Source organism: Macaca nemestrina, chromosome 18 (assembly GCF_043159975.1).
Source record: "Macaca nemestrina isolate mMacNem1 chromosome 18, mMacNem.hap1, whole genome shotgun sequence".
Taxonomy (NCBI): Eukaryota; Metazoa; Chordata; class Mammalia; order Primates; family Cercopithecidae; genus Macaca; species Macaca nemestrina.
In genome coordinates this window covers 45,229,394-45,301,482 of record NC_092142.1, presented here as the reverse complement: position 1 = coordinate 45,301,482, position 72,089 = coordinate 45,229,394, and the positions used below count along the sequence as shown (strand labels likewise).

General features: G+C 43.4%; 1 protein-coding gene and 1 pseudogene across 4 annotated transcripts; both read left to right on the top strand.

Annotated features, from left to right (window-relative positions):
- The first annotated feature begins 28,185 nt into the window (after positions 1-28,185).
- On the top strand, positions 28,186-32,285 carry LOC105466815 (putative uncharacterized protein MGC34800; annotated as a pseudogene).
- A 182-nt stretch (positions 32,286-32,467) lies between these two features.
- On the top strand, positions 32,468-59,690 carry LOC105466807 (cyclin Y like 1B). Of its 4 annotated transcripts, XM_071084487.1 has the most exons (10): positions 32,495-33,319; positions 34,462-34,521; positions 36,875-36,906; positions 42,500-42,600; positions 45,671-45,706; positions 47,785-47,836; positions 48,430-48,549; positions 51,435-51,601; positions 55,959-56,121; positions 57,669-59,690. In XM_071084487.1, exons 1-10 carry the CDS (start codon positions 32,821-32,823, stop codon positions 57,780-57,782), a joined length of 1,344 nt encoding a protein of 447 aa, XP_070940588.1. In that variant the 5' UTR covers positions 32,495-32,820; the 3' UTR covers positions 57,783-59,690. The 4 variants fall into 4 exon arrangements, with proteins under 4 accessions (XP_070940589.1, XP_070940590.1, XP_070940591.1 ...); XM_071084488.1 differs by lacking the exon at positions 45,671-45,706 and having other exon boundaries at positions 32,468-33,319; XM_071084489.1 differs by lacking the exon at positions 48,430-48,549 and having other exon boundaries at positions 32,468-33,319.
- Positions 59,691-72,089: the final 12,399 nt, after the last annotated feature.

The window sequence follows — 72,089 nt, the reverse complement described above, 5'->3', positions numbered from 1 at the left end:
GTTCTGGAATTAGATGGTGATGACGGTTGTGCAACTTTGGGAATAAACTAAAAACCAGTGAATTGCACGCTTTAAAATAAAGTGGTGAATTTTATGGTATGTGAATTATACTGAAAAAAAGTCAGTGAATGCTTAATGCAGAAGATAAGAAAAGAAAGAAACAGAATTGCAATTGCAGCATCCGGAGATAATCACTGCAAGTGTTTTGATGCAGATTTCCAGACTCTTATGTAAATCTATATATCTTTGGAAAATAAAGTGGGATCATATAGCCCATATGCTTTAGTGAAAGTTTTGCTTTTATATTGCTAGTACTTTTCCTCTGCATTAATAGTTTCTCTAAGTATCAGTGGGTTTCACCTCTATGTCTTCTCAAATGTCTTGCCTTCCCTCATTTCTCTGCCAAGCCATGCTCCTCTTCCCTACTTTCTTCTTCAGGAGAACTTTCCAAGTTCATCTGCTCCACCTCTCTTTGGCACCTCCACCTCCCCTCAGTGCCTCTGTCTCCCCGAGCCCCTGCCAGAGCTGCTAGAGGAACCGAGGGGAACTGAAGCCTTCTGGAACATGAGGTTTGTGGGACTCAGGGTGCTTCTGGAGGGCAGAGTGAAGGTCAAGACCAGCAGAGTTAGGTGGGCACGTACACTCCAGAGCATGCATGCCAGGGGAAGGGAGAGAGCGAGGTCCAAGGAACACACAACTGAGCCCAAGAAGGAGTTGGGGAAGGGCGCTGACAGGCAAATTATGTGGCCAGAGGTTCCAGTGTCAGATCCCAGCTCTTTCTCTTCCTTGCCCTTGGTGGGCCTCAATTCCAACAGCTCTAAAAGAGGGGACCGAGTGTTAAACTTTTCCCAACAGCGACACCAACTGTCCATTCTCCCAGGCTTGACCCACCTCCAGAGGTTCACCCTGGGGAACTGGCCCTTCCAGATGCTTCTGTCATGCCACCTAGATGCCTCCATCAGAAGGAAAGGGACAGTGATGCTATCACAGGGAAAACTGAATTTGCTCCAATTCACTAAGGCAGAGAGTTCCCACCTAATTATTACTACTTTCAAGTCACTTGTATCCCACTCAGGGCTCTGAGGTTGGGGCCTTACCCTATCTTCCACATCTCCTCAGGCTGTGGCTCCCAAACTTGAATGTGCACCAGGATCACCTGGAGGGTGTCATGAAACACACCAGCACCACTCCCAGAGCCTGTGAGCTCATGGTCTGGGCTGGGGCTGGAGACGCTGCATTCCTAGTACATTTCCAGGTGACGCCGATGTTGCTGGTCTAGGGAATCCCATTTCAAGGAGCACCATTCAACAGCCTCACCTCTTTCCTGCTCCCCCAGCCACCTGCAGCAAATGTCTCCCCACTAAAGTGGGGGCTCCCAGTGATTTTGGTGGCTTTCATCATTCTGGGAATAGTTTGCCATTTCAATCTCCTCTAATTCTTTTGGTGGATGGATGGATGATGGAGAGGGTAGGAGGAGAGGGGTGGGGATGAAGGAAAAAAAGGCACCAGAGGTTTATTAAAAATGGTAGATTGAGAGGCTGAGGCGGGTGGATCACTTGAGGTCAGGAGTTTGAGAACAGCCTGGCCAACATGGTGAAACCCTGTCTCTACTAAAAATACAAAAATTAGCCAGATGTGGTGGCGTGTGCCTGTAATTCCAGCTACTGGGGAGGCTGAGCCAGCAGAATCTCTTGAACGGGGAGACGGAGGTTGCAGTGAGCCAAAATTGCACCACTGCACTCCAGCCTGGGTCACAGAGCAATACACTGTCAAAAAAAAAAAAAAAAAAAAAAAAAAAAAAAAAAAAGGGTATTGCCGGTATTTGTTTGCATGCTAGTCATTCTGACCACAAGGCTCCCTCTTGGAATCATTCTACTAGGTTTCCTTGGAAATATATATATATATTTTTTTCTTTTTGAGACAGAGCTCTGTTGCCAGGCTGGAGTGCAGTGGCTCAGTCTCGGCTCACTGCAACCTCTGCCTCCTGGGGTCACTTGATTCTCCTGCCTCAGCCTCCTGAGTAGCTGGGACTACAGGTGTGTGCCACCACACCCAACTAATTTTTTGTATTTTTAGTAGAGACGAGGCTTTACCAGGTTGGCCAGAATGGTCTCGATCTCTTGAACTCATGATCTACCCTCCTTGGCCTCCCAAAGTGCTGGGATTACAGGCGTGAGCCACTACACTCAGCCTGGTAACAATTTAATAGAGAAACAGCTGTTAAGTTGAAGAAATTACTTCCCCTTTGCTTTCTGCCAGTGTGTTAGGGACATTTCCAATAAGATGATTCAAATAACACACTTTAAACAAGTCCTGACATAGAACCAGTTTACAACACATTTCCCTAGAAGTACCTCCCACAGCATAGAGATCAGCAGTACAGGCTCCAGATCAGAAGGCCTGGGGTTGGATCCCGGCTCTGCTACTTGTTAACTATGTGACTTTGGGAAAGTTACTTAAGCTGTCTGTAACTCAGTCTTCTCACCTGTGAAGTGGGGATAGAGATAATAGTACTCTCAGGCTTATAATGGATAATGGAATTGTTATCTGTAAAATACTTATGACAATGCCTGGCTCATAAGAAGCGTTTAATCAACATGGGCTATCATTCCTGGTTCAATGCTTTTGTGCAAACTGAAGTATAAAGATCACTGCAAAGGCGACACGGGCTGGGCCCCCACTGGGGTTATTCTGGATGCTTCTCTCCACTAATAAGGCTACTTGACAGGCAAAACAGATGCTAAGAATGTGAGTTGGAGTCATACTCCCTGGGTTCAATCCTGGCGAAAAAACTCCTTCTTAGTTATGTGAGCTAGAACAAGGTGCCTCACTTCTTTCATCTGTTAAGTGGGGACAGCAGTGGTATCTGCATCATAGGATGGTGTGATGGTTAACACTGAGTGCCAACTTGATTGGACTGAAGGATGCAAAGTATTGATCCTGGGTGTGTCTGTGAGGGTGTTGCCAAAGGAGATGAACATTTGAGTCTGTGGGCTGGGAAAGGCAGACCCGCCCTTAATCTGGGTGGGCACCACCTAATCATCTGCCAGCATGGCCAGGATGTAAAGCAGGCAGAAAAGTGTGAAAAGGCCACACTGGCCTGGCCTCCCAGCCTCTTTCTTCCATGCTGGATGCAGCTTGCCCTTGAACATCAGACTCCAGGTTCTTCAGTTTTGGAACTGGAACTGGCTTTCCTTGCTCCTCAGCTTGTATATGGCCTATTGTGGGACCTTGTGATCATGTGAGTTTATACTTAATAAATAAATAGGCCAGGCGCGGTGGCTCAAGCCTGTAATCCTAGCACTTTGGGAGGCCGAGACGGGCGGATCACGAGGTCAGGAGATTGAGACCATCCTGGCTCACACTGTGAAACCCTGTCTCTACTAAAAATACAAAAAATTAGCCGGGGGCGGTGGCGGGCGCCTGTAGTCCCAGCTACTCAGGAGGCTGAGGCAGGAGAATGGCGTGAACCTGGGGGGCGGAGCTTGCAGTGAGTGGAGATCGCGCCACCGCACTCCAGCCTGGGCTACAGAGCGAGACTCCCTCTCAAAAAAAAAAAAAAAAAGGTACAAAAAAACTAGCCGGGCGAAGTGGCGGGCGCCTGTAGTGCTGAGGCAGGAGAATGGCGTGAACCCGGGAGGCGGAGCTTGCAGTGAGCCGAGATCGCGCCACTGCACTCCAGCCTGGGAGACAGAGCCAGACTCCATCTAAAATAAATAAATAAATAAATAAATAAATAAATAAATAAACAAACAAACATATGTGTGTGTGTGTGTGTGTGTGGAGGGTACTTAATTTAATAATACACAGAGTAAGTATCCTCTATTTTAATTTATTCTCTTTCTCCCTCCATTGCTAGAGTATAGCAGAAAGTAGTTTTTCTACCTGAATATGCAACTGGGCCACCACTTCATTGAAACAACTCAGGATGCTTAATTTCCCTTGTAAAATTGATTTTCACTCCATGTTCGCAGGGAGGGCTCTCCATGTTTTGAATGTTTCCGCACCGTGTTAGAGGATAGGCTCAAATGGAAGTCTAGACAGCTGGTTCCTGACCACTCCTCCCTTGATTGTGCTTACATCAGCTTCACTTTTGGAAAGCATTTTAAAGGAATGATAAAGTAGCTTAGTTTCAGAGTTTAGGTTTAAAATGTCTTTCCATTTTTTCATCAAAAGTCCAAAATGGCCAAAAATAAAACAATTAAAAAGGCCTTTAATTATCAGGTCTACTTGGAATATCGATGTGTGTAAAGCATGTGGGGCATTACCCACTCCAAGCTCCGTTTCTAGAACGTATTTTTTAAACTGTGATTCATTTAAACTTGTTTTTTAATTTCAGCAATAACAAAATAGAAATAAGCAAATATGCATATACACACATATCTGTATATATAATTTTAGGGGGGATAATCAGTTTCACACGTTTGAGGTTATGAAACACAATAGGAGTTGATCCGTGTAAATTCAAGTTGGTCTGAATCACTAGCATTTATTAAATTATCATGGAGCACAACCTGCATCTCTTTGGTCGATTTATTGACACAATTTCTTCAATTATGAAGAGCGGTGAGGGGGCGGCATTAGGGGAAAAGGCAAGTCCAGGTGATCTAAGACAATGGGATACAGCGGAAAGGAGAGTGTAGTAAAAGGCTCTGTAAAAGTGTAGTGATACGGCCACTGTCCAACCGGCCTGACCCTCCCCTCACTCTTGGGTTCTGTGATGAAGGCTCCTGGTTTGGGCTGATGGGAGAAGGGAAGTCACTTCCTGTAACTGGCAGCACTGGGAGGCCACGGCTCACTCTATTCAGAACAACTCAGTTTCATATTCCTAGAAACCTCAGGTCCAACTTTAATCAGTCCACTCTTGCTGGGCAAAGGGGAGAAAGGGCATCCTGAACATGTTTTCACCAGGGCCTGAAATCTTAACACCTGACATCACAAGGCTTAGATTCCAGTGGAAAGATGGGTGAGAAACACACACATAAATAAGCAAGATAATTTCAGAGAGAGCCAAGCGACTGAAGAGTCAGAGGCTGTGACTTAATTGAGCTTGGCATGGGACAGTTGTGAATCCCTCTCTGATGATGAAGTGTAGCTGAGACTTGAGTTATGAGGAATGATGGTGCTTGAAGTCTCCGCTGGTTTGGGACAAAGTTCCCATTTCAGCTCTCTCCCTGGTAAGGTTGTTCAGGAACACGAGCTGCTGCTCTTCCCAGGGTTCCGCCATCTGTCCCTTTTCTTGTGACATTGTCTGAGGTCAACTCTGCAAGAGTAGGGACTTTTGTTCACCGCGGCACTCCCACCCAGGAGAACATTGTTGGGCCCACCATAAGCACCTGTGGAATGAATGAATGAATGAATGAATGAATGAACGAACGAACGAATGGAGTAGTTCCCCTGTCTCCTCCAAATCGCCACACCCCTGTGTTCCTTATCTTAGTGACTGCAAGTCACATCCCCTTGTTCCCAAGCCAGAAACCTGGTGTCAGCTCTGACACGTTCTCCCTCCTCAAGCCTGCGCTGATTCTTTCTCAGGCCTGCCTTTGTGGGTTTTGGGCATCTTCCAACAGCCTCTTCATGGGATCACGTCTTCAGCTCGCCCTCCCCTGCCAATGCTTCCGGCTTCAGCCAGGCGGATGAACATAAGATAGGACTCCGATCAAGACCTTTCTCTTCAGGTGCTCCGCGGCTGCCCATGCTGTCCCAGCCTCTCGGGATGGTGCAAGCCTGGAACAGTTTAGTGCCAGGATGTGCCCCCTCCTCCCCTCTCGCCCCCTTTTCTCTTTTATCCTGAAACCAGTCGCCCTAAACACCCACAGTGTCTGCGCAGTTGGTGTTCAGTAAATGGTGCCGCGGGACTTGGGTGCTGCTGGGAAATGAGCCAACTGTGTTCCCAGATCTCTGGAGGTTGTAGGGGGGAGTTGTGGGGAGAGAGGATAGGAGAGGTGACAGCTGAGACAGGTGTGCAAGCGTCTTCCAGGGGAGTCTACTGTGGTGAAATGGGGTCCCCTGGCCATTGGGTTAGAGAGGTCTTTGGGCTGTTCTTCCAGGATACCTACCAAGCACCCATCCCTGCCAGCCCTGTGGGATCAGGGGCATCCCAGAGGCCTTGGGCCAAAAGATATGACGTGGGCCCCTGACACAAGGGATCCCAGGAAGTTGGGGGCATCAGGGCAGAGGCGAGGACAGGAGCCAGGCTCCAGCTTCAGAGCAGCGCGGACATCTGCAAGACTCGCGAGCTGGAGCCCACGTCTGTTTTTGCAACAGCTCGCCCTGGGGCTCCCAGCCCAGGTGTGGGTGCCTTCTTAGGCAGCAGCTCCGCCCCCATCCACCCGCCTCTCCTCACAGCTGTCCCAGGCCCCTCTAAAACCAGGGGCCCAGAGTCAAACCCTAAATTGAACCTCCCATGGAGCCGGATTGTAGCCCACGGATGCAGCCAGCTCAGAGCAGGGGGCCTAGCACGCCGGCGGGAGGCGGCGGGAGCAGGTGCCCAGAGAGGAGTGGCGCCCTCGCGTGTTCAAAGACCGGAAGCGAGCGATTCTGTGGCAGGAGCCGCTCTGTATCTGCATTGGAGAAGATTGATTTGTCCATCTGATGTGTTGTTTCCATAGAAGCAGGTCTTAACCTTTTAAGTGAAGATTAAAAAGCTATCTAATTCATTTCAGATTAGGCTTCAAGCATCTCAGTACTTAACGCTCAACTGTTTCTGTGGGACTTGCTGTAGTCATTCATCTAACCGCCAGACACAGCATTTCCAGGGTCTGAAGGCTCTCACTCCAGCAGCAATCTAGGTTGTTTATTTATTTTTTAAAATTAACTTCATCAGGAGATATAACTTCTGTGGGAGATCATCAGAGTATTAATAATACCTTTTAATTAACGAACAGCACTGACTTCTCTTCATAAACACAGGAAGACGGGAACACAGGCAAGATCTGCACACACATTCAATTAATTTATTGTATTCTTCCAGATCGGACATAAAAAGCATCTTGGGAATTGAGATCACAACACACTGTTTACACCATTTTCAAAATCAGACTTGCATTGAATTCTTTTTAAAAGAACATAGTAATTTTTAAAAATCTAAATATTTACATATTAATAGCACATATATACAGAAGATTGAGACATTATCCATAGATACGGGTTTTTTTTTTCCCCGAGGAAGTGTGTGAAAAGGATTTCTGAATAAAGTCTGTACAGTAGTCATAGTAAGTAAACACAATTTTAATTTATAAAATAAGTTTTTTTTTTTAAGATGGGGTCTCACTCTGTTGCCCAGGCTGGAGTGCAGTGGCCCAGTCTCAGCTCACTGCAACCTCTGCCTCCCAGGTTCAAGCAATTCTTCTGCCTCAGCCTCCCGAGTAGCTGGGACCACAGACACTCACCACCATGCCTGGCTAATTTTTGTATTTTTAGTAGAGATGGGGTTTCACCATCTTGGCCAGGCTGGTCTCCAACTCCTGACCTCGTGATCCACCCGCCTCGGCCTCGCAAAGTGCTGGGATTATAGACGTGAGTCATCGCGCTCTGCAATATGATTTTACTGTTGCAGTTTTGACATGTATTTCCAGTGTGTGGATCCATTCATTGCACATATCTTTGGGTTGAACAAGCCCCACCCGTCCTCAAGTGCTGAACACTCCAAGCCGTGGCCCCACCTTGGAAGGCAGTGCTTCTGAAGGCTCCCCGCGAATCTCTAACAGACCAAAGTTGGAAGTTAGTGTTTCTGCCTTTACCAGCAGCATACTCATCCTATTTTAACAGATGGAAAGGTCACTAATTAATCTTTTCCCTTCTCTTGGGTAATATTTCCTTCTGGGAGGCAGAGGAGAGATTCTAAAACCCATGGTGCAAAAAAAAAAAAACACAAGAGCCGCCGGGCGCGGTGGCTCACGCCTGTAATCCCAGCACTTTGGGAGGCCGAGGCGGGCGGATCACAAGGTCAGGAGATCGAGACCACGGTGAAACCCCGTCTCTACTAAAAATACAAAAAATTAGCCGGGCACGGTTGTGGGCGCCTGTAGTCCCAGCTACTCGGGAGGCTGAGGCAGGAGAATGGCGTGAACCCGGGAGGCGGAGCTTGCAGTGAGCCGAGATCGCGCCACTGCACTCCAGCCTGGGCGACAGAGCGAGACTCCGTCTCAAAAAAAAAAAAACAAAACAAAACAAAAAAAAACACAAGAGCCACGGTTCGCAGTACTTCACGAGACCACTTGATAAAACAAAGGGACCGTTTTCAGGAAAGGGGTTACTTACTGGGCAGAAATGGAAAAAGGCTAACAGGAAGGTATGATGGAAATAATTTCTCCAAATCTTCCTCATAGCCTCAAAAAGAAGAAAAATAAGCCAGACATATATGGGATGTAACTTGTCTAGTAGTTAGGTTAATTCCACAAGCCACCCCTAAAGCCAGCTTTTTGTCACAGTACAGGGATGCCTTCTCTTATCTTTGATGACTGGCCGGTCTTTGGTGGAATAGGGATTTATCCCAGAGCGCCCCTCCTATCTCTAGGTTTAGCATTTCAGTGTGATGTGACATGAGTACTGTGGACAGGGCAGTCAGGAAATCTGGGTTCTAGGCTAACGGGCTCTGGGCAACCACTTACCCTCATTCATGCTCAGTTGCCCCACCTGCAGAATGAGGGGTGAGACTTAGTAGCCTCTACAATAACTGTTAGCTCTTAACCTTCTGTACTTTCCTAAATCCAGGGCTAGGGGAAGGCATTGGAATTGTCAGTAGGCAGGTGTGAACCCCGGGTTTGGTGATCTGCAGTCCAAATTGTTTTCCTGCCAATTTTTGTCCTTTGGGTCAAGTGGCAAAGATTCAATGCAATTTGCTTTATACAATAAATGAAGTGTAAATGCAATGTTTCTAAATGACACAGTATTTTAAATTCACCTTTATTAGAGAAAGAAATCTGCAGGTAAATATATCTATAAAACAAATACCTTCGTGGCAAGATATCTTTTAAAAATAAATTCAGATTTTCATATATTAGTTTTATATAAAGTGAAGGGCAAGTATACTAGGAACCAAATAAATGATATAATATTCAATACATTTTTAGCTAGTTGGCACATGGTGCAAAAATCCTGTACCACTCAGTTAAAACCATCTGTTAAAATGGCTGTGAGGTATCATGTAGATAACTGATTGATTTTCTCACCTTTTAATTAGTTATTTTGTTGTTGTATTGATGTAACTTAGGTGATAGGTTTTTCTTTCCTAAGAGCTCATAGGTCATTTACACTTAGTTACAAATGGCTATCTGGGGGACACTGATGTCATGAATGATTTCATCTGATGGGTCAGAGCTATCCTTCTCCCAGAACAACTTTTTCATCTTCTTCATCTTCTAAAATGATGAAGTTCTAATTAATCTTGGCCTTCACAACTGCTCTCTCAGCACTGGAAACAGTCATGTTCCTTTATACTGCATCTAAGCAATTTACATTAAAATAAATATGTATCAAAGCTCTATATATTCACACTAGGTGCTGAATGAAAACAGGGAAGAGAAAACTACTTCTTTTTAATGGACAATGAACTAACTGAATCATACGCTGGACTTTTAAAGGGTAATGAGTCAATCCTAAAAATGATTTTAAAAATCTTATCTCAAATTGGAGGCTTGATTATCACACATTACAAAGAAAGTATGTGAAATGATTCAAACATGACAGGTAAGCTTGACAGAACACCCACAGTTTGTGGGAGCCTGAAATGCTACGTGGATCTTTGTGGAATTTCAAACGGAAGTTACATATGCCACTGAACAATGTCACTAAAATCAAAGTCTACGCAATGAAACCTGGTTCTGTGTCTTCTGTGTTTTCTCTCCTGGTATCAAATATATTACTTACAAAAGAGACAAGAAAATGAAGGGGAAGAGCCGCTTCTCTAAGGAAGAGTTGTCCATGTGTCTGTGACATGGCTGGAGGTGGGTGTTCTGGACAAGTGAAGAACTTACTGGGGAGGTGTCTGTGTTTCCCAGTTAAGTCACTAAGTTTTTAGCCAAGGCTTTAGTTGTCCTCCCATGAAAAATTGTAGAAATTTGAAATTTGTAATGATGATGTTTTATGAGAAACCTCATGAATGTGTGTTGCTATTAGAGTATATCCACATATTATCCAGTAATAGAAAATGGCCTAATAAAATATAATTTACCCACAAAACAGAGTATCATTCAGGTATTAAAATAATGCACTTGGCACCACTGCACTACAGCCTGGGCGAGAGCAAGACTCCATCTCACAATAGTAATAATAATCATCATAATAATAATGCATATGAAGATTTGCCATAAAGTGGAAAAATGCTTGTTAGGTAAAAACAAAGAAAAACTTAGGAAACAAAATTTTACATGTTTGCTCTCCACTATATAAATAAATAAAATGGAGAAATGTTTGCAAAAAATCATCCAATAATGGTTGTCTGTGGGTGGTAACAGCAATTGAAATGTCCTTTCTTACACTTTTATTAATTTTTTAAAAGAAAAGTATGTAAAATGCCAATTTATGACAATTGCTAAGTCCAGATGAACATCCCTTATTTCAAATTTGGAAGCCCCATTTTAAATTTTAGAAAGCATTGTTTTGATTTCACTTTCTCTATAGTTTTTTTATATGAATTGTCCCTAGCTCCTGGGTGGCTTTTCTTGAGCCCCAGGTCCTTTCCACACGTCTGTGCTATAGCATTTATGTAATTCCTTCTGCCTCTCACACTAGTCTGAGGGCATTTGTACACCAGCACCCAACACAGGGCTGATTCCTGGTAGTTGCTCCAAAAGGTTTAGTGAAGAGGGCTAAGGGAAAATAAAATGGTTGAACTACAGAAGTGGATCCATTTTTGTTAAAACATGATGAATAGAAGGTTGCTTACATATAATGCATCCAAACAAATGTCATCTCACCTTCTGCCTGTAACCCTGCTCTAGTCACTTCTGGTTCTTAGAAACACTTAAGGACTTAAACCCCTTTCCCTGACCTTCCCCCAAACACACAAATTTGGAAGGAGGAAAAAAAACTTTAAAAAGCAATAAAAGCATTGTTGAATCTTTAGAAAGAACTAACTGTTGCTAGCTCAGATAAATTGGGTAATGAGAGTCTGTATCAGAGCCCTTGGTCACTCCTGTGGTTCTGACCAATGAGGCTCAAGTTCAAGGATGAAACCACATGTGCAAGAAAGGTGGAATTCTTAAAGGGATAAATGTTTTTATTTATCATGTTCCTCAGCGATTTTTATCAAATATCTATCAATAGTTTAGTAAAAAGTCCTGCGTGTGTGTTATACTACTGTCTTCATTATGACCTCACAGCCTTGGCTAAAGTTTGAGAAAAGACTGGAAGAACTGAGTTTGAGTTGCAGTGAACCAGGCCAACTGACGACGAACATTTTAACTGTGAAGACTGAGACAGTGAAGTGGACTCCTAAAGGCATTAGCACATCCATTGTCTCTTGGGATCCTTAAGAAATATGCTGAGAAAAGCTGGCTTTGGCTTAGGTGTGAGAAAGCTATACGGTATCATGGCCGGGAGTCGAGGGACCTGGGTTCCGGCCAGGCCATCAACCAGCTGTGAGACCTTGGGAAAGTCACTTAATGTTTCTGGGCCTCAGGGTTTTTTTCCCTGTAAAATAAAAGGACTGGATAAAAAGAAGGGATTGGACTAGGTGATCTCTCAAGTTCCTTCTCATTCTCAGATTCTTTGACTTTTTTTTTTCAGTTCCATGAGGCTCTTCTAGCACCCTCTGTGCTCAGTTTTCTCATTGGAAACATATCTCCATCTTCAGATAGGAAAATACAAAGGCATTCTGTACTCACCACTTGAGGTGAATATAAACTTCAAAGGGAGTGGCTTTCAAATAAGAAAAGCTCACTGTGTCACTTGACACGGGGAGGACAGGCAGTGCAGATGCCCGGGGCGGTGGGGCACTTGGGAGAAGGATACCACTTGGGAAGCACAGTTAGAAAGGCATGGTGCTCCCTTGAAGGGCCTTTTGAAGGGCAGGTCTGTTATGACTAGGATTTCATAGATCTGCTGGGATTGGACCTGGGTGATAAGAATGAGGCTGATATGAGTGCCCTGGTATTCAGAAAATGACAAATTGGGGAGGAACAACAGACATCACGTATTTCAATTCTCTTAATTCACAAATGTAAAAACAAAGCCACATAAGAAGAGAAATCCCTTTTATACAATGAGTGTATACAGGAAGAACTTGATGTAAGCAGGTCATTTTGCACTATGTAGCTCATTTCATTTATCTGACCATCGATCTGTTGTTTAGCTACTCAGTGGCAGAGAAAGCAATGTGTCACTTACATGGCTGAATTTTTCTGTTCCTCTGAAGCTCACTCTGAAGTTCACTAACACATGCCTATCCTACACCTGTGAACATGGCTTTCCTTGCCATTTTGGGATATGTGCTGTCCATGAACATATGGCCTGGTGAAGTTCCTACACAGCCTAGATACTCCAGTAATATTTGCTGAATTTAACTCAAACAGACCACCCCAAATCTAGAGGAAAAAACATTCGGTTGAGCTTTTTCAGTAAAAGGGTTTTTGAGGGTACCTGGATTTTGTGGGCAGAGAATCTTCAGATATCCTTTTTAGGGGAGTCAGTAGAGTCCTGTGACCAATGGAGGGAATACATTGTTTTCCACAAGGCTCATTGATCAGTCACCTGCCCCTCTGGCTCTCAGATATGAACCCATACACAGGTAGGAAGCCAGGGTCAGAAGCATTACCAGAGAGTCAAATAATATGAAGTTGAATTGTGTCTATGGCTTAATACAACAGTGTGCAGCTTTTGCTTCCATGGAAGGGGCTCTTCAGCTGATCTGGTCCTGGAATTAGGAATGTGCCACTCACACCAGATGGCTGGACTTGTTCAAATCACTCAATTAAAACACAGTGTTCATTGAGTGTCCACTGATTGACTGCTCAAGGCTCCAAGGATGTTTGGAGGAGGTGGGAGAGGACAGCCTAGCCATGAATTTGATCACACAAAATTACTGGTCCCTGTTTTAAACTGAAATCTCATTTCATGTTAAAAAATATTGTGTAATGTCCAAAGGTTTGGGGAAGCAAAATGTTGTGATACTTAGTTCTCAGGATTTGCTCTTCTGAGATTTTTCTGAAAATAAGAGTATGACCAAAATGCTTTTCTATTCAATATGAAATCATCTCTGCATATGGGGCCTTGAGAAGCTCCAATGTCCAGGGCCTGGGTCCCCTGCAGAAGCAGTTTGCTCAAGCGTCTACGTGTCTAACGTTAAAATCATTTCCAATGCCAATATTTTTGTGGGTTGTATTTTCTATGGGGTGATGAAAATTTAAATACATTTTATTTACCTGTTGGTGGTAGAGAAATGCCATCCAGTCTTTCATCACCATCAGCGATCTCTGCTGGTTACAAACATAAAACACAAATCTCCGTAGTTTCAGGGAGCACACTCATTTGACTGAAAACAGTGACACAATTTTCCAAACTCCAGTGTGCATAACAGTTTTCACCATCCTTTCCCTTTTCAGCTATCATTGGTTCATGTTATAGATGTTAATATCATTATTTGAGTACAATATTTTTTGATAATAGTGATATAAAATAAACTTTCCTGTATTACAATTTTTTGAATCTTATGAACCTCATTCCAGTAATCACTGATGATTTCTGTTTATTTTTACTTATTTACATAGGCTTAAATATCGAACCAGCATGTAGGGTGAATTGTCTAAATAGGGTCATCAAGGGGATGTGTCAGTGAATTCCTGCTGTAGACTTGCACTTGGCATCGCCGGAACCACTCCTGGGGGGCAGCTTAGGAAATGTTGAGAATTAACCTTTCTTTGGAGATGACTGATTCAGATCCTAGAGCTGCCAATCTAACTCTGGCATCAATGTGGTCACAAAGAAGGAACAGGTGTTGCTTCAAAACATTCTCCATTTCCACATTTTAAAATGCAAACCTTCCCTCATCTCTGATAAATGTATCCATCTCCTTGGGAGTTTTCCAAAGGTAGATCCTTCAGTCACAAAAAACCTTCCGTTAAAAGAAAAAAATAAAAATAAAAAAAAGGTGTTCATGTGTCTCCTGATAATGGATGGTCTTGTTAGTTTCCCCTAACACGTGGGGACAGGGGGAAATCACATTATGGCCCCTGGGATAGTTTTGGTGGTGCCCTCCAAGGCCCAGGGTCTGTGGTCCCCACAGGAAGGCCCATGCTGACTGCATAATGTGTGTGGGCAGCCCTTGTGAGGTTGTTGAATGACGTCAGTCTTGGCACCATGTTGTAACACTGAGTCGGTAGAAGTCTAAACCAGTATTACATACTTGTTTTGATAGTTGTTGCTTTAAACACAATCAGGGCTTAGCTATAGCTAGAAACATTGTAAAGCTCCCCTGTCTCATTCATCCTCCGACATCTTGTCCTCAGATGAACACTCACGGGCATTAGTGAAAGACGCCTTGTCTGCTGACCTGCTAGATCCACCACAAAAAGAAATCACTGAGAAGGGACAAAATACGCAAGACCAATCTAGGTTGGAGAAGATTAGCAACCACCAAAAATGATGTTGTAGATGAATATTTAATAACATAAAAATATTCAGTCAAACCATGGGATAAATGGTGTGATTAAAATTCTGGAACAGGTTTACAGAAAAAAAATACAGGACATACTAAAATGTGAACTGTGTTTCCCTCTGGATGAAAGGCTTTAGGTGTTTTAAATTTTGTTGTATGGCTTTTAGATATTATTTTATATATGAAAAATAATGAACATATGTTTATATTTAGAAGACTTTTTTTTTCTAATTGGTTTGAGTGAGTTGGAATAGACAGATGGTCTGCATGGTAGTTCTCTCATTGCCTAGGATTTTAAAAATCCTTCAATAATCATCATCATGATGAAAATATCCACCATTTATTAAATGCTTGCTGAGCACTTGACATGCAATGTGTCATTGAATCCTTAGGAAACTCTACAAGGTGGGTCTGTTGTTCTGCCCATCTTAACAAATGAGGAAAGTGAGACAGAGGTGAGGAAGCTCACTCCAGGTAACAGAGCTAGTAAATAACAATGCCAAGGACATGAATCGGGTTAATATCTGGGCAATTCATCTCTTTGTTATTAATAGTCCAAATATACCACATGCATGAATATGAGCTAATTTCTCAAATTTTCACCTTCTAGCTCATTTTATATTTTAGCCACTTTCTTACATGTATAATTGCTTTCCATTTAGTTATAACAAGATCAGTTTGGGGTATAAACTGATCTTCCATTTGTAATTCAGCTACCTTCCCTTTGAAAAAACAGGCCTATGCTATTATGTGCTTTAGTAAGAACAGAACACATATAACCAAAAAAATAGATGATTATATGTAAATTAGAACACGCTAGCTGCATGAATAGGGGATGAGAATCAAGGAGGAACAGCATTGTTGTATTATTCAAATTTAATTATAACATTTATCTGCAACAATGAGCTCACAATCTTTCTTCCCTGGTGACAATCAGGTTGCTAAGTTTGGAAAAGATTGAGCAAGTCCAATAAACATTTAACAGTAGTGACATCTTTACTCTGAGATCTAACAAAATTAAAATATTATGATTTCAGCTGTGAGAAAAATCATCTAATGAAAATGATAAAAATGTATACCAGGGCCGGGCGCGGTGGCTCACGCCTGTGCTCCCAGCACTTTGGGAGGCCGAAATGGGTGGATCACGAGGTCAGGAGATCCAGACCATCCTGGCTAACACGGTGAAACCCCATCTCTACTAAAAATACACACACACACACAAAATTAGCCGGGTGTGGTGTTGGGCGCCTGTGGTCCCAGCTACTCGGGAGGCTGAGGCAGGAGAATGGCGTGAACCCGGGAGGCGGAGCTTGCAGTGGGCCGAGATCGCGCCACTGCACTCCAGCCTGGGAGACAGACAGAGACCCTGTCTCAAAAAAAAAAAAAAAAAAAAAAAAAAAAATTTATACCAGGAAAAAGGAATCATTGGAGTTACAGAATAAAGATTATTCCATGTGATGAGAGATGAGAGCCCCAAATGAATTTCTATTTGGATTTGCATAATGGCCTTTCACATCTGTGGGGCACTTCTTTTTTTTTTTTTTTTTTGGCAGTGCGGGCTTCTTTAAGTGGTAGCCAATTAGCTTGTGGAGTCAGAGTCTCTACCTCATTCCAGGAGTGGAGCTAGATATGATAAATAAGGTTGAAGTTGTGCAATATCTATGTGACACTTCTGCTAGGAACACAGAAGCCAAGGTGCCAATCACAAGTATCTGGGCAGATCATCTAAACCAGCGGTCAACAGTTACAATGCTCGACGTCAGATATTGTGATGTCTAAAGGGCAGGAGTGGGCAGTCTTCCAAGTGAGTGGAGGCTCCTGGAGGAGGGGAGGGGTGGGGAGCAGGCTATGGCTTGGATCTCATCCTGTAGAAATGGACAAACCTTGGGGGGGGGGCGGGGAAATGGGCATTTGTGATATGAATTATTAATAGAAATGTGACGTGGTTACGGGATGTGCTCCCTGGCCAGTCTGCTTGTGGCAAAGAGAAGAGGGATGTGGCGGCATATCCCTACTGGGTGCCTGCCTCTTTGCTGGTGGGACAGGGGAAGGGAATAGAGACCAGAATTCACAATAATCGCTCTCCGTATCTGATGACAGAAGGAAAATAAGGTGTGTTTATGTGTAAAATATGCAGCATAAGGAAGGCACCAGAACAACATTTAAACTGTGTTTCTTACTCAGTCATGTGATCCACTGCCAGCAAGGTCTTTCTGGGTCCCTGAGAACAGCCTTCTACAGAATTTCCTCATTTTTTTTTTTTAAAGAAACAGTGTCTCACTCTGTCACCAGACTCACTCTGTCACAGCTCACTGCAGCCTCAAACTCCTGGGCTCAAGAGATCCTCCCACCTTACCCTCCCAAGTAGGTTGGAAAACAGGTTCGTGCCATCTTGCTTGGCTAATTTTTAAGGGGTGTGTGTGTGTGTGTGTGTGTGTGTGTGTGTGTAGATAGGGTCTCCATCTTCACAAAACATCTGGAGATGTTGCCCAGGCTGGTCTTGAACTGCTGGACTCAAGCAATCCTCCTGCCTCAACCTCCCAACTATTTTTAATTTTTGAGGAAACTCCATGCTGCTTTTCATAATGGCTACACTAATTTAGATGAAATTAGAGATTTGTGGCCTCCTAGATAAAGTCATTCTTATTTGATGGGAGAAAGCTGACTACACAGGGATTCTTCACCAGTAAATTGGCCCCCGCTGTCACTTTGAGGAAGCTGAGACTTCAGTGACCAAATCTGAACAGTCACAATTCAACTGGTGCTGACTTTTCCTGGAAGAATAATCCCAGAATTCCAAGCCCAGAATTTTAAACCCACACACAATATCGGTGCAAGCATGCGTGCACACACTCCCCCTCCTTAAAATCTCTTTTACTCTATGTGATATTGCTGGTAGAAGAGATTCTTTCTTCTTCTTCTTCTTCTTCTTCTTCTTCTTCTTCTTCTTCTTCTTCTTCTTCTTCTTCTTCTTCTTCTTCTTCTTCTTCTTCCTTCTCCTTCTTTCTTCTTTCTTCTTTCTTCTTCTTCTTCTTTCTTCTTTCTTCCTTCTTCCTTCCTTCTTCCTTCTTTCTTCCTTTCTCCTTCTCCTTCTCCCTTCTCCTTCTCCTTCTCCTTCTCCTTCTCCTTCTCCTTCTCCTTCTCCTTCTCCTTCTCCTTCTCCTTCTCCTTCTCCTTCTCCTTCTCCTTCTTCTTCTTCTTCTTCTTCTTCTTCTTCTTCTTCTTCTTCTTCTTCTTCTTCTTCTTCTCCTTCTTCTTCTTCTCCTTCTTCTTCTTCCTCTTCTTCTTCTTCTTCTTCTTCTTCCACCTTAAGCAACTTGTACCTTTACAAAGTCATGCAGATCCAAAAAATAAAAATCAATAGGCAAACAGAAGCAAACCATAAAAGAGAGATCCAGTTTTCATATACAAGAGCATCAGGCCACAAACGAGATTAGCAATCTTTTTCACTTGTACTATTCAAAGCAAATGGCCTGACATAATTTTTCCTATTTAGTCCGAAGGTGTTTCAAAATTTATTTGAGTAAGACGTTAAGAGATCAAATCACAGCATATTATACACAGTATTTCCTTCAAAAGACAAGACACTGAAATAACCTAGAGCCAAGTATTATACTTTATAAAGTCGAAGAATTCATAAGTGCTTCTCCAATTATTTTTGTGCACCTTAGTCATATCTGAGCCTCTTTTAAACCTCCTTCTGGCCAGTTCAATTTGATCCTGTAGAATCTGTACCCAATCTCTTGGGCCAGGAAGCTTATCCACATGGTTAGCTCTACAGTACTTTCTGTGAAGACTGAAAAAAATGTAAAATATTGTTAAATACCTTAACAAGTAAAATATGCAGATATGAACCAGAAATACATTCTAAAAAGAAAAAAGTATATTTCTAAATGATGTCAGTTCTGCACGATATATGTTCATTATCTCTATTATATTTCTTTGGTAAAGATGGAGATTGGCAGGTCTGGCTAGGTCCAATGCGTTGTGCTTCAAAATGAAACTGGCGATAATCACTAAGTAGTTTGTATGGAAGCTGCTCTTTCTACTGGCTCCATATCCATGTGTATGTGTCCTATAAGCAGAGAAGAAAATGTTTCCTAAGGGTCTACTGACCTTATGACAAGGTTTAGCAAATGTATTAAGAAAGTTCACTTTTTTTGTTGTCAATTCAAAATTGAATGCAAAATTACTTGAAAAGATGGTATTTCTCATGGTGATTTCTACTAACTCAATCAGTACTCAAATAATAATGCAGTTGGTGTCATGATGAAAGTTCCAATTCTACTTCAAGTCAACCCCATATACATAGCGTGAGCTCCCTGATCAAGCACAAAGGGAACTAAGGAGAACCCCATGGCAGGACACAGGGATGCAGGATGATGATTGTGGGAAGGCTGTGCACAGTCTGTGGCTGCACACGCGGCGCTGGGGTTGACATTTCTGCCTCACACTCACTCCTGAGCACTTTTAAAGTCATCTTTTCAACTTGTGTTTTGTAAGGTCAAGATCTGATAAGCCATCACGTCACGTTGCCTCCTTGGTACTTAAAATACTGGTAATTTCAATGTTTTAAAAGGTTTTTCTCAAAAAACAAAAAGGCAAGAGAAAATATTGACAGTTTCAACTACAGAAAAAGGTAAAATTTCTATTGAATGAGAAATAAGACATTTTGTCAGAATGAGTAAAGCTAGTTGTACTAAATGTGACCAGAAAGGTTCACTATCTACCGTCAGATAAAGAGCTCATTCAAATAAAAGAGTAACTTCAAAAGTCCCTATAGATAAATGGGCAAAAAATACTTAATAAAACATGTTAGGAAAAATGTCCAATTAATATGTAAACCAAAAAACTGCAAAACACATTTTATACCTACTAAAATTAGAAAAACAATTAGAAAGCTAATACTCGATACTGATAAAATTGGTACATTTAAACATTACTGTTGGTGCAAACAGGCAAAACTCTTTTGAGAAATAAGAGTAATATTTAATGGGAGACATAGAACTGTTATACCTTTGGACTGGTAATCTTACTCTTAGAAATTTATCTTAAGGAAATAACTTGAGAAAGAAAAGCAGCTATATGTGATCTCTACTGTCAAACACATGGAAACAATCCAATTGTGCAGTAAGATCAATGTCAGTAGTGTGGTGGATACATTTCAGGGAGCCCAGCCCAGTAGCCCTTCAGGAAGCTACTGTGAAAGTCTGAGTAGTGAAGCATCTAGGGCCTCTCAGAGAACTGGCATTGTTTGGTTCATCACATGATATGATAAAAAGAGAAGAAAGGGAAGGTGTGTGAGCTGAAAGAACATCGCAGGCTTGGTTTGGAGCATGCTGAGTTTGGGGTGTCTGTGGAGCACCCATATGGAAATGGCAGATATAGTCCTGGTTACAGGACCCCCAGCGGATACCAAAATCTGCAGATCTTCAAGTCCCTGATATAGGCCAGGCATGGTGGGTCATACCTGTAATTTCAATACTTTAGGAGGTTAAGGTGTGAGGGTTGCTTGAGGCCAGGAGTTTGAGACCAACCTGGCCAACACAGTGAGACCCTGTCTCAATTAGTCAATCAATCAACCTGTCAGTCAATCAATCAATAAATAGATAAATCCGGGAGTGGTGGTACAAGCCTGTGGTTCCAGCTACTCAGGAGGCTGAGGCAGGAGGATCACTTGAGCCTAGGAGTTCGAGGCTGCAGTGAGCTATGATCACATCATTACACTCCAGCCTGGGCAATCAAGCGAGACCTTAAGCAACTTGTAAAATTGTGCCCTGAGACTCTGGAGCATACAACAGCAGTGGAGGGGTGCCCAGCCTATTTGCATTATTTTTTATTGTTGCATTGAATTTTTTTTTTCCTGAACATTTTCAATCTGCAGCTGGTTGAATCTGCGGATGCGGAACCTGCAGACAAGGATGACAAGTGTATTTAGACAGAGAAATCTACAGTTCAGAGAAGGGGCCAAGCTGAACACACTGCTTTAAGAGGCACAGACATACATGTGGTGGTTAAAACTGAGAGAGGTTGGGCATGGTGGCTCACACCTGCAATCCCACTACTTTGGGAGGCTGAGGCGGGTGGATCACTTGAGGTCAGGAGTTTGATACCAGCCAGGCCAACATGATAAAACCCCATCTCAGCCAAAAATACAAAACATTACCCAGGCATTCTGGCGTGAGTCTGCAGTCCCAGCTACTCAGGAGGTTGAGGTAGAAGAATCATTTGAACCTGAGAGAAGGAGGTTGCAGTGAGCCAAGATCACACCACTGAACTCCAGCCTGGGCAACAGAGCAAGGCTCTGATTCAAAAAACAACAGCAGCAACAACAAAACAAAACAGTGAGAGATAGAATGCTCACCAGTGAGAACACAGAAAGTGGAAAGGGCGTAGGCTGGGTTGGGAACCCTGGGACATGCTACGCTGCCAAGGAGAAGGTGGAGGCAGAAGAATGCATGAAAGGGCTCAAGCGTGGCTGGCCAGGCAGGAGGGGCAGGGAGAGTGGTGGGAAGGCCAGTGAGTGGTTCTAATAAAAAGGAGGGACCAGCAGGCTGCAGGGCAGAAGAGGGGTAGGAGGGTTGGAGAGACGGCTTGGTGCCCTCTGAAGGTCAGTAAGGGCCAGGAAGGGTGGCCACTCTCAGGACACCTGGCCCAGAGGGGAGGGCAGAAGAAGAGGGGAGACAGGAGTGCTGAGGGATGGGGACTTGGGCATGGGGTGCAGGCTGAGGGAGCAGCGGTGTGGCAGAAGAGAACAGGGTAAAGGGAAAAAGAGGAGATGGTCAAAGGCACCACCCTGGGGGGCTGGGGCTGATGGATCTGGAATCGATATGAAGGGGCATCCTCTAACAGAAGGAGGGAAATGTCCTTTTCTGAACCCATGGGAAGGGAAGATGGTCGATTCAGAAGTGGTTCTAGGCTGGAGCAAACACTCCTGAGGCCTCAGTGGGTTCAGGGGTGAGGAGCTCTGGAGGATGGAGAGTGTGGGGGAGGTGAGGGATCTTCTCAGAAGAATCGGAGAGAAAGCAGATCACAGACAACTAATACGGCTGCCAAGCTGCAGACGAGTTATGGGGTAGGGCTATGCAGTGTGGCGACAGGCTACAGGCTTTCCACCTCGGTCGCCTGCAGCTCCTTTAGGACAATGGATGACAGGGCTGGTCTAAGCTCAGGATGTTGCTGGGCAGTTTTGGCAGAAGAACAAAGATATAATCCCTTGAAGATGCTGAAGGTGTGACCTAGCATGAATGAACTCACCTCTCCACTCCCTCCCATCTCCTTCACCCCCCAAATCTAGGAAGGACGGAAGGATGTGAAGACAGAAAAAGGCTTGTGGACTTGGAGATATCTATAGAGATCAGGGAATGCAGATGTCAATGGATTGGCAAGCAGGGGTCATGGAGCTGGACGAACTGTCCCCTGAGATACCGGAGCATACAGCAGCAGCTGAGGAGCAGCCACGTGTGAGGATGCTAAGGTGTGGCCAACAGTGCAGGGCTGAAATGCAGCAGAGGTGAATGTCACTGTGGATGAGGTCCAGCGACTACATAGGCTAGGCCATCTGTCATGTGGACAGAGAAGTGATCAGGATGACAGTGGGACTGGGGAGAGAGAGGAAGATGTAGGGCTATGATAAGAGTCTTAGTGGAAAGGTTCTATTGAAACCCCACCTGCAGAGAGGGGCAGTGATGCTTACAAAGCAGAATTAATGACTGGGGAGAAAATCAATGAGGCTGCCCAATGTATGATATGGGGGGACCAGGAGAGCAAGGTGAGGAGGTGCTGAAGAAAGGCTATCCCTGGGGGTGCGCATGCTTTCAAATCTCTGCCACTAGATTCTAAGTAACTTCAGGGTCTTCATGTCTTTTGTCTCCCTCAAACACCTACTATAGTGCCTTTTTCTAAAGAAGAAGTCAAGCATTTGATAAATAAGCAAACATATTTTCCAGTTTTGTTTCTAATGGAAGCAAATACATTAGCTTACAAATTTTGACTAATTGGGGGAAAATAGTCTAACTGAATTAGAAGGAAGTCTTTAATTAATAGGATCTATTTAAAGAAGCAAGGTCTTATTGTCCTCAAATGTCCACAAGAACATTTACTAATCAGATAATTTACAAAACGTTCTTGAAGTACTGTTTTAATAAACAGAACAAAATATTTCCATTTAGCACCCTATTTATGTATATAAAACTGTGTACTTCAAAATAGCTGAATCCACTGTCTTAGCAGGTAAACATCTTGAGATCCCCCCTTGTAATATTATTTATACAGTTAATTTCCATGGAAATCCCGCTTTTCTTGGGTTGTGAAATGCATGTGTCCAAATTAGCACACATTAGAAAGTCATGGCTCCAAATTAACGAAGTGGATTTGGACTACACCACACTGAATAATTCCCATGTGTGCGAGCAAGCAAGTTCAAGGTAAGCCAAAGGAGATTGTGGACTCTCTGCTCCTACATCGTGAGGAGGTTCAGATCAGACCTTTCTAGTCCAACCTTGAGCTCAAATATTCTCTCAGTCACTAAAAGGGCAGCCGTGTCTGCTTATCTTTTTCTAGTTTCAATAAAAACTTACTTGGTTTCATTAGAAAGAAGCCAAGAAAATCACTGTCTCCTGAGTCTGTGTTTAAGATCTTTGAAGGTGCAGCAATAGGCTTTTCAAAACATACCTATACAAATAAATATTTCCACCGGACACATAATTGACATTCTAGTTCATGAATTACATCTAAACTTAAAAGAGACTTTTAACTGGAATTTACCTACTGAAGACGAAATCCTATTCTCTCCATTATGATAGCAGATGAGGCCTCAAGAACAAGGCCAAAACATTGTCATTGCATTGATCTGCAAACGGTCAATATGCTATGTGAATAGAGCTATCAGGGAGACAGAATGCATTTTTGCTACCTAAATCTATAGCTACAGGTCAAGCTCTTATTCTGGTAACAGTTCCATTAGGAGTAATGATGTGAAAAGAGGTATTGCATTAATGTACTGAGTTTTCTACTATGGTAATAGTGGGTCATTAAGAATCATAGTCGAACCATTTGCATTCATCTTTAGTATGCAATACGCTCTAAAAGGAAATTTCTCTCCTTTCCTATTTTAATACATGAAGAAGAAGCAAGGGCTAATTTTAAAAGAGTTCAGATAATCTGAAAAAGTGGAATAAGATCAACAATTAAACTAAATAAAAGAGTTAAAGCATCTCTTCTGCTTAATATAATTTGAGTCTCAAGGCACAGGTAGTATGTGAAGTCACCAGAGAAATGACAAATATTCAGTCTGATCTGTACATGAATAATGACTTTTCCAATATGCTGGCATCCATTTGAACACTGACCTTTAATTGAATATAAATAATGAATCAGCTGCTGGTGGCTGGGCAGACCCTTCCTTCAGAATGCTGCTCCTCATGTAATCATCATCAAGTGAACGCAGCAGCACGTGGCGTGTCTGACATGCTGAATGCGCCACTCTATGAATAGGGCAGACTGACCATGTTCCCCAAACAGCGATCTATCCACACTGTCGTTTTCCTGAGGGACTTTTAATTTGGGTTTTTCTGACTGGCTGTGCAGGGAAAAGCAGAATGTGGCATGGACTTTGAAAGGAAGTCGCTGTGTCTAGCAGACACTTTAAGAAGCGGGGGTAGGTTGGAATAGCTTTCACATTGCTGTGAAATCTTTTAAGAACTCTGACTGGCAGTCACAGCACAGCTTCAGATTTGATGACTCAGTTTTAACTTGTCAAATCAAGGTTTACATCATGGAAGGAAATCAAGGTTTAGAGCTGGCAGAACTGAAAACCAGGTCTTCATTAGATCTGCCAAACTCCTAGAGTTCACAAGGGGCAAGGGACAATAGTCTCTGCAGTCAGGTCCCAGGGGACAAGCAGAGGGACCCAACTGGGGACCAATTGCAGCCAGAGATGTACAGAGGGAGAGGGAGTCGTGGAGGCAGCCCGCCCACACGTCTGAGTGAGGGGACCACAACCGGGGTCCCTCCCACTCTCTTTCCTCTTACGGTCTTAGAGCTATCATTTGAGACTCCCCATCTGCTGGGCAGTTTAGACACATCTCATTTAATCTCTCAACAGCCAGTGGGGGTAGGTACTGTGCTCCTAAATTACCAATGACAAAATTCAAGTATGGCAGCTTAAATAACTGGCTTCAGACTGCACAGCTAACAGGAGTTATTTTCCACATAAATAACTTAGGTTTACAGTTGTATTTGTGCACACAGTGATTGTCAATGAAAAATGGTTGAATTGTAAACATAAGCAAACTCATGGCTAAGTGAATTCTCCCATGTTAAACTTGAGAATGCTGGGTATTACTTTCAACCTCACAAAACAGACTTGAATATAAACAGACTAAATGTCCTCCGATTAAAAGGCAGAGTAGCAAGTTGGGGAAAGAAGCAAGATCCAACTATATCTTCAAGAGACCCATCTCAGATACAATAACACTCATAGGCTTGAAATAAAGGGATGGAGAAAAAATCTACCTAGCAAACAGAAAGCTAATAAAGTGGGTTGCTAATCAAATGTCAGTCAAAACAGACTTCAAACCAACAAAGAACAAAAAAGACAAAGAAGGACATTACATAATGAAAAAAACCTATCCTTAATATATATGAACCCAACACAGGAGCACCCACATTCATAAACCAAGATCTTACAGCCTTACAAAGAGACTTAGATAATCACACAAAAATAGTGGGAAACTTCAATACCCCATTGACAATATTAGATCATCAAGGCAGAAAGCTAACAAAGATATTTGGCACCTTAACACTTACCTAATGGTCCTAATAGACTCCTGGAGAACTATCCACCCCAAAACAACAGAATATACCTTCTTCTCATCTGCACATGGCACATAATCAAAAATTAAACAGACATCCAGCCATAAAACAATCCTTAGCAAATTTTTAAAAACCAAAAGCTTACCACACACACTCTGAAAACATAGTGCAATAAAAACAGAAATGAGTACTAAGAAAATCTCTAACAACCATACCATTACATGGAAATGAACCTGTTCCTGATTGACTTTAGGGTAAAGAATAAAATTAAGGAATAAATCTAGAAAATCTTTGAAAATAATGGGAAATAATTTGAAAGAATAAATAAGATTAATAGACTGCCAGCTGGACCAATGAAAAAATCCAAGATTCAAAAGAGAAGATCTAAATAAACATGATAAGAAATGACAAAGGTGACATTACCACCTACCCCACAGAAATACAAAAATCCTGAGATTTAAAACACACACACACACACACACACACACACACACACAACCTTTATGCAAACACAAACTAGAAAACATAGAAGAATTTGATAAGTTTCCTGGAAACCTACAACCTCCCAAGATTTAACTAGGAAAAAATTGAATTCCTTCACAGACTTATAATGAGTTCTCATATTGATCAGTAATAAAAAGCTTACCAACTAGAAAAAGCCCAGAACCACATGAATTGACAACCAAATTTTACCAGGTGTATAAAGAAGATCTAGTAAGATTCCTACTAAAACTATTTCAAAAAATTGAGTAGGAGTGTTGGATCCCTAGCTCTGGGGGAAATTCAAGCAGGACACTCAAGCAGACCTGTGAAGAGGTCCAGGTGGGAAGGAACACAGACCTCCTGCCAATAGCCATGTAACTGAGTCATCTTACAAGGGGATCCTCCAACCCCAGTCAAGCCTTTCAATGACATCACCCTTGAGTAATACCTGATTTAAAACTCATGAGAGATCTCAAGCCATAATTCTACAGCCAAGTTGATCTCAAATTTCTGACCCATGGCAATCATGATAGATAATAAAATTATTCAAGTGAGTTATTGAAGTTTAGGGAAATTTGTTATATAACATTAGATAACTGTTATAACTCCACCTTCATTACTTAATCACCCACCAAATACCCACCTCCAAATGCCATCACACTGGGCGTTAGGTTTCAACCTTTTGGGGGAAAGGCATAAACATTCATCCTATAGTATAATAAAATCATGTCAATGTAAAATCATTAAGAGAAAGGAGATTTTATGTTTTTTGTGATTCACATGTTGACTTAACAAAGTATGTCAAGTAAAAGTGTATAGAAACACTACAAGTTAAGAGGAATATAACACTTTATAAAATAAGTATGCCATTTAATAAGACTGTCATATTTCTCTTTAAATTGCCTTCACATATTTTCACTTATCCCATTTTTCTTAAAAATTATGTTAATTATTTAGTGTGATTGTTTTAATGGGTGTTCAGAACCAATATATTATATTATATTTTGATTTATAGAAACAAAAGTCTCAGGATGATGAGTTTAGGATAAATGCTCAGCTAATAAGCTTCTATTGCCAAGTGTAAACTAAGGAATGGTGTCCCCTCACCCTTTTTTCAGTCTTCTTCTGGTTTCAGTTGCTTCTCACCATCACTGTGTGTCATCATGAGTACTGGCATTATCATCGTCTTCCCTAACAAATATTGTTCTGATTTTTCTGTATGAACAAACTTGCATAAAGCACAAATGACTCTTTAAACGTACAAGTAACCTCTTTAACCTTTGGTTGACTCCTTTTCTTATTAATATTATTGACAGTACGCTTCTTAAAATGAAATAATTTTCCTCATTTATCTTTCACTTTTTGATGAGGTGGAGCAATTCAACTAACAATTGAAACTATTTATCCATAATGATAATGAGATGCCCAGAAATGTATCTTTAAGGTATTTATCATAGAACAACAGGAATGTCAAAATACCATCTGTTAGTGAATCATTGTTCTTTAAAAGATGAGTGATGGCTGTGTAGCCTTTTGGGGAATACTCTTTAATACTGGTTACAGATAGCTCTTTGTAATTTGAAAAACATAAAATGATAATAAATTAACAGGTAGAATTCTAAAATATATTACATAGAGAAAGAAAGAGAATTAAATGAAGCAATGTCTCACATATTCAGTATTTTGAGGAAACTCATACAAGGGAATTTTCTAGGATAAATATATTTTTTGAAGTAATCAAATTTAAAGAATTGTAACTGTTGGCTTTTCTTTGCTTCTTAAACATTATAAATTAAATCATGTCAGAAGTATACCATATTCTGACATAAAATAGTTCCGTCTCTACTGAAGGTCAGTCTCCTGACAGTGTGACTATTTAATATAGATAGAGATTTGTGATCGCTGCTTCCAATTTGCCGTGAATGAGAAATTTCCAGTACTATTGGAATTCAGCGTAGAGAGTCACCATGCTCTGAATGATGGTCTGAAGGCAGGGATGCTGGAGCATAAGGTAGAATTTTGCTATAACATTGGATGTATTAAAATATGTATCTTTTGGTTTATATTTATTACATAAGCAATTCTAGCAACCAGATTTCTTATCTTCCCTTCTGTTAACTCAGAGACGTCCCCTGACTACTCTTTTGTTCTTGGTAGTTTTCTGAGCTGTTTAATCTTTCAGACATCCAGCTTGTGTCTGAATATATGTGTGTGTGTGTGACGCATGCACATGTCACAGGGTGAGTTGTTGTGTGTGCATATGTGTGTATGTAGATGGTTGAAAGGCACCAATGACAGCCTGTCTGGGTGCAAGCAGGCCAAGCCCCATTCCTCAAGATGGAGGAGGAGCTGTTGCCCCCTGCAGGGACTCCCCAGCAGGCCACGGGGGGGAAGCCCCACGACCCAGACAGCAGGTGGAGAGCAGCAGCCGGCCAGAGACGAACTACAGCGAGAAACTGTGCGGAGCTCCAGCCGCTGAACTTCCTGCAGCAGGAGAGCCTGGGCACCCCGCCCCTGATGATCTCACTGCACACAGCCTAGGGCCCCACCCGCTGAGGAATCCGGAACCTTATCCTACCAGCTCGCCTAGCGACCAGGCCAAGAGCATGGTCTCTGAGGAGCCCGCGCAGGAAGGCAAGGTGACGCCCACAGAGAAGGATGCCGAGCCTGTAGAAGCAGAGACTTCAGGGGGACCTGCGCTGGGCCCCGCCGGCGGTCCCAGTGCCCAGCACCGCAGGAGCTGGAGACGGCGCTGAGCACCACCAGGTGACGCCCCGTGGGCTCCTGCAGGCAGGTGGCAGGGTGGCTGTGCCGGGATCCTGGAGCGGCTCCTGGCCACACGCAGGCAGCCCCGGGGCCATCAGGCACCGCGGTGCCTGCCGCCCTCGCTCAGCCCTGAGCACATCTGACCTGGCCGAGCCAGCTGCCCCCATTGAACCCGCGCCCGGCGCTGCGGCTCTCCGCAGGGGCCCCTGCTGACCCCGCGGGCCTCTGGCTCCGGGTTCCTGTCCCAGCCTGCGCCACCTCCAGCGCCCCTGACTCCCCAGCGGCTCCTCCCCACTCCTAGCCTTGGCTGCCCCCAGCGCGGAACCGACCCCTTCCCCTGCCTCCAGCGTCGCGGGTCGCGCCTCTTTGCAGCCTCTTTGGCGTCTGCGCCTCAGCGCTGGGGCCAGGGCCCCTCTTGAGCTCGCCGCCAAGCTTGCCAAGCCCGCCAAGCCCTCTTCTGCCTCAGCCCTCCTGGCAGCGTCTTCCTCGCCTGCTGGTCGGCATCGCGCCACAGCCAATGTCTCCTGTAGCTGTCTCCTTGGCGAAGCGCTGCAAGGGCCAGCGCCGAACCTATCTTTGCGGAAGACCCGGGCACAGAAACTGCCCTGGTGCTGGGCAAGCGCTTCCTCCCCAAGTCCCCGGCCTGGGCAACCTGGAGGAGCCCAGGGAATAGCGCTCAGGACCCGGAAGCTGGACAGCCCGCCAGCCCGCCCCTGGCCACTAGGCGCCCTGGGCCTGACCACAGCCCCCACCACCTCCGCCGGTTGGCAAGGAAGGTCCCCTTTCAGCTCGCAGTTCCTCAGCGGAGAGGAGGACCCTCCACAGACCCGCACCCTGTCTCCAGTGCGGCGCCCACCACTATCACAGATGGAGCTCAAGGTTACTGCCAGGCCATCAGGCCGGGCAGGGCCCGCTGCTGTGGGGGGAGTCCAGGACACGGCTGGACTTAAGAGAGGAGTGGGACCGGGCTTCGTGCCGGTGCTGTCCCCTGCCCCGTCGCGCCGCCGGTGCTCTGCAGATCCAGAGGGCACCCACACTGGGGAGAAGCCATTCAGTGGGCCATCTGTGTCAGGCCTGCATCACTAAGGGCAACCTCCAGGTACACTTGGTACATGTGGAATAACGACTCCCACATCCTCCCCCAAGGCGAGCTGCCTCGGTGGAACAATCCAAGGCTCTGCTAGGGGGTGATGGCCTGAAGTTCTCTGAAACATTCCCGAAGGATCTGGCAGCCCAAAGAATGAATGGCGACCCCAATATTTGGAACCAGGATGCTGCTGGCTCCGAGGAGCTTGCAGTAAAGAAGAATGAGATTTTCATCATTCAGGACACAGGCTTTTCCCACATCCCAGGAAGTTTTGGCTGCTGCACCGCCCCTCTGGGTACCCTGGGACGCAAAAAAGCTCAAAATTGTCCTCCCATTGTCAGCCTGGACAAATCACCTGAGCAGCCTGCACAGCAGGCAACCTCCATTTGCCAGGTCACCCAGGAGAACAAGGAGATGGTCTAAACTAGCTGAACACATGGGACTCAGGTCCTTCCACAGTGAATCTGACTGTTCCTGAGAACTCTGCAACCTTTTAAGTTAAAAAAAAAAAAAAAGTGATTGGAAAATGGCCTCAGGAACACAAAGAGTCCAGGCAATCCTCACTCTTCCCTAGAGGGTCTCACTGTGTTGGCCAGCCTGGACTCGAACTCCTGGACTTAAGTGATCCACCACTTTGGCCTTTCAATTGCTGGGATTACAGGCAAGAACCACCCACACCTGGCCTTTGGAGGGACTCTTGCTTTGTGTGTTCGGGCTGGTCTTCCTATGTAATCAGTAAGATGTTCCTGCAGTTTAGTTTGGGATCTTTCTGCACAAATTCAGTGGATCCTGTGATTTTTTTCATGTAATAAATTGTATTACAAACAAATTTGCAATGAATAAGCTAGACAATTAATTCAGTTAGTAACCTAAGGCCTGGAAAATTTCATTACTTCATCCACACATGTTTATAAGGAGATGATTGAAGAAGTAGTCAAAATATGCAGATTCCTAATCATCCCCAAGAAGAAGGGAACCACTGAAAGGCAACGTGGGAGGGTGTGTGGGGTTGTTCTGAGGTTGTGAAAGCCACTGAAATTCACACACGAGGGGATAGAAAAAGGCAATCCACATATTTTGAGTACCTACATGTGGCGGGTATAACTTGGTCTTTGTTAAGATGATCCACCACCTTTGGAGTCGCACAGAACTGGGTTGAATGCCGGTTCCATCGCTCATTACTATACGATAGTGAATGTGTTTTTAACTTCTCTGAGCCTCAGTTTTCTCATCTACAAAAGATGGGATTGTTATGAGGCTTACATATGTTACATGTGTATAAATTTAGACACAATGCCTGTAATTTTGTAAGTGTCCAATATATGGAGGGAGGAGTATTCTATTTCCCTCATTTAATTTTTTGAGCAAGTTTATAAAATTTGTGTTATTCATATTTTTTAGATTAACCAAGGATGAGAAAGATTACATAAATTGCCATAGTCACAAAGCAGTCGCTAGTACATTTACTTAGTAATTGCTAATTAAAAGGAGCAATGACCAGGCGCGGTGGCTCACGCCTTTAATCCCAGCACTTTGAGAGGCCAAAGCGGGTGGATCACCTGACGTCAGGAGTTCGAGAGCAGCCTGACAAACATGGAGAAATCCTGTCTGTACTAAAAATACAAAATTAGTCGGGCATGGTGGCGCATGCCTGTAACCCCAGCTACTCAGGAGGCTGAGACAGGGGAATCATTTGAACCCAGGAGGTGGAGGTTGTGGTGAGCCGAGATGGTGCCACTGCACTCCAACTTGGGCAACAAGAGTGAGACTCTGTCAAAAAAACAAACAAACAAACAAACAAAAAAACACAGTAGCAATGATAATGAATTTTAAAATATTGTATTACGTGGTGGTTTTCTTTTCTTTTCTTTTTTTGTTTGAGATGGTATCTCACTGTTGCCCAGGCTGGAGTGCAGTGGTGCAATCTGGGCTCACTGCAACCTCCGCCTCCTGGGTTCAAGAGATTCTCCTGCCTCAGCTCCCGAGTAGCTGGAACTACAGGCATGTGCCACCACATCCAGCTAATTTTTTGTATTTTTAGTAGGGACAGAGTTCACCGTGTTAGTCAGGATGGTCTCGATATCCTGACCTCATGATCTGGCCTCCTTGGCTTCCCAAAGTGCTGGGATTACAGGCATGAGCCACCGCATCTGGCCTGGTTTTCTTTTATATAAGCGTCTTCATTTGCTGAAACCATAGATTCTAAGTTGCTCTATCAAAGTGATAATTAGAAAAATGTGATGTACTTAGTGCATAAATTTTAGGAAATTTCCCCTATTACTCTTGTTTGATTGAATATGTGTGTTATTTTCCAAAAGTGTAAATTGAATATATATGTGTTGAATCTATAGATATATTGAAAATATAAGTGGACATCACAGAGTAGACTAAGTTCATGGCAATGCTTTTTCTGAAAGCACCTGGGTCTCTCTAGTTTCTAAAAACCTCACAGGCCACAGGGGAAAGGGCGTTCTTTGGATGCCAGATAATGCATGAAGCAGATTTGGTTACAGTAATTTTAGCGTAATTCATTGTAAAGTGATGATCTCTAGGAACTCCCTCACAGTGGAGCAACCTGAAAGCTCCCAGCAGCCAGCAATGAATGAAAGGTGGGGGCGGGGCTGCCAGCAGGGCGGGGCCTGGTGAGCCAGGGACCTAGGCTCCCACATCACAATGGGGGCGCGGGCGCGTGGAGGGGACTCTGGGTCTGATTGGTTCCTGGGAACCAGGAGGGAGCTCTGGCGGTTGGCAGGGCAACCTTGTTCAGTTGGTGGGAAGCAGTGGAAGTAGAGGGAGCTCCCTGTGTGCTCTCTTCTCCGCAATCACAGCTATCAGGCTTCTTGCATCTAGACCCATTCTAAATAAACCAAGCAGGTTCCCAAGGGACCCTTGCAGGCAAGTCGGCTCAGGGGAGGCGGCAGAGGCGGGGTGCGGGCTGCTAGTGGGGTGCAGCCCCATAGCCAGGGGCTGGCCCTGCCAGCGTGCCGTTGTTGAGAAGCGGTGGAAGTGCTGAGCTCTGCAGACTTGGAAGCAAGGGAAGGCCCAAGCTGCTGGAGAGGAGCGGGGCTACCCCATGGGGAACACGCTGAGCTGTTGCTTGGGCACCAACCCCAGCCCCAGGCAGGGTCTATCGAGGGGGTCTGCGGAGCTGTACTGTGGCTCTGACATCTATGAGGCGGTGGCAAGCAGAGGTGCAGGCCAGGGCAGAGAGGAGCGGAGGCACAGCAGATGGAACATGCTGTTCCCCAATGCCAGCCCCAAGCGGGGCCAGCACAGGGGGTCTGGGGAGTTGTCCTGCAGCGCTGAAATCTATGAGGCATCGTCAAGCAGAGGTGCAGGCCAAGGCAGAGAGGAGCGGAGGCGCCACAGATGGAACATGCTGCTCCCCAATGCCAGTCCCAAGCAAAGCCAGCCAGGGGTGCAGTGGACGGAACCGCCCTGCAGCTGTAACATCACGGAGGCGGAGGTGGCAGTGGCACCACACCCCCCTGCTGTGGAGCCTGCCCAGTCTGATTTCGGAGCCCAAGAGGGCCATGACCTGCAGCACGTCGGCGACCAGGAGATGCCCAAAGGTAAGGAGGCGACTGATACTGTTTGCCCTCAGGCGCGCCTCTGGCTGCCGCTGACCCAGGGTCCCCACTAGAGGCATCCACAGCCTTGGGCTCCTGCCTTCTGCCTCTAGCCAGCTTTCCTAGGCCCAGAGACCAGGCTGGCCTTGCTTCTTGCCTGCCCACCCTCTCCCTCATTCTTTTTCCCTGCAGCATCTAGCGGTTTCTCTCCTCCTCCCTGCCCCAGTGCCCATTTCTGGCCCCTTTCTCATCCCCCCAGGCTGGCGGAAAACTAAGTTTTCAAAATAGAAAATGTATGCTACAGATTTCATTTCTGTAGAGGAAGTGTCTCACAGCTCTTCTCTTTAAACTTTGGTACTTGTGAATGTTGTTCCTTGTTTGGTGGTGTAAGGTAAGCCACTCAGTGGTTTTATACACTAGGTGATAGATGGGTAGTGTTGGATGAGAGTCCAAAACAGACTATATCATTCCTTAGGATTTACAGCACATTTCCATGTATGTCTCATTTCACCCTGTCTCTACGAAAAAAAACATGGTCAAAAATTAGCCAGATGTGGTAACTTGCACCAATAGTCTCAGCTGCAAGAGGATCTCTTGAGCCCAGGAGTGTGAGGCTTCAGTGAGCTATGCTGGCTCCATCGCACCATTGCACCACGCCAGCCCGGGCAACAGAGTGAGACCCTGTCTCTTTAAAAAAGTATTTTTTGCCCAAAATAGCTCTTTGTTTTAACATATTTGACATATCAAGCCGGTGTCTGACAGTAATTGACCACAGCATCACTTGCTGCTTGAGACTTTCCCTGAAATGTGCTGGTAATAGCAGCATAGAGGAGGGTGGGTATATTTGATAAGAAGAAGGAGGAGGACATGTGTATAATTCATCTACAAGTTGCATCAGTTTATTTAGGTGCAAATTTTAAAAAAGAAGCCCCAGACACAGCCCGGTTTTATTCCACATATGTGGAGAACTTCTGTGATTTTTTGCATTCTCCAGTAGAACTGTGACATTGTGGCATTTATTTTCTTCACATTTATTACTAAAACTTTTCTCAAGATTGTTAAAAGTGATTAAAATGGATGTGTAGCTTTAAAAATTATCTTTTCTACTCACTTAAATTATTACATTTTTCCTTCTTCCTCTACAGATTTTGCTTCTGACCATCCAAGGGAAAGCACACTCTTCCTGAGAAAATATCAAATGAGTGGTAAGACAATATTGCTTCTTCCTCCAAGCAAAAAACTACAAACTTCCTGTTTTGTGTATTACAGAAAGTATTTAGAGGAACTCAGATAGTAGTAAAAATGTTTTAATATTTAATATATTTACTCATCTTATTTTAATAGGTGACATAATTTCCTTTACTTGTCACTGTTCATGGAAACTTGCAGACTTTGTGTTTATACCTTTGGCAACATTTTTATCAATGCAATTAATGGGCCACATGATTTAGTGTAGTAGTTATGGATATATGCCTTTTTCTTCATAGGTCTTTGCCCTTTTTCCCTTGTTCCAAAGAGTACATTTTGATGATGAGTGATAGGATTTAGGGCACAGCTTGGATTTCACTTGAACAAATCAAAAGAATTTGTTGTTCTAGATTGAATCTGCGCTGTTGGCCTCCTTTTTGCACAATGCTCTAAGCACATGAGCCTATCACATCCATGTTCATGCTACTCAGAACTTTTTCACTTGAATGTAATGGAAATGTAAACATGGCCTGTACTGTTTTCCAGGTTAGCCTTAGTGTGTGAAAGTAGTGTAAAGTTTCCACATCCTGCTTGTTTTAGGAAGAGAATTAGAACTGTAGGATTTTTCTGTACTCCTCCTTATATTTGTAACATTCTGCTAAATCTTACTTTATTTTCAAAAATGCCATACACCATGTTTTTCAGTTAATTTCAACAGTAGGAATAGAAGAAGTGGGGGTTCTATAATAACATCTGAAGGAATGCCGCACAATACAAAATGGGTTTCTCCCCTGCATTTTTATAGTTTGTGTGGACTTTGCCTGTCTTGAGCTGGTAACTTCCGGTTAGGATTGTTGTATTTCTCAGTTTCTTCCAGAGCCATGGGCTTCTCACACATGGAGTATATGGAAGTGGAAGAAAACCTACCCCATGTCCCCGTCTCTTCAGCAGTGAGAAATGTGTGTCCGTGAGACCAGTTTAACTTCAAAGGAGGAGGCGTTGTAGGGAACAAAGCGTGGCCCAATTCCCCCTTGTAGCTTTTATTCTTCTGACCTGTGTTAGAACAAAATGGTTTTTGCGCTGAGGATGCCATGTTCAATTAGGTTGGCACACTCATTTTAACATTTGAGTTTAAGATAGGCTACTTTTCAGTTGTGTAAAGACCCATTTATTTTTTCAGTAACATATTAATAGATGAGCGATAAGTCATTTGGGATGCTTGCAGGGATTCTAGTGCATCTGGAGATTGGCTCCTGGCCAGAAACTGGTTCTTAGAGCTGTCAGCTATTAGATCCTGGTAAGGAAAGTAAACTATGTGTAAATGTAGAATCAGAAAACACTACTACTTAGGGGTTCAGATGTACAATAGGTACATTTTTTATTAGCTGAATTTCTCATCTGTCCTGTATTTTGGCATTTCTATGAAGGAATACTTGAGACTGGATAATTTATAAAGAAAAGAGGCTTTATTGGCTCACAGTCCTACAGGCTGTACAGAAAGTGTGGTGCTAGCATCTGCTTCTGGCAAGGGCCTCAAGAAGCTAATAATCACTTTGGAAGGTGAAGAAGTCATTTTTCACACAGTGAAAGAAGAAGCAAGAGAGAGTGAGAGGTGCTGCATGCTTTTAAATAAGCAGATCAGGCCTGGTGCAGTGGCTCACGCCTGTAACCCCAGTATTTGGGAGGCTGAGGCAGGCAGATCAATTGAGGCTGGAGTCTGAGACCAGCCTGGGCCAACGTAGTGAGACCCTGTCTCTACAAAAAATTTTAAAATTAGCCAGGTGTGGTGGTGCATGCCTGCAGCCCCTCCTATTCTTGAGGCTAAGGTGAGAAGATTACTTGAGCCCAGGAAGTCAAGGTAGCAGTGAACCATAATCATGCCACTGTACCCCAGCCTGGGCATCAGAGTGAGACGCTGTCTCAGAACAACAACAACAACAACAAAAACCCAAGAAGATTATGCATGAACTCAGAGCAGGAACTCACTCATCACCAAGGGGATGGCGCTAAGCCATTCATGAAGGATCTGCCCCCATGATCCAAACACTTCCCCACCTCCAACACTGGAGACTACATTTCAACATGAGATTTGCAGGGCACATATGTTCCCTAATTGGTTTTGCCTTTCCTTGTGTACATGGGGATTCTTTCAGTTTTATGTAATAGAATATCTGTTAGGTCAAAAATAAAACTATGTTTTTAGATTTTACTTTATGAGATTAATCATGCCAGATTATTTATACATTTTGTTGGTAAGAATTTTTTAAAGTGGAATTTTGTCGCATTTTTCTATAGTGATAATCAGATGATTAGCAACTATGTTTATTCTATAGTATTTACACCAGAATTGATTTATTTTTTCATTCTTAGTGCAAGAAAAGAGGACCTCTCGCCTATATCATGTAAGTAAGCTTTTGAAAAGTTAAGAAATCAATTGTTTGAATTAAAAGTCTGTCAAGATTCCTTAAAAATTTAACAGGGAGCCAGTGCTGTTAGCATGATCCCTTTTTGGTGGATTTTCTAAATCTCTTCTATTTTCCTATGCATCAGATTTATACAGGAAAGTCTTTGGTTTATTGTGCCCATTTTTAAGGGTGTCTGACATTTAAGTTACATAATTTGGTTGTGATATAAAGATCTGCCTTAAATATTTAATCTTTTGGCTGGATGCGGTGGCTCACGCCTATAATCCCAGCACTTTGTCAGGCCAAGGCTGGTGGATCACGAGGTCAGGAGTTCAAGACCAGTCTGGCCAAGATGGTGAAACCCTGCCTCTACTAAAAATATAAAAATTAGCCAGGTGTGGTGGTGCTCGCCTGTAATCCCAGCTACTTAGGAGGCTGAGGCAAAAGGATTGCTTGAACCCAGGATATGGAGGTTTCAGTGAGCTGAGATCATGCCACTGCACTCCAGCCTGGGTGACAGAGTGAAACTCCGTCTCAAAAAAAAAAAAAAAGAAAATTAATCTTTTTAAATCAAATCAAATAAAAAATAACTAAGTCCATTTTCTTTTCTTCAACACTTTCTGCTGACTTCTTGTCATAGCAGGTGAAAGCGTAACTTCCTCACTCCACTGTAACCTTATTTACCTCCCTGTTTCTTTCTTCCACCTCTAACACATTTTTTTATTAAATAATTAATTGGTATTTACATGATTATGACTAAGCACATATTATTCACTGCTGAGTCATACAGTATTCTGACTGTGCCTCATCTTTGTACATGCTTCATTCTTTCTCTTAAATTCAAGCACTTCTGCACTTCCCCCAGATAACCCCCTTTTTCCTAGCCCGTGATAGCTCATAAAGCCAAATGCGACCATTAGACCCCAACTGGCCTCCTTGTTTTCACATCCTTCATTATTTTGTGTGTGGAATTAATTTTCCGACTATGTTCCTTTGCCTTTTTTTTTTTTTAACAGTTCTTCTTTCCCCAAGTGTTGTGACATTTGTTACATGCCTATCAAAAAATAATATTTTACCTACTAAAGCATATGTTCCATGTTTTTTCTTGAAGTGACTTTCCTTGGCCTCTGGTTATCCTCCTCCAGGATAGTCTATGTTTCCCTAGGCTGTCCTGGGCCTGCTTGCCCAGGAGCCCTCTTCAAACTCTTCTGCCACTCATGTTGGATCCCTGAGTCCTAGACTGTGCCTTGCCCTCTGTCTTGTGTTACTTCCCAGTGATGCTGGAGCACAGTTTCCGAGGAAAGGCTCATGGACACACATATATAGAATTCTAGCCTCTCTCAAAACCCCTCCTTTGTTATAGAGTATAAAATTCTAGAGTGAAAACTAAATTTCATGGCTCAGAAGACAATTTTCTATTGTGTTTTCATTATACTGTTCTTGAAACTGTTACCATTGTGTGGTACATCATACGTAACCAAGTTTTACATTTCTCAAGCTTTTTTGGACCTTCTCTATCCCTGGGATTCTGAAATTGTATAATAAAGCCTGGAGGGGACATTTTATTGTGGCCACTAAGTGTGCAGACTATCTCTTTTAGATAATTTTCCTACTTTCTCTGTTTTATTATTATTATTATTTTAGCATTCTTATGATTCAGATGTTGGGCCTCCTAGACCAGTATTTCTGTATTGATCTTTAATTTCTTCCCCTCCTATTTTCCAATTTGTCTTTTGTTCTGCTTCTTAGAGATTCTTTGACTTTCTTCACTAACTGTTCTATTGATTTTTTTTAACTCCTTAAGGACATTTTAAGATTTTTAAAAATAATTTTGCTCCTGAATTTTTACTGGTCCCAGGAATTCATTTCTCCTATTGTTTTGATCTGTCATTGGGGGTTTCCCTCAAATGCGTGGTGGTCTTTGGCTTTCTCTAATTGGAAGCAGGACCTTTGTTCCCCGAGGGGTCTCACTGTGGGGATTTGGAAGTCGAGCCAGCTTTTCATTTGGGGGACATCAGTGTATTATGTGAGGGTATGATGTTTCAGTTTTCTTCCAAAAACGGTCTCCCAATTTTCTGCCTTGGCAGTGCAAGCCTGGCTGCTGGCTTTCCAGAATCAGGTTTGGGAAGGAAGGTGCAGTTTAACTTTGTGTGCAATTTGTTCCTATTTCCCAGGTTTTAGTCCTGGGAATAAAAGCTCTGAGCTCAGATACCCTCAGGTATAATATATCCAGATAATACACATCCAAATTCCTTTTGAGAGGAGAGGTGGACTTGGGTCTCTAGGCACAGATTTACAGTTGACCTTGCTGGTTTCTGTTGTATGTTTCACCCTACCTTCCCAGGTACCATGTGCCTCTAAGTTTGGAGCCTGGGTTGTGTTCTTTAAAACAAACAATATTGCTTGTTTCTGTTCAAGTCACTCCCTGTCAGCTCCAAAGTTGTGCTTCCATGTCAGTTGCCACTCCTCTGTCTGCTTTTCACCTTGCAGCATTGACTCAGAATCATCTGCCGTCAATCCTGTCTCCTGTTCCTGTGTATAATGTTTATTTTATGACTAATGCTAATGAGATTTCAGAAAGAAGCGAAAATAAATTTCTGGTCAATACATCATATTTAATCCAAATTTAGAACCTATATGTAAGTGTAAATCTAAGTTTAAATTTGACACAATTATGACATTAATTCAGACAATTTCTATTTTTACCTACAATAAGCATATTACACTTTTCCACTCAGGCCTTATGTAAGAATTCTATCCAAACTCCATACATGCCATGTGGTCCCATTGCTGTGCAACATAAATGGAGCTGTTCTGTTAGTGCACAAAGTGTTAGAAATTTTTAAGTTAGTTAAAAGTCATTAATTATTTAAAAACTATCTGAAATATGTCTTGTAAAAAAGTGGGGAGAAAAAAGTGATCCTGAGAGTCACCATGTCGGTGGCTCATACCTGTAATCCCAGCACTTTGGGGGATCACTTGAGGCCAGGAGTTTGAGAGCAGCCTGGCCAATATGGTGAAACCCCATCTGCACTAAAAATACAAAAATTAGCCTGGCATGGTGGCACATGCCTATAATCCCAGCTACATGGGAGGCCGAGGGAGGAGAATTGCTTGAACATGTGAGGCAGAGGTTGCAGTGAGCTGAGATCAGGCCACTGCACTCCAGCCTGGGAAACAGAGCAAGACTTCCTCTCCAAAAAATCCACAATCCAATATGCATTCATTATAAGAAATGTTAAATAGAAGAAAATGAGGACAGATATCACCTAAAGCTATACCAATTAGTCTGTGTTTTGATGTATTATTTTCCTGTTCTTTTTATTCTCATAAATGGATTTTTTCTCAGAATCGAGTTTTGTTATCATGTAATATTATGGGATACCTTCTTTCACTTTGAATAGAAGTATCTGAATGAGTCAATTTTCATTTTTCATGCTATATTTGTTTTTTGAGACAGTCGAAGTATATTCATTGACACAAATACACTGTTAATATAAAGTATATACATTAATAGAGTAGCTTAAGAGACATAAGAGTTTAGCTAGAGTTAAAACATTTCTACCTTGAAGAAGAATTTGGTCCTTCAAATAGTAATATTGTTCAAAAACATCTGGAATTTTTGTTAAGAAATAAGTGAATTTACAGTAAAAAGCATCTGAAACAAGCAAAATGATGTCAGACTGTATGGATATTTCTGATTACTGGCTATAGGCAGTTTTCAAATGCTGTGTACTTTTATAAACAACCACTAGATCTTCTCCCTACCCTGTCTTTCACGTACCTGTGGGAGCCCCTGACGGAAGAGGGTGATAACATGATGCAGACAAGCATATCCCAAGAAGGCTCATCTGAGTTTTTTTTTTTTTAAGTTAAAATAATAGGTATTTTGTGGTTTTAAATAATGCTGTTGATCTTTTCAACTATTTGGTGCCAGGGATTTGGTTACTGGCATTATTATTAAGAAAGAGTTTTATTTTTTAATTTTTTTACTTTTTAGACGGAGTCTTGCTCTGTTGCCCAGGCTGGAGCGCAGTGGCATGATCTAGGCTCACTGCTACCCTGCCTCCCGGGTTCAAGCAATTCTCTGCCTCAACCTCCTGCGTACCTGGGATTGCAGGCACGCCAACCACCATGCCTGGCTAATTTTTGTATCTTTAGTAGAGACGGGGTTTCACCATCTTGGCCAGGCTAGTTTTGAACTCCTGACCTCGTGGTCCACACGCCTCAGTCTCCCAAAGTCCTGGGATTACAGGAGTGAGCCATCGTGCCTGGCCAAGAAATGCATTTTCCTAACATAGATGAGGCAGTTTCCATATTGACTATTGCACTCTTGACAAATGAATAGATACTTTTAAAGTGTTTTAGAGATAGTTTATTTTCTAGAAGGCTCAAAAGATTCATTGTCATCTCTCTGATAGCACTGCAGATAAATTTTCATTGATTTGTAACTGTAGGAAGATTTACCTTCCAAATTGTAACTGATTTAAATAATTTGCCAAGCACTTATTGAACGCCTTAATTTCTCCCACATTCTGTGCTCAGCAGCTGCAGGTAGGAGAGGGCTCTCCCTCCCCTGGAGAGGCTTACTTTCTCACCAGGAGGATGCTCTGCAGACAATTGCTATCAAGTAACACACGGTGCATTAGACCAACGAGTACACAAAATGGGAAATATTTTGTGGTGTGGCTGCTGGCAGAGGGATCCCAGAAGGCAGAGGAGGTGAAACCTGCTGGGACAAGGGGGAAAGAAATTGGCATTCTGGGCAGGGAGCAGCATGAGTGAGGCAGGACAGTGCCATGATGTGTGTCAAATAACTTACAGACTAAAATCAATCAACTTTTGAAATGAATGCAAAGTATTCTCGGAAGTTCTCATTTGAGTAATATAACAGCAGTCTTATGTAAACATGAAGTGAAAGTTAAATTCCCAAAGCTGTTTCCATCATCTGATTTTTAGGTGTGAGAGCATCTTAAAGCAGTACTTTTTCTATCTTCCGCCAAGGAAACAGGCCCAGAGAAATCTATGGCCACTGACTTGTTTGGTCACTAGCCGCCCTGGGACACAGAGTCTCTGACTCTAAAACGCTGGTTCCATCACACTGTCTCTTGAATGAGTGACTTAGGATTAGTAATTTAGTGAATGTAGTATGAGGTCTTTATTTACTGCAATAAAAATGCCCCGTGCCAGTATTATTTAATGTACAACATTTCATTGTAGTTAATGAATAAAAGAAATAGAAAATAGCTGCTTTTAACTGCATAATAAAAAAAAAAAGCAGGAAATCTTATTTTAAACTTTTCCCATTATTTGTAAGGGGAATTCATAATAGAGGCTTTCCAGGTTTGATGATTGGTATCATAGCAAGGGCAGAATTTCATAACCCAGTCCTCAAACATCATCTGCAGAAGTTACGCACCTCCAGTGAGTTTCCCATAGAGCTGCTCATGATACCACACTCAGGCAGGTCACGGGGTATAAGAAATACCTTAATGCTTTATTGTTTGACATTTTTACTAAGGTAGAAAGCCCACACTGTTGTAAGTTCAGCCTGCTGCAAACATTTTCCTCTATCTTCCTTCTCCTTCAGATACCTCCATGGCATCTTGATAGAAAATACAGCTCATGTTCCACCATATTGCTAGATAACAGCACAGTCAGCAAACCTGATCTTAGACACACACTGGAAAGGTGAGTACAATGAGGTTTTCGAGGGCTGAGTGACAAACCCTCATATGCTAAAAGCATCCCGGCCATCCTCTATCATTTCAGCCATTTGGTTGCCCTTTTCAGCAAGCAGTTTAAGAAACTGATTTCAATGATATATGGATTTCCAGGACCTAAATATGAATTTTCTGTTTCTCTTTTAATCTTAGAAACTGTGATTAGAATAATCTTAGAAATAATAAATAATAATCTTCTAAATAATAATAATAATCTTCTAAATAATAATCTTAGAAACTATGGTAGAAGAGAAAGCCAGTTACCAAATAAACAACCCCAGAAAAACCATAGCTATTCATTTGATGCATTTATGTTATGACAGTGTTGAACGCAATGGGAAGGAGAGGTGCCTTTTATTGGATGTTTCTGGGAAAAATTATTAGTTCTTTATGGGCTACAGGCCTAAGACCATGGGTGCTACTTTGGAAACTACTCTTGGAAGACGGAACAGCTTGTCCTCCAGTGGTGCACAGTGTATCTGCATTTAACTGTTCCCATCATGCATGAGCACTTCATAGGCCACAATCAGATATGTCTTTTCAAAGCACCCTCGAAGGATGGGTTCGAGTTTATTTAAAAAGCCACAACAAAGCCCAGTTCCATTGGATGTGTCCAGGGAACATTATTAACGTCTCCTTAGATTATGAGTGTTGATTTTCGGGAAAACAGTTTGAGAGGTACTCCCTCAGAATATTAATGTCCTTATCCCTAGTAACTTTCCAGTCTATAACCATGACTAGTGTACAAGCTTAATTTTGTTTCCATTTTACTTGCTTTTTACGCTAATTTGTCAGCAACTTCTACTTTAATTATAAATGGTAAATTTACGCTCATAATAATATCACTTCCCTCTCTCATATATAACAACTATTGAGATCAAATTGTGTTTCAGCAGGAACTGGACTCCACCAATGTTTAAAGCCCTGAGCTTTGGCCTCTATGGAGTCATCACTTAATGTTTGTATTCAGCCTTAAGTAAAAACCCACTCTGTTTTGGCTAGAGTCCCTGGTTTCTTCTGATTTCAAAAGATTCTGATGTTTCAGTATGCCATTCAAAAGGAGTTTTAAGCTTCACCTTGCTCAAACAAGTAGAGGTTCTGCTTTTTCTTCCAGCACACCCTAATTCCTGCAAGTGTTTTTAAAATAGAATTTTCTTTTCTTTTTTAGAGACAGGGTTTTACTGTGTTGACCAGGCTGGTTTCAAACTCCTGGGCTCAAGCAATCCACCTAACTCAGCCTCCCAAAGTGCTATGGTTACAGGCATGAGCTACCACACCTGGCCTAGAAGTCTATTTTTGAAGTACAGTTAGTTTTAATTTGTTCTCAAATTTTAGAAGGGATCATTTGGTATATTTACTTTTGATGAAATAATGGTTTACTGAGCAAATTAATATAGTAAATTGGCTTTTTGGAAAGATTTTGAAAAATGTTTTTCATGGTTACTAGTCCATTGTTCTCAAAGCAATGATTGGGCCATATTAGAATCATGTATACCTGTTTCTTCAAAATATATGTCTGCAAACACATGCGTCTTCCCAGTTCCACATTCCCTCCATCTCTGGGCACTCCCAAGCCTTTTAGAAAAATGCTTAAGTATGTGAGGCATCATTATATGAATAAAAGCATCCCAGATGATTCTGACCTTAACCCTAACTCAGTCATTCCCAAACTTTGTTGCACATTGGAATCACCTGGGGAACTTTACCAACAACCCTGATGCCCGAATCATGTCCAACGCCAACTAAATCACAATATCTCCAGCTGGTGGTGAGGCTGTTTTTAAAGCTCCTTGGGTGATCCAGTGGGCAGCAAACATGGGGGCCACTACTTCCTTTGCATGGAGGAGTGATGGTTCTAATGTATAAATTACACGTTTTCCCTGTCATTTGCTCTTCTTTCTACCCATAGAGCCTTTCTTCTGTGTGAGTCATTTCTATGTATGTGTGCATATGCTTAAATTGAAACCATACCATAGGATTTTGTGAACACCTGCAGTTCACAAAAGCACTATGTGGGGACCTTGGGCAAATTAGTTTGAAGTCTTGGTTCTCTTATTTGCAAAATGGGTGGTTCATGGAGTGTCATGTAAGGTTCAGTGGTCTTTTCAGCATGTAACTTCCAATTCTGTGATTTTAAAATCAATTTGGAGATGAAACTGTTTGAGGCACTATAGAAATATCCATCTTAGATGCTAATAATGTTGTAAGGCCTACTTTTTACAACTCAAATTTGCCTTCTCAAATTATTCTGAGCCTCATTTTAAATGCTGAGGGCAAATGGAAGCACAGAACTTATCCAGGAGAAGCCCCTGTTTGCTGACACACAACATTGAGGATGACTTAGGACCACAGTAACATACATCTGAAGAGTTGTATTTGTTCACTAATATTTTGTTTAAACTAATGTGGAAATATTTGTCATGAATATTGTACGATGCGGTGTTACACTGTGTGTTTAGTGCCATTTATTTCAGGATAGTTACAAGTGTCATTGATTTTTGTGTGCATTATGTTTACTAATAAATTTCCTGCTAATAATTATGTATAGGTGATTTTAAATTACTTTAATTGGTATAAAGCACACTGATGATGTGCTTTTAGGGAAATAATGACAAATGGGTGAGTAGGTGGTGGTGAACTAAATCAGTTGAAATGTAGGGCCTAGCCACTTAAAAAGCAAAACATTACTGTATGGCCTAAATATAAGCATATGTACACATGGATGTAAGTGACTTGCACAAGATTACAGGTTCTATGGGTAGAAGAGCAAATGACAGGGAAAATATGTAATTATGTATACACACTAACCATCAGCAGAAACATCTTCTAACAGCACATTGCCTAGCAGTTTGGTTATCCTATTTTCGCTATAAATCCAGGGAGCTAAAACAAAAGAAACGGGCTCATATAGTACTGCTTTGAATGAGAGGATTTCAGGGCCACTGAGAAGATTCCTTCCTCCACGTTTTAAAAACATATCTTCAGGCCAAACAAGTGATAAAGTCAGTAGTTAAAAATATTTTTTTTTCCCTCCACAGTGTGACTTTGGCAATATATTACAACATAAAGCACAGGTGAGCTCTTTGAAAACCTGCCTTGTTACTCCAGCTCATCACTTTGTATAATATGACACACACTGTTAGGTGTTAACTGTAGACATAAGCTGTAGAGTGCATATTTCACAGTGTGAAAGTGAGTCATCTGTGGGCTGGTCTGTAAGACGCTGTTCACTCTGAAATTTTCGAGGGTCCCACAGTGTATTTGCTTATGTCCTGTTTGCAATTTATTGTAAAGAAGCAATAAAAAGATGACCTAGCCTCATGCAAATATATAGTACAAAAAAGGTGTATTTTTAAAGCTTTCAGGTAATTGTGGGTATTTTTAACCACACCAAAGCTCCACAAGTGCTGATTTATTAAAATAGTTATAATGGGGTTGTACATATCAATGAATTCATTCCACTAATACTCACTGATCTTTCTTGTACACTGAATGGATCTTTCCCCTTACTGGCTTTTATATTATCCATTGGCTATTTGGAAAATATTAATTCATGTTTATGTATAGTGTAAAAACTCACTTTCATTAGCATCACCACGATTATAAAAACGTCTTCACAGATTGAGATGCTGCCAAGCTCACAGTAGTAGTAATTAAGTCTTCCAAGTCCTGATTTTTAGCTTGAAAGCATTAGATTTATTATGGACAACAAATACTTGTTATTTTCCTTGAAATGACAGACTCACTTGGCTTCTTTTTGAGAATGACAGTCAGTCATACTTTCAATAGAAATGGTGCTCTGTGAAAAATTGGCTTGTTCAGCTCGCAGTTAAATCACAAGTGCTTTTCTTTAACATAACCATACTTCAGTATGCAGAAGTGCTTTATGTGAACGTTCTACTTAGAGTACTAAAAAGAGAGGTCAAGATTTAATAGCTCCATTAATTTTTACTGTTTCATCAAGGACATTCTTAAGCGAAGCTGGCTACTTTAATAAAAACTGCAAGGGGCGGTGAAGAGCGGAATGAATACTAGTATAATTCAGTACCACGGCCCTTATTCATACTGAGAAACCAGCAGTTTTACCCACTTTTGCTTTTACGCAATTATTACAAGTGTTGAACAGTGAGAAAGCAAGCGATGTCTTACTACTTTCAGAAAGTAATAAATTATTTTTATATTTTATTTTCAAGCAGCTTCTCAGGTTTAATTAGTATTCTTATAAGAACATTTTGGGCCACAGGTGGTGGTTGGCACCTGTAACACCAGCACTTTGGGAGGCCAAGGTGGGAGAATTACTTGGGACCAGGAGTTTGAGACTAGCCTGGGTAATGTGACAAGACCCCATCTATATCAAAAAAGAATGAAAAATTAGCTGAGCATGATGGTGTGCACATTTCATTCCAGCTACTTGGGAGGCTGAGGCAGGAGGATCGCTTGAGCCCAGGGAGTCAAGCCTGCAGTGAGCCATATTTGTACCACTGTGCTCCATCCTGGGTGAAAGAGCAAAACCCTGTCTCAAAAAAAAAAAAAAAGTTTTGACATCATGGGCCTCCTAGGGAATCTCAGGGTCCACAAACCACATTTGGAGAACCACTGGTTTCCTAAGTGAGCACACAATGTGTTAGATTTTTAAAGTTCATTAAAGACTGGCCTCTTTTAAAATAAAAAGGCAATTAAGTTTGTAACTCAAACTACTTAAACAAATATGACAAAAGTATAATAAAGAAATAGTTGGGAAATCTGAATCTCATTCACATTTAATAAAAGCTCTAAAAACTTTATTGCCAACCACTACTGCTTTATAAAATGTTCTTGTGTTCCAGCATGAGGGTAGAGGGGTGAAAACAGATGTAGTTTATTACCATTGCCTGTTAGCGGCGGTGAATATTTAAAGGCAAATCTAGATCATCAATGTAGAAAAGATTTCACAGTTCAGGACATTATGTGCTGAAGAAAAAGAGGTCAAGAAACCCTCTGAAGGCCAGGATCCGGGAGAAAAATTTGCAAAAACTATTTTGGTGAACAAATTTCACCAAAGCAAACAAGATGTATCTCCCTCCACCCTCCATGCCCTACTCCCAGCAGATACTTTACTAAGATGTTGACAATTCCCAAATTAATTTCTTAAATGCACATTCTTATTTTATAGATACGCAAATAGATCTCTGGCTATTTTTGACGAGCCAATACATCCACTTTCAGTAAGTGACACTTTCTTTGAGATTCTATTTTTGTCTCATAGAGTTGTGTTTAGTTCATGCTGAAGTCAAAATCACCCACCTTTAAGTCTCGCCTCTGTTGTGTCTAATCATCTTATATAAGGAGTGTTGTCAAGTGGACATGCTGGAGTAAGAGCTGACTTGCAGCTTTGTTTAATTAGTGCGCTAAGGGGAGTAAATATACCATCCAGATAACAAAATGTGTCATTTTAAAAGATAATTTTCTATAGCAGCAAGCCATATAAATATTTGTAAATAGTCCTGACAAATGTGCACAATCTCTGTGAATAGAATTAGAAAACAATTTAAATTTAAATCAGTTTAAATGCTATAAAAATTTTAAAACTTCCTTCTTCAGACATATGCTAGCCACAGGACCACCTTAGCATCTCTGTTTACAGGAAACCAAAAATATTTTAAGATCCCACTCTTTATATTTTTGAAAACTAAAAGACATTTTATCCCATCAAAATTATTTTAAGGGACATGTTGGCACAAATGGGAGCAATGCCATCTTAAGAGCACTTAAAAAGTTTTCTTGTGTGGATATTTATATTGTCTTTTTCTTCTTTCAGCAAGGAAATTCTTCAGGGAAATCCTTCGAGGATGATCCCAAATGCAACTGTATTTTCAGATATTTCTGTACTCTTTTTCAAGTCACAAAACTAACAGCTCCATGTGCAATCGTAGCTTTGGTAAGATATTTCTTATCTATAAAGCATCTTTAACAACTGGTCTCGCCGGGCGCGGTGGCTCAAGCCTGTAATCCCAGCACTTTGGGAGGCCGAGACGGGCGGATCACGAGGTCAGGAGATCAAGACCATCCTGGCTAATACGGTGAAACCCCGTCTCTACTAAAAAAATACAAAAAAAAAAAAAAAAAAAAAAAAAACTAGCCGGGCGAGGTGGCGGGCGCCTGTAGTCCCAGCTACTTGGGAGGCTGAGGCAGGAGAATGGCGTAAACCCGGGAGGCGGAGCTTGCAGTGAGCTGAGATCCGGCCACTGCACTCCAACCCGGGTGACAGAGCGAGACTCCATCTCAAAAAAAAAAAAAAAAAAAAAAAAAACAACTGGTCTCCTACTCAGGGTATGGCCATGTTTCTAACCAAAAGTAGATTCCTGAAATTATCATCAGATCTTTTGAGAGAAACCTGTACAAGCAAAGTAAATACACATATTTGAATTTAATAATCATTGTGGTTTAAAATGATGCCATTTTTTTTCTTATCACAGAATAATTGCTATTAAAGGCAGCAGGAGAGATTTCTGGTTTCTCCTTCAACAGATTCCAATATAGCAAAACAATAAAGCAGGATAAAGAGAGAGGGATGGGAGGGGCTCACTAATTGAGAATGATGAGGAAGAGCCTCTCTAGAGAGGTCACATTTGAACAGTGACATGACTATAAAGCGAGGATGATAAGGAGTTCTGGCATGACAGGCAGTGGAACGAGAGCGAAGACTGAGATAGGACATGTTTCATGTGTGTTCAAGGAACAAACAGCAGGGGGCCCGTGAGGAGGGAGGAATGAAGGAAAGAATGGAAGAGGTGAGGCCGCACAGGCAGTGCCATGGCTCACAGAGCCCTTTGGCTTGCAGGCCATGGGAAGAAGTTCAGGTTTTATTCCAGTTTGATGAGGGGACTCATGGTAGATCTTAAGCAGTGGAGTGCAGTGTTCTTAATTTAAGAGGTTATGGCGATGGCTTGGGGAGAGTAGACCATAGTTAGGAGGAAGGTTGGGGCAGAGAAGAGGACCAAGAAGCAACTAGAATGATACAGGTGAGCCGTGACCCGTGGCGGCTCAGAATCTGAAGCAGGCAGCCTACCAGTGAAGGTGGGCACAGAGTGTTTGCACCCAGATTGGAGCAGGGTAACTCACATGTAAGTATTAGTCCCCAGGAGCTAGGCCAATAACAATTCCTTGGACAAGATGAGGGCCAACTTGGGGAGTGGAGCCTTGGGGTGAAGGGCTCTGGTTTGTAGGTGTCAAGACTCTGAGGACCTTGGCAAGAGGAGTCTCAGGAGAGTGATGGGGGTGGGTGAGGTGGGTTAAGGAGAGATGGGAGGTGAGGAGCTGGCAACAGGCCTGATGCTGTGAGCAAATGAGAGGATGCCTCTGGGGAGCTGTGGGGAGCAGGATGGGAACAGGAAACACATTTGTATTGGGGGAAATCTCTGGCAGAGAGGGAGAAAGTCTTCAAGAAGAGGTGATTTGGGGAACAGTGTTCTGCAATAGTGGGATGGGATCCACCATGCTGATAGAAGAGCTGGTGTTAAAAAATGAAATTCCTCACTGACCCAGGAGGACAAGTGGTATCGGTATCAGCAGGTCCAGCTTACCAGTAAAGGTGACAGGAAGTTGAGGGCTCGCCAATGCTGTTTAAGTGCTCTCTAATGAGTGCTGTGGAGTTGAACCCTGGGAGGGAGGGTCATTCCCAGGATACTCGATAGTGCAGAGTTAGGAGGAAAGGGAGCAGAATCTCTCATAAGAACGTATCATGTTCAAGATCCATTTGATTTTGAAAACACAGGTGAGTTTGGAGAACATTGCCAGATCTGAGCCGTCAATCTGATAACCTTCAGACAAGAAATGAACTCTCTTAAAATGAACTGTTTTCCTTTGGTCTTGATACAAAGACGTCAAGTAGCATGGAGACATACTGTTCTGCAGAGCACCCTCTGGGATAGGAACGCCTCCCAGCTCACCTCTGTCACCTTCACTCAGCTGGTCCCTCACCCAGTTCTTTATAGGATAGAGATTGGATAGATAGAAAATACTTCCTGAGATTGTCTCACAAACTGCTTGGCAGGTTTAGAGGAACTCCAGGGATACAGAGGCCGACAACTGTCTCTGCCTTCAAGCTAACCAAATTGACTGAATGCAGATACTGTGGGACAAGCAATGAGTTTTCATGAAGTGATTATGGAGACATGGAAAATAGGGGCTGTGAGCAGGACCCTCCTTTCATACACATGCGTTCCTTATGAAGCACTGGATACCAGATTATTTCTCAGCCACAGAGACCTGCACTTGTCATGCTATCTGCACGGCAGGCATTGGGAAATGCTCTTGACCACAGTTCCTCAGCTGGTGTCCCAAGAGTGGGTTAGTTATTGTGAAAAGGAGAAGACAGCAGTGTCCTCAGTATCACTTGGGTGTTACATATTCAAGCATGGCACACCTGTAAAATTCCTATCTACCTGCCGACCAGGTGTGACATAGCACACGGACGGCGCTGGAGCGTTTCCTGAACAACCTTAATCTGCACTGGGCCTGAGTTTGTGCTGCCTTTCATGAGTGTGAAGGTGCTGATGGTGCCTCTCTTCATGCCCAAGAATGTGCAGTCATCCCTGTCACCAAAATTGGGCTGGAAATGTCTATGGGCAGAGTAGGCTGCAGAGGTATCTGACTATGACTGTGATTTGGCCTCTTGCTTTGTCTGAGCAAAGTCTCTGCGGAACATAAGAATAAAAGGCACTTACTTTCTGGCCAAAACCAGAAGAAATCTTTCATTCCTAAATGTTCTTATCACCACACTTACACTGAACTGAAATCAAAGACCAGCGCTCTATTTTGCAGGTGTACATTGAACGACTTTTAACTAGTGCTAACATCGATCTTTGTCCTACTAATTGGAAAAAGATTGTCCTCGGAGCCGTGCATCTTGCCTCCAAGGTTTGGAGAAACCGTGGTCTGTGGAGTGAGGATGACAGCCAGAATCCCCAGGACGTTGCAGTTGAGAACATGTGAGTTTGTCAGATTTTGGCGATCTTTGTAACCAGTTTCCATGCCTCGTTGCTCTCCAAGTTAAGACTGTAAGAAATATCTTTATAGGTTTCATTGTGCAGGTAAAGGAAATAGGTATAAGACCGCAGACTTCTCTCTATCCAGCGTTAGTGTAACAGTTTGTATTTTCCAGCATTAATGGGTAGGTCTTGATGTGTTATTGTTGCAATAACCTGCTTGATGAACTGAAAAGTATTTTTCTGGTTGTTTTCTGGCAAACCTCTTACAAGTGTACTATCAGAATGATAAGGTACAGTAAATATCTTTATAGCTTTTGAGAAGCTACGTGCCAGTTTCAGTCCCCTTTTAAGGGGTAAACATCTGGCCTTTGAAATAATTGGCCACTGTTAAGATCATAAGGCCTCTGGACTATGGGGAAGTATGGCTTCAACTTCAGTCACCCATTGTGTATTTGCTTTTGCTGGCCCTTTCTTCTCCCTTTTATCTGAAGATCTGTTTTTATAGGAACCTTGAGAAGTGAAGTTAAATAGCCACAGATTCCTGTGCTCTGGTCCCTCCCCATTGAGAGTGTTGCATGTATTTGGAAATTGGTCTGATGAGTTAGAAGCTCCAGCGTTCACCAACCACAGTGTGAGAAGCATTCTGGGGCATCACCACATGCCCACCACACTCTCAAGGCTCCATGGGTACTCAGACATCTGCAGCAGCACTCTTTGGGCCTGGAATTGCCCATGACCATGTGAGGAGCCTTGCAGAGTCATGGGGTTCCTCCCAGATGCACCAACGTGACACTGAAACACAGCTTCACCAGGGCTCCCTTCCAATCCGGCCTCATGACTGCTGTGAAGGGAGGGGCCCTGGAGCTGGCAGGCAGGGTGAGCAGGGAGGCATTTCCAGCAGAGCCTTCGTGGATGCCCACTAGACAGTGAGGACAGCTGTGTGGGCTGCATCTGTGCAAGACAAGGGAGCAGTTTTGTTTACATTGAGCAGCAGCAGCAGATCAAGATCATGCCAGGCATTGGCACGAGTTAGTGTTATGACTTTTACTTATGACTCCAGATAATACTGTCATTCACAATCGCCTCAGTGTACGTCTACAATTGAAGATACAGTGTCTATTGTAGATACACCTCAGAGTATATTTACGTTCAAAAATGACCCCTTTGCGGCTGAGCTTAGTGGCTCATGCCTGTAATCCCAGCACTTCGCGAGGCTGAGGTGAGTGGATCGCTTGAGCTCAGGAGTTGAAGTCCTGCTGGGTAACACAGTGAACCCTGTCTGTACCAAATGTTTTTTAAAAAAATTAGCTGGGCATGGTGGCAGGCAGTAGTAGTCCCAGCTACTTGGGAGTCTGAGGTGGGAGAATTGCCTGAGCCTGGGAAGTTGAGGCTGTAGTGAACTATGATCACATCACGGCACTCCAGCCCTGGGTGAAGGAGCCAGACCTTGTCTCAAAAAGAAAAACAAAAAACCATTTTTGCCACCACTTTGCTAATAGTATAAACCAAGTGATCATGGTGACATTTCTGATAGCCATTTTAGCAAAGAGTGTGACAGCAAATGAATTTGAAACAAACGGAAGTACTTTGGAAGTTCCAAATGCTAAAGTGGCTTTGATCATAGTCATCCTTTTGTAAACTGGTTCCTTGAAGAAAGCAAGATTTGTGACTGCCTGAGTTCTCCTTGCCTGCTGCCTAGCCAGAGCTGATTGATTAAGACAGGGGAATTGCAATAAAGAGTTTAATTCACACAGAGGCAGCTGTATGGGAGTCCAGCGTGCTACTATTACTCAAATTAGTCTCCCAAAAACTCTGGGATGGTTTTTAAAAGAATAATTTGGTGGGTAGGGGGTCAGAAAGAGGGGAGTGCCGATTGGTCAGATCAGAGATGAAATCAGAGGGAGTTGAAGCTGTCCTCCTGCACTGAGTTGGCTCCTGGGTGGGGGCCACAAAACCAGATAAACAAAGTTTATTGATTGAGGTGGTGCCACCTGATCCCAGTGCAGGGTCTGCAAAATATCTCAAGTTCTGGTCTTAGGTTTCACAATAGTGATGCTATTCCCAGGAGCAATATGGGGAGGTTCAGACTTTTGCAGGCTTCAGCTGCATGACTTCTCAACCATAATTTCTAATCTTGTGGCTAATTTGTTAGTCCTGGAAAGGCAGTCCAGTCCCCAGGCAGGAAGCAGGTTTGTTTTGGGAAAGGGCTGTTACTGTCTTGGTTTCCAAGCTAAACTATAAACTATGTTTCTCCTGAAGTTAGTTTGGCCTCTGCCTAGGAATGAACAAGGACAGCTTGGAGGTTAGAAGCAAGATAAAGTCAGTTAGATCAGCTCTCTTTCATTGTCATGATTTTCTCAGTTACAATTTCTGCAAAGGCGCTTTCAAGTTTGTAATCACGAACAGCTGAATTGTTCTCAAAACCTGCAGCTCAGCTGGCTGGGGCTCTGAGTTCTAGTCACAGGATCAGAGCGCATGCAGGGATCTGTGCAGGTTTCCACAGAAGTGAGCTCCAGGAGCAGTGGGGCAGAGCCCAGCTCCAAGAAGACCAGTTCCCAACAGTGCTGTTGCTGTGTGAACGGAGAAAAACCAGGAGCTATGCTCCAAGCAGGCTGCTTCTGTTTATGATCTTGGGAAGTTGAAAAGCATATGTCAAAGCATTTAATAGACATTTGTCTCAACCCCTGCTGTTGACTGTTTGCAATGGTCCCATTTTGAGTGTAAATTTAATAGTTAAAAATTGGTGTCTATCGGATTTTTCTTAAAAATTTCCAACATCTATATGTCTTCCTAGAATATGTTTCCTTTCTAAAGAGTAAGTTAAACTGAGTAGCCACTATTCAGAAAATTTGCTGTGTGTGTAAAGGTTATGCTCTTCAATCATCTAGCCATTATAAAAAACCACAAAGCCCAGAAGATGCATATTCTATATACAGAATGCTTTTCTTCAGTGAGTAAACCTCTATTAAGAGACATGTTAATTCTGTAAAGTACTGTATTTCTACACAGTTACAATGTACTAGTGGAGAAAATAAAAAGGGATTATGAAGTGCTATTGATTCCTGTAGTAAATCAGGTACTGATCAGCTGTCTATTCAAATATCATTTGATTTACATTTCTATAGACTTACGGACATGTGAACAGGAAATTAATTTTGCAATTAGGTTCAGCTGGGTTTTAAGTTCAGCAAATGAGATCACCACATCTTGGCTCGTGGTCTAACTGTCCCCCTTACAGGAAAACATCAAGCATTTGTTGACTTAGCCAGTAGGTAAAATATCAAAGCTTTCAGCCCAAGAAACCAAATGTGTTGTTTAGATATTGATTATTTTTAACCAATTACCTCATGACACAGGTTACTCTGAAAGCAGCCAGATTTACTCTGTGTACCTATTAATTTAGCCTTGGTGAGGATGGCTGGATGACCATATGGCAGAGGGCGGCTCCCAGCCCTTTCCTCTCCCAGTGCATTCAACTCCCCACAACCCATTCTGGCCAGGGGTGACAGATGCTGAGCACTTCAGGGTTGCATTCCCAACTCAGCAGCAACACTGCATGCATAAGGCCAGGGCCCTCCTAGAAATCACATCATAAAATGGGTTTAGTCTAGCCAAAATATCTCTCCTTGATTTTTCTGCCTTTCAAACTTTGAAGATTAAAGATTATCCTTGCCCCGTCATAGTGGCAGTTTCACCTCTTCATAGTACTAAGGTGAGCAGAATCTTGCATTATGCCCCCTTGACATAGCCTTGTGTGCTGGAGCAGAGGGAAGGGGATTCTTGTTGCCATGGAATGTAGCTTGCTTATGTATGTATTTGGGATGAATCCTCCCTGTAGCCTTAGACATTTTCCTCCTCTGAGATAATAGGCTGGTTCTCCATGGGTCCATTTGTGGCAGTGGTGATGCGCCCAGTCCTCTTATTGGTTCTTCTCTTCTTCAGTAAGGCCCTTCCTGTTGTCGTCCTGGTAAAAATGCATGGAGGTCCTTCAGAGCTGATAAATGGCACCCGTCATTCCTGTCATGGGATTGCTATTGCGGGGCTTGTGATTGAGCACGGAGTTTGAGTTGTGCAGCTGCCCTAAGGGAACTCTGAAGAATGAGCCCCGAGTCCGCAGCATGAATGCAGAAGAGGCTTCCACCTTTCCTTCATCCCAAACTTGGGGTGCTGGGAGGCAGAAGAGACCCCGAGCAGCTGTGTCTTGCTTGGACATTAGTGTGGGAACCCAACCAGGCAGCCCTTGTTTGTTTCAAAACAGAATTTAGAGCATCCCAATAGCTCAGAAGGATATTTTTAAAGATAACCCACTTGACTAGAACTGTCCTATGTTGGTTTAATTGTGTTTCTTCTACCCCAGGAGCAAGATGGAGAAGTGTTTTTTGGAGTTACTTGAGTTTAATATTCATGTGTCTGCCAGTGTTTATGTAAAATATTACTTTGACCTGCGTGCCTTGGCAAATGACCATGACGTGTATTTTCTATTTCATTTTCTTCACAAAGATAAAGCCCGGAGACTGAAGGTAAGGATGTGAAGTCACTTAGCAGAGTTTACCATCATCCACAGAAGCCAGCATCTGTGACAAAATCATATTAAGTAGCGATTAGGAAAATGAAAGCCTTAAAATTAACAGACCAAAAAACTAGTTCTTTGGCAACATATTTCTTTTCTTTTATGGTTTATACAAGGATCCATATTCTTTTATTTATTTATCTGTTTGTTTATTGAGACAGAGTTTCACTCTTGTTGCCCAAGCTGGAGTGCAATGGTGCGATCTCAGCTCACTGCAACCTCCACCTCCCAGGTTTGAGTGATTCTCCTGCCTCATCCTCCTGAGTAGCTGGGATTACAGGCATGCGCCACCACCAGCTAATTTTGTATTTTTAGGAGAGACAGGGTTTCTCCATGTTGGTCAGGCTGGTCTGTAACTCCTGACCTCAGGTGATCCACCCACATCAGTCTCCCAAAGTGCTGGGAATACAGGCATGAGCCACCAGGCCTGGTCAAGGATCCATATTCTTAAAAATGTATTGATATCCTTTCTGCTGTGACCACATTGTTAATTAAATTTAGTCTGTTCTTAATGGGTTTTATTTTTAACCTCTACCCATTCACATAACAATATGTGAATAAATGCAATTGTATTCCTAATTATATCTACATACACAGTACACTTACCACTCTTGACTGTCTTTTACTTACGCAGTTTGCAAATTCATGTTATCATCTAGTGTATATAGCACAGTGCAGTCCCATGAGTTTATTAGACAAAGCAGAAGTGGCTGAGAGACTTGTACTGAGACTGTATAAGGTGCCAGTGTTTCAAATACTGGGTAGGAAGGACATGGATTTTTAATGCAAATGGTAACTTTCATGGGGCAACGTATGATTTATGGCTTTGACTCTTGGTGAGTATACAGGAAAATTACCACTGAAATCGACACATTTAAAATTGCCACTTTCTCTGGTATCTTGGTGGTACTTTAGAATAATACACTTTTCTATCACAATGTGCAAGTAAAGTAGCACCTTTTGGTGTTCCACTCATGAGACTTCTGAGATGTTCCAAGACAGCCCAGAGCACACCTGCCTCATTAAAATTTGCTTTGAGTATTTGGTGACTAATCAGGATTGGGTAGAATTTGAATCGCTGAGTAAATGGATGTTTTGGCACAAGTGCATGTTTATTATGTCGAAGGAACAAGTGCACAGGTAACAGATGATATAGTTGTCAGGTGCTTGTCACAATACTCTTGAAATCTTTGGGAGTCCTATTTTATTTTTTTGTGACAGTATCATCAAGCAATGAGCCCAATTTTAAAATAACTTAATAAAATAAATTCCTCTTGGCTCTGGCAATCTATTCGTAGCCCTTAAAGGAGCTTGCCTTAGTGAATGGGCAGGGAGTAGCATCCTCAGGACCTGGCAGTGTAAACCTCAGCCAAAGCAGCTGCGAAGGAACCATCTAAAGAAATCTGTATGTGTGGCTTCTCATCAGCAATGCCTTTTAAAACATGTTGGAACCCTTTTTAAAATTGTACCTGTTTTCTCTTTGAATGACTTTCCTAGGCTATGTCATGGTCGTGTGAATACAAAGACTTGCATCAAGATGCCGCTGCTATGAAAAGGGCTATCAGCATGAATTTCATTGGTATTCGGTGCCCTAATGCCATCTTATCTTAAAGAGAGAAATTAGCCTTATAACATCCTGAACTTCTCAACTATAAAGACAAGAAAATACTTGTCTTGCTGGAAAAAAAAATTAGGATTTTCTTTTTTTCTTTTTTGTTTTTTGTTGTTATTGTTAGTGTTTAGGATTTTCATCAAGAGGAAACATCTTCCATCAAGAGGAAACATCTCCCAGTTACCACACGGTGGATGGGTCATGGTGGCATGAACAGTGGGTGCCAGGTGCTTCCTGCCCTTCCTCTTCCACTGGTTCCAGATGGCATTCCTAGGGCACCACCTTCCTGAACAACTCTTGGGGAGGAAGAGTGTCGCATGGACACAGCACATCCCAACTCAGAGTCTACAGTCACCCACAGTCTTAAGCAGGTGCCAGTGGTGTCCACAGTCACCCACAGTCTCAAGCAGGTGTCAGAGGTCTTAGCTGAGCTGGAGCTCAAAAAACTTTAGAATTGGCTCCACATTTGTGAAAGTACCTGGGTTTGGTTCTCTGTCCACTGAGGCACTGAATGCACGATGGCCCAGAAGTCAACAATGGTGGGAAGAGGGAGTGGCATCAGGGCCAGGCTGTCATTACTCCAAGGACCAGGGTAGCTCAGGCCTGCTCATCTAGTCTTTGGAGGGAATCTTTGTGTGTGAAATGAGGCCTCCAAGTCATGGTTATAAAGGAAGAGATGAAATCAGCTCATCTTCCCCCAGGCCGATAATGGTCACACCACCTAGGGAAGCAGCAGAAGACCAGGCCTTGGGATTGTTAGGGAAGCTACAGAAGTGAACACTGAATTTACCCAGTTCCAGGAAAACAACAAAGGAGGAACATCTGGGTTCAAAATGTTATCAGAAGATCATTTTCCCAGCTAATCTTGCCCTGGTGCATTGTATGGTCTCAGCACTTGTCAACAAAACAAAAGCCCCTCAATAATTCTAACACAGGGGAAACACCACAACTCACATTTTCCAGTGCACTGCAGAGGTTCAGGAGATTGCTGGTGCTGCCTGCATCTGTCAGTCTGTTCACATATGGAGAGGAACAGCGGTTCTCATGGGAGTGGCTTCTGCATCCTGAGGAAGTTTGCCCAGACATTGGTTGTAATAACTGGTGGCACCCACTGACATGCAGTCCACAATGGGAATCCTGTGGTGCAAAGGACTGCCCCCCTTTTCAATCAAGAAATAACTTTCTGGCTTCCAAAATAGAGAGTTCTGAGGATCAACTGCCTCAGAGACTACAAGGGAAACACTTTCTGAGACTTTTTTTTTTTTTTCTTACAAGAACACCAGATCCCCACCAATGTGAGATGTTAGATCAAGTTTTAGTGCAAGGGTAGATGTTGGGGGCAGAAATCTAAGATGCCCCATGATCCCTGCTGTCTTTTGTTACACCCTGAATCCTCATCTTTCCTTGGGTACGGCCAAACCAGTGCCTTGTTCTAGACGTTTGAATATGGCAAAATGAGGGAGTGGCTCTCTGGGAGTTACCTTTCCTTTCCTTTTATCAGGAACAATAGGAATCCCTATTTTCTTTCTTGTGTTTACTTTCACAGTGCAGTGGTTTGGAATATCCCACTATCGATTTGTGACTTCCTCTTCCAACCATAATCTATGGCCCTTTGTATGTAATTGAATATTTTCATGTATTGACATTTTGTGTCTGAAGATGAAATGTTAGACTAAATCTATGAAAACATTTCATGCAAAGCCTTCAGTGATTGTAGAGTCTACTCTTTGGTGAATACACAAATTGATCTGTTAAAAATTGTATTAGATGTGATAATGATATTTTCTTTCTTATCTTCACCTGTTAGATATACTTACTTTAATTCTTCCAAAATTAATGATATGATTTAAAGTACTGCTAGGATATTTGGAGTTGATAGTTGAAAATAAATGGCAAAATAAGAATTACTGAAGCCTGGTGATAATGTATTTAGGATGGGTTTATTATCTATTATCCCTATCATTAAATGTTTAAATTTCCATGCAAACCTATACATAAGAACTTGAAATTTTCTATGAAACCCTTCTTGCTCTGCACTTGAGCTCCAGCGCATAACAAATGAAAGGAAAATGGATTCTCCTTTGGGAAGTTTGGCTGGACTCTCCCTTTCTTTTCCCTGCAATGCAGGGAGAGCATTTTGAGGTCACTATGGGGTGAGGTGGCCATGAGTGGGGGTCCTGGAGATGGCGGCCTTGAGGAGTGCGTGTGTGGACACGGGTTTGGTGGCCACGATTCTCCCTTGGGTCTTTCTGGTTGTGGTGGCTGTGAGGACGGTGTCTGGGGATCCTCTCCAGGGGAGTTCTCCGCTTGTGCGGTCTCCCTGTGGAGAGGGCCCGAGGATGTCTGGGGAGGGATTCATAGGGTCGCCCCTGTGTGACCCGCCCTGTGCGGGGTCTCCGGAAAAGCATCTTTGTAGGGGTGGTTGGGGGAAGCCATCGCCTGAGTGGAGGGTGGGGCCTGGTCTCCCCTGTAGGGTGGGCGGGATGTCTGAGGGAGTGCTGGAGGGTTATCCTCTGCGTCGGGGTCGCTGTGCAGGGTCTCAGCACAGTCCTTGACCTGGGGAAGTCATCGTGGAGACTCCGAGGTGGTTGGGGCCGGGAAGGGGGCAGCCTGGGCGGTCTCCGTGGTGTGTCAGCGTCGCTGATGCCAGGAGACAGGTATGGGAGGAGTCTTTGGAGGGGAATAATTGTGGAGTCCCCACGTTCTGGGCTGGGAAAACTCGAGGGTGCTCTAAGGCCGGAGGCCAATGCGGGGTGCGCAGGAATAACCTAGTGGGGCTCACAGGAGAATAACGGGTTCCCCGAAGGGTAAAGGGTGGAAGGAAGGGACCTCAGCTGGTCAGGTCTTGCAGGGCCCTTCTGTAGGGCTTCTGGGAGATAGAGGCTTGGAGCTCCTGAGGTCGCCCCTACCCGGGGCAGGGTATTTTCCCTGCGCCAGACCTTCCTGGGTCCCGGAGGAAGGAAATGAAACCGGCTTCGCCCTCTCCACCGCCACGCTCGACTCAGGAGCTCTTGACACGCTCTTGACTCACGCGCTCATGTGGCGCTTGGCAAAGGCAGTTCGGAGGAGTCGCGGTACTCTTGGGCGGGGAAGCTCCTGGAGTCTCGGGCCTGCAGCAGGAAGGGAGGGAGCTAGTGGCGCACCTCTGCATCCTTTTATTTCGGAATTGGAATTGGGTTTTCTTGGCGCTTGGCGCATGGTGCAGAGCGGAGGGTGGGACGGGCGTCCCCCTGCTCCTTCTCTGCCAGGCGCAGTTTCCAGGGCAGATCCGAGCGCCTGGGGCGCGACCGCGGGCTCCTGGGACTGTCAGGGGCCGTCTGTGCCCTGCGAGGGCCAAGCCAGCCCCACAGCTCCTGCGCGGGCCAACGAGGGCGCCCGGTGCAGAACACGGACCAGCAGCCCGAGCTCCCGAGGTGGACAATTTTGCTCCGGAACCAGCGGCGCCAGGTAGGGCTACAAACAGAGGGAATGCAGAGGGCTGGCCAAAAATTGAAGAAAGAAAAAAGGCAAATTATTGAATGTGGTAGTCATGAAATGTGGGGTTTGGTGTTGGATTTGAGTGTTACATTGGGTTTCGAATGAATGATTACGATGCAGTTTTAGGACTGGCGGTAGACAACTGTAAAACTCCAGGCACCTGCGGAGAGGAGAGTCGTTGATAACCTTTCTGTGAGAAGGCTCTTTTGAGCTGTGTTTGATAAGAAATATGCCCAACCCTACGAGTACAGCTTTCACATTGCTAACAATCTGCGAGTCAGAGTGGTCTTCAATAAATGACTATCATTTCCTTTGCTTCTCTGACCTGGTTAAACGAATCACATGGTTCTTGCCCATTAATACCCCTGCATGGGTGAGCAAACCTTCGCGTGTTAGCTTGCTGCCTCCGTTTTCTTTATCATGCTTTCAAGTGGACAAGAAATAGATTTCATTTTTACAGTCTGAGACTTGGGTTTCCGAAAGTCTAAAACAACCTTAGTGTATGTTGACATGTTGATTTTTAAAAATGTTTTACTGAGGTATATTTTATATAATATAATCACATATTTTAAATACAACTCCAAGCTATTTAGTATACTTATAGAGCCATGCGGGTTTAATTACCACCCAAATTTAGAGTATTTGTATCTTTTAAGAGGAAAATGCATCCTATTTGCATTCACCTTTGCTGTGTCAGAGCTAGACAACAATCAATTTTATGTCTCTATAGATGAGCCTATTATCAGAGCTTCTAATAGCCAGGATCATGAATTATGTGGTCTTTTGGGTCTGGTTTCTTTCACTTAGCCTAATGTTTTTGGGTTTCATTTCTGTTGTGGCTTGCATCATTACATCATTCCTCTTGGACGGCAAGTCGCGTTCTATTGCATGGACATTACCACATGTTATGAGCATTCATATAAGAGTCTTTGTATGATTATAGGAATTTCACTCGTTTTGCATACTAACTTCGGGTTAGAATTTCTGTGTCGTATAGTGATTTTATGTGCAACATTTTGCGTGATAGCCACATTTTTATTTCGTATTGTTTTGTTTTCAAGGTGGCGCAATATTTCACATTCATATTTGCAGCACATGTGAGTTCCATATTCTCCACTTCTTTTCTAACATTTGTCATTGTATCTTTGGTATAGCCATTCTAGTGGGTGTCAATTAGTATTAATTGTGGTTTGACTTGTATTATTTTAGCAACTCATGAAATTGAGCAAATTGGCAAATTGTGTATCTTCTATGGAAAACGTCTATTCAAATATATTGTCCATTTTTAATTGGTCAATAGTTGTTTCATTATTGACTGATAAGAGTTTTTTATATATTCTACATACTAGCTTCTCTGAGTTTGGTTTTTAAGATTCCTTATATGAGATTATATACATATATATATAAAATATTCTTTATAAACTCTAGTATACCCAAATCACATATACAATTTAAAATATTTTCTCCCATTAAGCAGCATATTTTTTCATCTTCTTTTTGATGTTCTAAGAACAAAAGTTTCCAATTCAATAAAGTATAATTCATCTGTTTTTAAAAAAATTGTGCCTTTGATGTAATATCTTATACATATCTATGTAATCCAAGAATACAAATATTAACCCTATGATTTCTCCAAAGAATTTTGTGTTTTACCTCTTACATGTTGATAGATTATCCTTTTTGAGTAGTTTTGGGCAGCTGCGGTTTGAGTTAGGGGTCCACCTTATCCTTTTGCAAAGTGGATATTTAGTTTTCCCAGCAAAATTTTTTGAAATGACATTTATTTTCCTATTATAATTTCTTGGCATCTGTGACACAATCAATTTACCATAAATTAATGTTTATTAGTTGCCCTTCTGTTCTATTCGCCTACATGAATCTATACTCATGTTAGTACCAGACTATAACACTACAATAAAGATTGATATTGGTTGTGTGGGCATGGTGGCTCACACTTGTAATCCAAGCATTTTGCGAGGCCGAGGCAGGATAATTGCTTGATCCCAGGAGTTTGAGACTAGCCTGGGCAAGACACCAAGACCCCATCTCTACAAGAAAAAACAACGTTAGCAGGATGAGTGGCATGCACTTGTTGTCCCAGCTACTCCTGTGGCTGAGGTGGGAAGATCACTTGAGCTCAGGAGTTCCAGGATGCAGTGAGCTGTGATTGTGTCACTGAACTCCAGCCAAGGTGACAGAGAAAGACCCTGTTGCTGAAAAACAAAAATAAAAAGATATTGGCAGGGCAAGTCATTAAATTTTGTTATTCTTTTTTAAGAAATTGCATTTATTTTATTTTGGTTGCATATCCACATGCATTTTAGGAAGAGCTTTACAATTTTTGTTGACAAAACTAGCAAATTTGCATTGAATCTATAGAACCAGCTTTTAGTATTTTGGTGTTAATAGTAAGTATCGTTATTCTTGAATATTGATGTCACTCAACATATTCAGTTCTTTGATTACTTTTAGCATTTTAGAATAATTTTTTCACCATAAAGTCATTGCATTTATTTTGCTACATTTATTTCTGAGTATTTCTTCCTTTATGATGCTTTTACCAATGGAAATTTTGTCTTCATTTAATTGTTAGAATAACCAATTTTATGCAATAGTACAATTTAATTTTGTATGTTGATCTTATATCTGATTGTATCTAATTAACTTACTAATTCATCTAGGTTTTCAGTAAATTTCTTACACATATTTATACAAAATTATGACATGTGAAATGACCTATTTCTTTTTCAATCTGGGGAAGGGGTAGGAGAAGGGTTCTGCCTAGGCCTGGCCCTTCTTCCCATCTGGTCATTGCGGGAGGCCCAGAACCTTGTTGGGGGCTATGGAGAGGCACAGGGTCTGCTGGGGTCCCTGGGCCTGGAGGGGCAGGGATGGAGGGAGAGCCTGGCTCCCGCTTCACCTGGTTAGGATAAACACCAGAGCTGTCCTGACGGGGTCCTGGCAGCACAGCAGAGGCACAGGCGAGGCACCCTGGTGAGCTGGGCATGCTCCCTCTCCCCAGCTGAGCTGCCCTTGGTCTCTTGCTACCAGCTGTGGTCCCCCTGGGAGAGACTTGGTTCCCTCCTGGCAGGGAAGGGGCTGCCAGAATGGGAAGGTGGAGCCACCAGCTTCTCAGTTGGAGCTCAGAGGCCTGGGGGACCAGTGTAGTTGTCCTCTGGGAGACAGGGATGGGGGGTTCCATCCCCCTCCATCTCACCAGCACCAGTGACTCTCAGGAAGGAGATGACTGTCAGGGCACCTGCAGGCGGCAGCAGGAACCAGAGGCCCCAGCCAGCCACTAGGCCCAGAAGGCAGAGGAAATGTTCAGTGCCTGTGACTGGCAGACTGGGGCAGCCCCTCAGGGCCTGAACCCCGGTCTGCATCAGCTGTTGCCAAAGCAGTTCTGCCCGACCCTCTGGGGTGGAAACTGAGCAGAGGACCCCACTACTGGGACCTGCCCCTGTCAGTCAGTCTCTTAGGTCTCAATCTTGAGGGGTCCAGGTACGTGATCACGCCAGCTGAGGCAGCACTGGCGGGAACCTTGGCCCTGTCCTGGGAAACGCAACCCTCAAGAAGGCACGAGAAAGCGACTGCCATCAACTGATCTCAGACCACCGCGTTCCTCCGAGTCTTTGAGTAACATCTCTTTCCAGGCATTGCCACCAGGGAGGAACTGGCCAGAGAGACGGGCCTCCCGGAGTCTAGGATTCAGATTTGGCTTCCAGGCCAGGGTGGCAGGGGACGCATGCACACAGGCAGCTGGTGCAACTTGCCCGTGGGCAGATGTCACTCTCCCCACACCTGGGCCTGGGAAAGGCCGCTTCCCGCACCCCACATGAACAGCCCGCCTTGGGTTCTCCCACGGAAAGCTTTCCTGAGCCAGGCAGCAAGGACCTTCACTCTGCTCCAGCCCAGCCAGGCTTCACAGGCATAAGGAATCTCCCACCTGCTCCTGGCACTGGGTCTTTTGGATTCCATGTCCTGGCTCCTATGGAAGCGGCGGTCTCCCACCGTCAGACTCCTCGGTGGCCTCTGCACCCGACCAGATGTCAGGAGGACCAGGACCCACAGCATGGCGGCCTGCTGGGGGCGTGCTCAGTGCGACAGCTTGGGCCCAGTCAAGCTGAGTCACAGAGGTAAGGTGTACTTGTGCCCCACTCGTTCCACCTGAGTCCGTGGTGGGGCTGGGCCAGGGGTCCCAGGTCGCCAGGGCGGCATAGGAACCCGAAGCTAAGGCGCCTCCACCTCCACAACTGGTGCCTGCGTAGGCCTCCGCGTGGCAGGGGCAGATGCAAGCCATCCAGGCGCCCTCCCAGCCACTCCACCAGCCTGTTAGAGGAGCTCTTGTCGACCCGAGTTTCAGCAAAAGGCATAATCTCTTCTAGATCCAGAGCCACTGGGGGAGCTAAAGGACGTGGAAAAGCTCACTCTGCTGGAACCACTCCTAAGAGATGAAGAATACCGGGCCCTGCCCCAGGAATTTTAGGACCAGGGGTTGGGGTGGGGTGGGGCACAGCGATGGACTCTTTGGGGGTGAACATCAGGTTCGGTATGGAGAGGCGAGAGGTCTCTCTTCTCTTTCACCTGACCTGTGTAGAATCTTTGAGTTCCGGGTCCCGTGACGGACTACACACAGAGAAGAGTTGTCATCCTTTCTTGAGCATCCAGGGGATCTCAGACACTGCCCCAGTACACCCAAGTGGGCCGTCTACTGCGCATGCGCGGGACCGCAGGCAGCTGGCTAGGCTTTGGGATCCGCCCGGGCAGAGGTCTCGTTCCTTTTTCGTCCCGCGTTCTTCAGTGGGGTAGGGGGAGAACTCGGTCCTGCGAAACACTAGGACCGGATAGCAGACAGGTCGGCTGTCTTTTCCGCGGCTCGCCTCCGCTGCCTCCCCGCTCCAACGTTACTCGCCCACCTGTGCCCCGCCAGCCTCCTCGCCATCATTGAGTGCCTGGCAGCTAAATGTAGAGCCCAGACCTCGAGCAAACCCGGGTGCTGCCCTTTCAAGACGGGAGTGAAGGCAGGCAGAGATGGGGAGAGGAACCGAGGCAGCGAAGGAGAAAAGGATGGAGGGAGGACAGGACGGTTGGACAGAGGGAGGTTGGAAGGAAGGCAGGGAGGAGAGGAGGGAGGAAAAAGAGGGAAAAGCGAAGTCAGGGAGAAAGGGAGGGAGGGAGAAAGAAAGTGAGTGGAGGAGGAATGGACGGAGGAACGGAGGGACAGAGGGAGAAAGCAAGCAAGAAATAGAGAAGGGGAGGCAGATAGAAAAGCGGTCTTCTGCCTCCAGGACCAACAGGACCCCGCACTCCGGGAATATGTTGGGCGACCAGTGCGGGCTAAGTGCTTGGCCCACAGCCGCGTCGGCCCGCGGGGGCTCACCGACCCTCCGAATCGCTAGACCTGAGCGATTGTGACGAATTCCTTCTCCCAAGGAATGAGTCAATTTCCCGAAGAGCAAAGAGCCGAAATTCGGGTGGTTGTCTGTTTTTCATTCCGCGTTCAGTGCAGAGGCCGACTGAGGCACAAGGGAGCTGGCCGGCCTCTCTCTGTCCGTGTCTGTCCTGTGAAATTCTGGCAAGGTCTCTCCGCGACGGCTCTCCCCACACCTCCTGACAACCCTCTCCCCGAGGTAGCGAGGAGGAGGAAGGAGAAGGAGACTCTTTTGGACTGCGACCCTAAGGGATGACATGCGAGTGTGCTTTGAGCGGAACTCTGGCATCACCAGCAGAGAACAGCTGGCCCAAGCGATCGGCATTCAGGAGCCCAGGGTCCAGATCTGGTTTCAGAATGAAAGATCACGCCAGCTGAGGCAGCACCAGCGGGAACCTCGGGCCTGGCCTGGGAAACGCAGCCCTCAAGAAGGCAGGAGAAAGCAAACTGCTGTCCCCTGATCCCAGACCACCTTGCTCCTCTGAGCATTTGAGAAAGATCGCTTTCCAGGCATCAACAACAGGGAGGAACTGGCTGAGTAGCCTTGCAAAGGCAACTCTCTGCATGCTCTCTGCCTTTTGGAGGAAAGGTAAATGCTTCTGGGCATATTTTCCTCTCTTACTTTTTTGAGGCCGGTTGGTGGGTGGGATAAGGCCAAGACTGGAGTGGAATTTTAAAGATTCAGCGCTGGAGTCCATATGTCCCACTGGGGGAGCTAACCTGTGGCCTCACACAGTGATCCTGGGCCTTTTAAGCCTGCTGTCCCTCAGAACTGTTTTCTCACCTTTTAATGGAATGAGGTGTGTGCTTCAGCTTGTTTAGCAAAACCACTCTGGAATCATTTAGCTTTTGAGATTAAAAAACACAAAACCATAGCACAGCTGGTTTTTTTTTTGTTTTTTTGTTTTTTTTTTTGTTTTTTTTTTGCCCAGGCTGGAGTGCAATGGCAAGGTCTCGTCTAACTGCAACCTCCGCCTCCTGGGTTCAAATGATTCTCCTGCCTCAGCCTTCTGAGTAGCTGGGATTACAGGTGCATGCCACCACACCTAGCTATATTTTTTGTATTTTTAGTATAGACAGGGTTTCACTATGTTGGCCAGGCTGATCCACCCACTTCGGCCTCCCAAAGTGCTGGGATTACAGGCCTGAGCCACTGCCCCTGGCCAGCACAGCTGTCTTTAGGCAAGCAAGATCACATCTACTCCAGCACGATCTGTCATCTGAAGACTTGAAAACAAAAATGAAGTTATTATAGTCACTGGGTGGGCAGTGTCTGAATGCATACTAATCAACACAAACCTTTGAAAGGTTATACTTAGTACAGAACTTTTAAACCTTGCTCTGTATGAATTGTACTTTTTGAACATAAGCTGCACTTTATTTTCTAATCTGGAAGATGAATAAGTTAAATACATGCTTTGAGGATGCTAGTAATTGCAAGTGATATACGTGATTGTGATTTTGCTTTGCAATTTCCTCATGAAAACAATGTTGAGCACCTTTTCATGAGCTCATTAGCCACTTGAATCATTTATTCCTGTACTGATATGTTGTCATCACTAATCATAAAAATGTCATCTGATAGAATATATTTTTCTAAGTTAATTTACTTATGAGAAATTTACAAGGGCATAAAATAATTTGCTCAGTGAATGTAGTCATCTCATTTAATCTTTGATGTTTTAGATGACAATATTTTTTGGTTTTTTGAGACAGAGTCTCATTCTATCACCCAGGCTGGAGAGCAGGAGGGAGAACACAGCTCACTGCAGCTTGGGCTTCCCAGGCTCAAGGGTCCTCCAACCTCAGTTTCCTGAGTAGCTGTGGCTACACGCATGCACCACCATGTCCAGCTTTCTGTAAATTTTGTAGACATGGGGTTTTGTCATCTTGCCCAGGCTGGTCTCGAACTCCTGGGCTCCAAGAAATCTTCCCAACTCAGCCTCCCAAAGTGCTGGGATATCAGGCATCAGCCATCAAACCTGGCTAAGAAGGCTTGGTTTTCTTATTGGCATATTCTATATTCACCAAATGAAGTATCTACAGTCTCAGTCCTGGTCGGGTAAGCAAAAAGAAATAATCTGCAGTAATTTTGCATGCTTATATTCAAATTTTATATCCAAATCCACAACATATTGGCCTAATTTTAAAGTTTTTTAAACAATATATGTAATGGCCATGTAAACCTTTCATGGCTTTTTAAACTTAAAAGAGATTTGAAAGAATATCTAAATCTTAAAATTTTTTAAAGAGACACTTGAAACAATGAGAAATTTTGGTTATACTTCAAAAAATTTAAAATGTGTTTCTTTTTTTACTTCGTAAATATTCTTATCTTAGTGTTTGTAGCCTCTATATTTAAAAAATTACTTAATCCTCTTAGTTTATTAACATATTACCAACAGGTTGTTTATATTAATCTCCACAGTTAACAAACTCAATAGTTTTAGTACTGCTTATTCTTAATAATATTTACATGTGTCTTTCACATTTTTTGTATCCTTTTCATTTTATTAATGAATCAGAAAATAGGCAATAAAAATTCAAAGCCACTGTCTCTTCTTCCGTTTGTCAAGCCAACAATCTGTCAACATGGGATTACATTAAAAGAGAAAATGACTATCTTGAACTGCAGCGGATTCTCTTCCCTGTTCTCATTCACGCTGGCAGACTCCAGCTTGTGAGGAAGGGAGCCCAGCTGGGACCAACAGGCGGAAGTTGCTGCACACACCTCCAGCGTAGGAGCAAAATGCAGCCCCTAACATTTCAAACCATCTTGAAGAGGTTCTGAGGAAAGCCTCCGCACTGGGTGAAAGCTGTGGGGACCAAGATCTCTGTGGCTCCTCTAAGCACAAACTGAGAGGACGGCAGAGGACCCAGGCTCTGCCCCCACCTTTTTCTTTAGACTGAGGAGTGGTGATTGCCATAAAAGAATACCAGAAACGCAGAAATCCAAGCTCTGCTACTCTGGCTCCCGATATTGGCAGTGGCTGCTGCCATCACGCCGGCTGCAGCAGGGAGGCGCGGCGGGGTCTGCACACTCCTCGGAGCCCTGGGAGCCCCGTCCCTTCTGAGTTGGAACCTGAACTCCCCGATGCGCTGCAGCCATCCAAACCGCAGCTACAGACCCAGGCCTCCTGCTCTGCGGATCAGCCAGGACCCCCGCCCTCCCAAACTGCGGCTGTGGGTCGGAGCCTCCCTGTGCTCTTGGGTGGTGGCCAGAAACAGGCAAGATCCGCCCTCCCGGGTGCAGTTGCAGCGACTGACCGCGGCTGCAGACGTGGGCCTCCCGTTTCACAGAGCAGGCAGGAGTTAGGGACAAGCGGAAGCCCTGTCGCTTCCGAGTTGGCGGGGCGGGATCTCCCGGGTGCAGCTGCCTCCGGCCGGCAGCTCAGATGCAGGACCCGGGCGTCTCTGCAGCCTGCACCCTCGGGTTCACCAGGAAGAATCTCTGTCCCTACAGGCTCGGGGGTGTCCGCTACTGTGCCTGGCCTCCCACTGCTCCTGTCGCCTACTCCGATTGCAGAGCAGGGGTTGGGGCCGAGCCATGAATGGCAGCGGGAGGCAGATCGATTGATTATTGGGCCTAAGGGGGAGGGTCCCCCATAAGGACCCACCTTCAGGCCTGGGAGGGCCTGAAGGTTGGGGGCTGGGCTGCCAGTCCCGCGGACCAGAGTCTGATTGTGTTCTGGAGACAGAAGTTTAATTGCAAAGAAAAATAAAATTTTTAATTTTTATTAAAAAATATGAGAAGTCTATGGAGAAAAATAGAGCAAGTTATCATATATATTTTAAGAACTTGGAGAGGATTAAAATGTTCGCAAAAATATGTAAATCAAGCAAAATATTAAACTAGGTGTGCAAGCCAGAAAATAAATGCTTCACAGACAGAAGGTAAGTTCGGCACAAAACAAGTCGCTCAATCCAGAAAAATCTTTGTCTTTATAGCAGAAAGGACTTACCAGAATAGACAAAAGCACTTTTATTATGCTAGGAGGGATAGATGGTCTTTTATTAAAGTAGCCTTGTTCAAACCAGATCCCAACAATGTCAAAAATCCTGTATCAAAGTAACAGATTCTTAACCTGAGGGAAGACTCACCAGGGCAGAAAAGGTGACTTATAAGAGTTCAAAACCAGCCTGGGCAACATAGCAAGATGCCATTTCTATAAAAAATTAAAATCATTTTTTCTAATGCTTCTTTTTTTCATGTAATCTTCCTTCTTCTAAAAATACTTTAAAAACAGGATTTTCTGTTTCCGACTTATAACTTGGTCTTTGTATCAATGTGGTTTGTTTTCCTCCAAACTGTAGGAATGAGTCATCTGAGTTTTCTCAGTCTCCATAGCTTTAGTTTAATTGTAGGTGCACTTTGTTTATTGGAATATTTCTGTCTGAGCTTGTGTTTAACAGAGAGGTTCAGAAGTAATGTGTTTGAATTTAGTTGTATAAGATTACAGTGCTTTTTCCCACAAATGTGAACTTTACCATATGTGAGTTCAGAATATTATGTGAAATACTTTCACTTGTATTGATCATTTGATTTTCAGGTTTTCCCTGATGAATTTCACCTCCAGACTTAGAATCCTTTTCTTCGGGCCTCTGCTGAGTTACACCAGAATGTAAACGTGAAAAACATAATCATTGCTTTAATTGATAGGTAAGACCTTCCAGCACTGAAGGACACATGCTCGGACTTGGGAATAATGAATTTTAAACATTGTTTGAATTATTTGTTTCTGTTACATCTTTATCACAACAATGATCTCAATTTAATTATACTATAAATAGTGTAGCTTTGTGAGTATGAGTACTAGGTACTTGCCTTGGTTAGACACGAAAGAGGCTTAACTTAAATGTGCCAGAGACGTGAAGATAATATATTTATTCTGTGTGTTTAATTTACATTTAAAGACATTGTACAGACTTATTTTTTAAATTGTACAAATCCAAAGATCATAATGAAGAACAAAATTTGTTTTTTACCATGATGTAAGTATCTTGCAGTGGGAACTCATTTGATTTAGAGTAGCCATAAGATACAGACGATTGAAAATATTCAAGTAATCATTCTATTACATTTTCTTAAATAAAAAATTTTAAGTGTCAAACATGTTTAGTACATCCACTTCTTTATTTTCTTGGATTTTTTTTTGAGACAGAGCCTGACTCTGTCACCCAAGCTAGAGTGCAGTGGCGCTATCTCAGCTCACTGCAACTTCCAACTCCTGGGTTCCAGGGATTCTAGTGTCTCAGCCTCCCGAGTAGCTGGGATTACAGACATGCACCACCATGCCCGGCTAATTTTTGTATTTTTAGTAGAGATGGGGTTTTACCAGGTTGGCCAGGCTGGTCTCAAACTCCTGAGCTCAAATGATCAGCCTGCCTCGGCTTCCCA

Coding starts and splice junctions, on each gene's coding strand:
- LOC105466807 (XM_071084487.1), top strand. CDS start 32,821: ATGGGGAACACGCTGAGCTGTTGCTTGGGCACCAACCCCAGCCCCAGG. Junction 34,522..36,874: donor GAGAAAATATCAAATGAGTG/GTAAGACAATAT, acceptor TTTCATTCTTAG/TGCAAGAAAAGAGGACCTCT. Junction 48,550..51,434: donor CATGTGCAATCGTAGCTTTG/GTAAGATATTTC, acceptor TCTATTTTGCAG/GTGTACATTGAACGACTTTT.